The sequence below is a fragment of the Tiliqua scincoides genome, chromosome 5 (assembly GCF_035046505.1).
Source record: "Tiliqua scincoides isolate rTilSci1 chromosome 5, rTilSci1.hap2, whole genome shotgun sequence".
Taxonomy (NCBI): Eukaryota; Metazoa; Chordata; class Lepidosauria; order Squamata; family Scincidae; genus Tiliqua; species Tiliqua scincoides.
Genome location: NC_089825.1, coordinates 84,293,748 through 84,364,884, shown reverse-complemented (window position 1 = coordinate 84,364,884; position 71,137 = coordinate 84,293,748). Strand labels below are relative to the sequence as shown.

Below are 71,137 nucleotides of genomic sequence, written 5' to 3'. Positions count from 1 at the left end.
CGAGCTTCAATCCCAGCTCAGCATGGTAGGCAAGAGCATGTGCAGTGGGAACCCATCTGATTTCCCATTTGGCAACGGTCAATTCTTTTTCTCTTCCTCTTTCTCCTAATTCCTGCCTTCTGTATTGCAACAAGGTGTATTTGCTTTGATCTTCTTGAAGGTCAAGTCCCATGTGTTTTCTTCTCAATATTAGCTTCAGTCCCTTCAAAGCAACCTGGAAGATACAGAACGCCGCTACAACATGCAGCTGCAACAGATCCAGACTATGATTGAGCCAGTAGAACAAGAGTTGGCCAGCATCCGTTGTGAGATTGAGGGTCAGAATAACGAGTACCAACAGCTCCTGGGTATCAAGACCCGTCTGGAACAGGAGATCAGTCAATATCGCCGCCTGCTTGAGGAAGGACAGCAAGAAATGTACGTTGATCACAATGTCAGCTAAGTTAGGGCCCAATCCTACCCATTTCAGGCACAATCCTAACCAGGTCTACTCAGAAGTAAGTCCTATTGTGTTCCATGGGACTTACTCCCAGGAAAGTGAGGTTAGGATTGCAGCCTTCCAGCACTAATGCAGCCCCAAGGTAAGGGAACAAACATTCTCTTACCTTCAGGAGGCCTCTGCGACTGCCTCCATATTGCAGGATGTAGTGCACGCCCCATTGGCACAGCTATGCCAGCGCTGGAAGGTTGGATAGGATTGGGCCCTTAATCCACTGCTGTGAAATCTTGACTGCAACCATAACACTGTAAAGAGTAATCTCCAGAAATCTGGTCGCCCAAATGTAACTCAAGAAGCAATCCCCCCAGAGCTGCTAGAGTCACATTGATTTTTATGCTCCTGTGTAGTTCCTGTACAATGAAGGATTAAGGAGAAAAGTGAGTGATGAACAGGTGTGATGAATGAACATACAAAACCCCTTTATAGTGACTGAGTCCAGTCAATAGTCCGGTAGTACATATTCCAGTTGGTAGCAACTTCCTAAGGCTTTAATCAGGGTTTTCTCAGACTAAATTAGGGGACGGGGCAGTGGTTCCCAAAGCGTGAGCCATGGGTTTCGGGGAACTGCGGAAACCAGGGAAGCCACGGAATCCTCACGAAAAACCCACCGCCCTATACAATGTATAGGATAGTAGCCCTAATGGGGGAGCCATGGCCACTGGCCCAGTAGGTCAAGGGAGCCACCAGTTGCAAAAGTTTGGGAACCACTGGTATAGCGCACTGAAGAAACTAGGCAGTCGATGCCCAGTCAAGAAATTCTTGTCTCCCAGGTTGCTCTCTGAAGGGGTTTACGGTATTATTTATCATTGTGTTTCTGTTTTGCAGAAGTTCAGGAGGTTATGGAGGAGGAGGATTTGGCGGTGGGTCCGGAGGAGGATACGGAGGTGGCTCTGGAGGTTATGGAGGTGGAAGTGGAGGATATGGAGGCAGTTCCGGAGGAGGATACGGCGGTGGATCTGGAGGAGGATACGGAGGCGGATCTTGTGGCAGAAGGGGTAGCTTTGGTGGAGGCAGTGGTCAAACTGGCGGTGGAAGTATTGGAGGAGGCGGTGGCCAAATTGGCGGTGGCCAAATCGGTGGTGGCCAAATCGGTGGCGGCCAAATCGGTGGCGGCCAAATTGGCGGAGGAGGTGGCAGTGGCACCATTGGTGGAGGAGGAGGAAGTGGTGGCATCTGCTCACGTCCTCAGTCCTACCCACAGAGCCAGCCTTGCAGATCAGGTAAGATAAGAGTAAGAATGGCCACAAGGTCATATTTTTCTTTCCTTAGCATTTTGCTTCCTTTATTATTATAATCAGATAATTATAATTGTTCTCAGATAGTGGCAGCAGAAATCAAACAGGGCTGCCTCAAATGTGATGAAGTTCCTTTGTAGGTAGAACTTCCTTAAAAGAAAAAAAATACAAACTTTCAGTAGATTGTCATGGATGGAACATGTGTGCTTGTGTGTGATTCGCTATGTGTTCAAGCACTGAGAAGCTGCCGCTGGCAATGACCATATGGATAAGCATCACACATGAAAATCTGTACGCAGTTTCCCTGCTTGTTTCTACACACAAATTCAATACATGCGTTAAGGCCTGGGTGGAGCTGTGGCCAATCATAACGTAATCTCGATTTGGAGAGCATGTCCCCTGGCTCTGAATCTCTAAAGTGGCAGGAGTTGAAATTGAGAATCTGAACTGAAGAGGCGGCAGCAGAGAAGAATTGGACTCAATGGGAGCAGTAGGCCAGATTCATAGTATTTATAACAGGCCTGGCTGAACCAGAGGCTTCGCAAGGCCTGCCAATTGCAAGGGCTGGTGCCACATTCCCTTCTCTGTCAGAAACAACCTCTGATGGTTGAGTACATGCAATTCCAATACTCCCAGCTCCCTTGGCTGAGTCCCAGTCTCCAACCACAAGTTCTTTGGTTTGAGGATCCAACATTCTGTAGGAATTTCATCACATTTGAATCTCCCCTGAGTTTAACAAGTTCCCCTTCAGGGTTCCCAAGTCTACGTGGAGAACTAGCACACTCCATATCTTTATGTGATCTACATTCAATCACCATTGGGAATAATCTCTCCCAATGACAGGGGTGTGTCTTTTTGGGTGGAGAGCAGCAGAAATAATATCATCGTCTTACAGAAATGTTGGGCTCCATTAGACCGAAAGAGCCTACATTTGCACAACTGCTATGCAAACCAACATTATTATATTTAGAATTTTTGAAAGCAATCAATAACAAATTTATTTTGCATCTCAGCTTTGGAACCCCTCCAGTTTCATTGATTCTCCCCTCTGCTTCTTCCCTGGCTCTTAACAGGACCTGGCAGGAAGTCTTGTGACTAAAGAGTTTTCCTACAAGGACGCACCGACACCAGACCCATCAAGTAGTTCTGCTGGCAAAGGAAGAGCACAACTGCTGAAATTCACTGTATGGATCCAGAAGAAGGAGGGAATCACTTCCTCCAGCTATCTGACTTTGCTCTTGCTGCCTCTTCCTAAGAGACCATTGCAGGAGTTGTCATCTGTCCTCTCCTGCTGGTTTTCTCCATTCTTTAAAACTCTTTCCAGCAGAACACACTCTTGCTTTAGTTTAGTAGTGGCTGCCATTCAATCTTCTGATGTTGATGTGGGTTTTCCAATAAAGCTCTTTTGCTTATGCACTCAGAAAATGTTTGTTCTCTAAGAGTTATTTCTCCTAAATAATCATGTGATGGGTGTCCAGCAGAGCTATTCAAACTGAGGTGTTGCGACGCCCCAGCCTGACAGCCCTGGCCTCTGCCACCTTTAAGGGGCAGAGGGGGCAGGGGGAAGGCAGCAATGCAATCCCCAGGATCGCGTCGCTAAGGGGGCTGCAGGGACTGGGATGCACTCACCAATCCCTGCAGCAGCCTGTCGGGGGTGCAGGGAGCCCTGCACGAGCATCTGCAGGGCTCCCCAACACTCCAAAAATGAAAGTCGAGTGATTACGTTCCAGCTCCGCAAAACCGGAGCGCGATTTTCCTGGTAACATCAGCCATGCTCCCATGATATATTGCAAGAAACCATGGTTTGGTTCAGGGGATCTAGCACTCTATCTGAAATTTTTGTTCCTTCACTGAGAACCAGATTCTAACAGCATGTTATGCCACCTGCACAAGCATTATGGTGGCACAACACATTTCTCATCTGTTGCAAAAGGTTGCTGGAAGTGGCAAGTGGCCAGCTCCACAAGGCAGTAGACACCGGACACCCAGTAGGTAGGACTGTGCAGAGGGAAAGAGGAAGGTGGGGAGCAGTGGGTCAGGCTGAACAAGAGCCTCGATAAGGGCAGATTGGACTTGTAAAAGGGGGAAGATTCAGTAGCAACAATGCCTATGGAATCCTCACCCCCTTCCTGGGCTTGATCTCCCTTCACAGGTTCATGCAAACCAGCTTCAGTAATATAGCTGGCTCAGGTCTAAGTAGACCCACAGTCAGCCACAAATGTTCCCTTGCCCCAAGGAGACCTCCAGCGGCCAAAACTCCCGTGCAGGATGCAGAAGATACTACGTTGGCACTGCTGCGTCACTGCACATGGAGATAGGTAGCACTGGACTGTGAGACACATACGTTGATAGGCCACATTGTCCCTCACACTTCTGTATCTCTTCTGGTTCCTGAGATTGGTCCTTCCAGAACCTGTAGATAACACCTGATCCAAAGTACTGGACAGCACATGCCAATCCAAACGTCACCTGGAACATTGAAACTGTGGCCACAGAGGAGAGTATGACTGGCAGCACCAAGTGAACCCTTCTCATCAACTATGCTCAGCAGTGGCTTTGGCATCTGCAGTAATGTGGGCTATTTCCCTATAGAGTTTATGGACTACAGGAGTTGCATTGGCATCCATTTCCTTAAGCTTATTAAATTCTGTCGGAGGGAATGGTTAGATTGAGAGAGGCATTTCTTTAGGGATGACACACCAAAGCCAACAGCCTTGGTGGCGGGAGGAGTACTGGTCTATACAAGTGCCCCAAATTAGAAATCACATTCTAAAATAAAACATTATTGTTTGTTAAAAAAGTTTGCGTTGATACTGAAACCATTAATCATTACAAAACCACAATAAGTCCTAACTTACATGTATCCTCTGCCCAATATAAATGAGTGGAGAGCTTTCTTCTTGCACCATGTCAGAAGATCAGTGAGAACCATGTATAGTGGTTGGGGGGGGGGGAGACAATTTGAGTGTGTTTGTAAGGTATACTCACTTACTGAACTCAACTTTCCCACATGCAGAGTGCACATGAATTGCAGACACAAATCCTTAGAACTCTGGGATCTGGCCCCTTGCCTCCCTAGCAGAAGAGGGAGCAAGTTAAGAAGGTAAGGGGTCAAATTGCTGCACTCTGAAGATTCAAATGCAGTGATCTTGCCCCTTCCTCTGCCTTGGATCATTAAATGAAAAAGGAATCACTGGGATCAATCCTGAGCAGAAAGATTTTGAAAAAAACCATATTATACTGAATGAGCTTTTCTTCTTTTGAGTGACCTATTAACATAGATCCACCTATGCAAAGGTAGGAACCATATAATAAGGCAACAAGCAATGAAAACAAAATCACTAGTTTTTAAAGATTTAATAAAAGAATTTCCATTTTTATTGAGAGTACATGCATCGGTTTTATCCAGCCACACTGTTGCTAACTTTGAGAGAAGGCCAACTTGAGAATAAACAAGATTGTGGGACATCACCACTGTTGTCTTTGCAGGCAGAAAGGCTCTGGAGGAATACTGTATGATGTTGAAAGTGCCTGTTCAATTATGTGTTGAACTGATTCCCGGTCAAATGGGAATGACTGGACTTCTATAATCCCTCCAGTCTTTCTTGAATTGAACCAGATGAGTCAATGTAACCATATGGCTTTTGGTTGCATAGACGTGCTCCACATTTTCTCACTCGTCTCTTGCGCACAGACCTTTCCAAGAAAGAGGCTAGGATGGAAGCAGTCAGAGACTGCTTAGACTGCCATCCTTGAAGTTGTCCACTTGGAACAACAGTGTTGTTGTATTGCAGGGAAGGGGGAGTGGGGCACCTAAGGCAAGAATTAGGAGGGCTGGCAGGCATGGCTGTGTGTGCCTCTATCAAAGAAAAGTCACAGAGTCTAAATAGACACAAACTGCTCCCCATAACTGCTGCAAGGATTCCAGGAAAATAGTAGCACCTCTCTGTCTCCACAATTTTACTATAGGAAGACAGAGGAAATTTTGAAAATGAGACACAAGATAGTGGTTTTCACAGTGCTCTATTCTTGTCCTGTATTCGTTTATGACTTCTCTTTTCCACCTTCCTTTTTTGGTTTGGAAACAGTTGAAAATGTAGATTTGAAGACGTGTTAAAGTTTCTCTGCATTTGAAAGTGTTTTCACTTTCTCTTCCTCCCCATTTCACTCTCCTGTCTCTGCCTCAGATTACCAGCAGATCTGAGTTTTTATCAGATTCCCTCCAAACCCTCTTCCTTCCTTCCTTCCTTCCTTCCTTCCTTCCTTCCTTCCTTCCAGTTCAACCTCTCATCCTCCCTTGCATAGTTTCTAACCATCTACCTCAGTTTTATTCCTTCCTTTCCATTTCCCACCATTTCACTCTCAGGGCACAATTTAGAGGCGCCCATGGGTCGGTGCAAGACATTCCTGGGCAGTGGGAGGGTGGGCGGCCCCAGCAGCTGCTGGGCAGGGATTGGGAGGCAGGGCTGGGAACTAGCACTTATACTGGATCCTAACCCTCATTTCTGGGGAGTTTGGAGTGGCATGATGCCGCTCTGCTCTCCTCAGGCCTGTGCCACCTCATAGGAGGTGGCACAAGTTCAAGGAGACCCATAGGGGCAAGGGTGCCTTACCCAGAGGTAAGGGGAAAGTTTCACTCACCTCACTCAGGAGGTGGCACAAGTTCGAGGAGACCCATAGGGGCAAGGGCGCCTTACCCAGAGGTAAGGGGAAAGTTTCCCCTTGCCTCTGGCTGAGCTGCCTCGAGCCCTTATTCTGCACTGGAAACAGCGCAAGCCTCTTGGCTTGCCTGTTCCAGTGCAGGGTAAGATTGTGTCCTTATTCTTTTTCTCTTCCATGATCACACTTCTCTACCACTTGGCTCTTTTATTCCCTTTCTCCCTCCTTTCCAACACCCTCCCTTTCCAACACCATCATTCCTTTTATTCCTCCTTCTCTCTTCACATTTGGCCTTAATTTGAACTTAATTTAGCCACACTGAACTCTCTTCTTTCTCCATTCTCTTTCTTACATTAGCAGGCTCAATACGCCACCACATATCTGTGTTTTATTCCTTTCTCTTTATACCTCTCAGCTCTCCCCTCCCCGCTACATTACTGGATTCAAGCAGTCCACATAGCACTCTTTCATTATTTTTTTTCTTTTCTTTTTTTTTACAATATCGGACTCAATCTGGTGCCACCTGACTCTATTTTCTGCCTTTCATTATCAGGATTAATTTGGCCACTACTTACCAGTGTCTTATTCCTTTTTTCCCTATGTTATCAGGATCAAACTGGCCACACTTCTCTTTTCTTCCTTTTCTTTCTACATTATCAGTCTCTATTTGGGCACTAATCTCTCCTTTATTTCTTTGTTTCCCACCAGCCAGTTCCCCTTTAATCCTTGCTTCTTTCATTATCAGGCTCTATTGGGCCACAGCTTACCTGTGTCTCATTCCGCTTTTCCCCTTCCCTCTAAACTGTCCTTATTCCAAAGATAGTTTCCTACATTATCAGGCTCAAATGTGCCACATTTAGTTCTCTTTTATCCTCCTTTTCTTTCTTCCCTTATCAGGCTCAATTGGGCCAACACTTACCTGTGTCTTATTCCTTTTCTTGCTGCAGAGCTCTCCTTCATTCCAAATTTTTCTTCCTATGTTATGAGACTCCATTTCTCCACAATTGTGTCTTTTTTATTCCTTCTCTTTTTACATTGTAATGCTTTATTTAGCCACCACTTAGCTCTCCCTTCCCCCCCCTTTTCTCTTTCCCACTGAGTGCTCCAATATCCCTTCTCTTTCTTCATGCTTGACCTGGTTCCGATTAGTCATCTCTTACCTCTCTTGGATTTCTTCTTTTCTTTCTTACATCACCAGACTCAACTGGGCCAAGCTTTGTTTCCCTTAATGCTTTCTTCTGACATTATCAAGGTCAGTTGGGCCAACACTCACCTGTGTCTTATTCCTTTCTTTTCCTTCATTATCACTGAGCTCTCCCTTATTCCAACACTTCTTCCCAATGTTATCAGGTTCAATTTGACCACTATTTACCTGTGATTCCTTTTTTCCCATTTTTCCATTCTCAGGCTCAATTTGGCCCCTGCTTAGTTGTCTTGAATGCCTTCCTTTCTTTCATACATTAGTAGGTTCACTTTGGAAACTACTTACCTGTCTCTTATTCCCTTTTTTCTTTCCCACTATGCTGTCCAATTTCTTTTCCTCCTACATTATCAGGCTCAATTTGGACACACTGAGTTCTCCAGTATTCCTTATTTTACTTCTTACATTATTGGGCTCTGTATGGCCACAATTCTTCTGTATACCTTCTTTTCTCTTCACTGTGTGTGGCCACTTCTTACCTGCGTCTCTTTGCCACTGAGTTCTCCCTCATTCATTTCCCAGTGTTATCAGGCTCAGGGCCCAGTTCTATGGGCTGTGAGCGCCAGTGCTATAGGTGCTGCACAGGCTCAGGGTGTATAAATGTGCAGGAAAGCACTTTTCAGCACCCAGTGAGTAATCAGTACCAGAGGAAAGGCCTGTGCTGTCCAATGGACACTGTATCCTGCCTTACAGTTCCAACAGTAGTGTGCCAGGTTGCCAAGGGTGAGGGTAGTGGGAGCATTGTCCACAGCCAAGGAGGGGGGATAGGGACAGTGGATCAGGCCTGGGGGGGGGGTAGTGTCCACCAGATCATAACCCCTGTCCCAGGCCTGCCAGTCTTAAATGGGGCTACTTGGTTCTTTGTCAGCTAAATAGCTGGCATAGATCCAAGTAGCCCCATTGAGCAAGCTGGGGTGCTACATGAGGTAAGGGAACAAATGAGGTAAGTGCTAACCTGATGTTTCCTTACCCTTAGGAGACCTCCTGACTGCTCAATTGCAGAGCTGGATATAGCATGGGCCTAGCAGCCCCACTAAACCAGCACTGCATAGAATTCAGCTGCCAGTTTGGACATACTTAAGCCATTTCTGCCCAACGTTGCATATACGTAACAAGGACCAAATGTGTACACCTGTGATTGGTCTGTCATATGCACACTTGGTTCTTTTTTATTCTTCCTTTTCTGTCTTAACTTGATCAGGATCTGTTTCCAACCATTTACCTGTGCCTTATTTACTTTTTCCTTTCTCACTGAACTCTCCCGTATTCCTCCCCCAAATTATCAGGTTCAATTTATCTCTCTTAGGGCACAATCCTAAACCCCTTATATCAGTGCTTTCCAGCACTGACATAAGGGCAATGCAACTCCCAGGTAAGGGAACCAACATTCCCTGACTTTGAGGAGGCCTCCGTGAGTGACACTCAACTGCAGGATGCAGCAGATGTCCCATTGGCACCACTATGCCAGTGCTAGAAAGTACTAACATAAGAGGTTAGGATTGTGCCCGTAGCTCTCTTTTTTACATTCTTTTCTTTCTTAAAGTATCAGCCTCCTTTTGACTGCACATGGCTCGGTTTTATTCCCTCTTTTCTGTCTTACAGTCTCAAGCTCAATTTGACCACTACTCTCCTGTATCTTATTCTGTTTTTTCTTTCATACTGAGCTCTCCCTCATTCCTTCTATTTTTGTCCCCTATTTTCAGTATGAACTTGGTGACACTTAGTTTTCCTTTATTCCTTTTTTTTTTTTTAACATTATCAGGCTAAGGGCACAATCCTAACTATGAGTTAGGCATGTGCTGTAAAGCACATTTGCACCTTCTCGGGAGCAAGCTGCGCCAGCGCGCTTGAGGTGCACTGGCACATGGAGGCAGCATCCAGCCTCTGTGGCAGCTTGCGGGGCAAGTCTTGTGTCAGCCGAGCTTGGCTGACACAAGGCTCGGGGTGGGTGGGGAAGAGGCGGGAGGGAGGCGTTCTGGGGTGGGGGGAGGGTGGGCAGAGGGCAGTTCCAGGGGCAGGTAGACAAGGAGCGGGAGGCAGGGCTGGGATCCGGCTGTTATACGGGATCCTACCCCCCCATACCCAAGCAGTGTGGAGTGGCTTCAAGTCCCTCTGCTCTCCTCAAACGTATGCCACTGCCTGAGGTGGCACAAGACCAAGGAGACCCATAGGGGCTGTAGTGGCTTACCCAGGGGTCAGGGGAGAACATTCCCCTTACCTTTGGCAGAGCCACTTTGCAGCCCTATCTTGCACTGGAAACAGCACTAGCCTGTTTTTGCTAGATTTGCCTGTTGCAGTGCAAGATAGGATTGCACTGCATATCTTGCAACAAGGAGCTGTATTTATTCCTTATTCTTTATCTTATTTATCAGGCTGCACCTTCTCACTACTTACCTGTGTCTGGTTGCTTTTTTTCCTTTCCCACTGAGCTCTCAGTTATTCTCCCTTTCCCCCCTATATCACTGGTTCTCAAAGTTTTGAGAAACCTTTACTCCCTCATTAAGTCTTTGCAGGGGAGGGGCAAGGGCAGTGACATGATCCCCAGGATTGCATTGCTTGAGGGGGGTACTTGCACCTACCTTGAAGTAGTTAGGCCTGCTAGAGGTTGCAGGAGGTGCAGGGAGCCCTGCACAGCCCTCTGCAGGGCTCCTCGAGACTTGGAAAGTTCAAATGAATCGATCGCAAAGCACTTCCAGTTTCCAGGAGGTGCTCTGCAATGTTTGAACATTCCAAGCTTCAAGGAAACCTGCTGAGCTCCCTGCACCTCCTGTAGCCTCCAGCAGCCCTAACTATGTAAATGTAAGTGCAAGCACCACCCCCCTTTGCCCCCCGTAGGGACACGATCCTGGGGATCATTTCCCTGCCTCTCCTTTTCCCCTGCCCCTTAAGGGATTCCCATCCTGGTGTTTCAAAAAAGGCTGCAGCAGAAGGAAGGAGAACAAAAGGTTAAAAAATTGCTTCTAAGGAGCTGTGCCTGCCTGCTGCTTGAGAAACTCGGTGCCTGTCTGCCGCTTCAGAAAAGAAACTTTTCAGAAGTGAAAGTTGAAAGGCAAAGTGATAATTGGAGCTTAATTTCTTGGCAAAAATTTCACATACTATAGGTGAGTATCTACGGTACCTGTCTCTTATTCCTTTTTCCTTCTTTCCCACTATGCCGTCCAATTCCTTTCCCCCCTACATTATCAAGCTCAGTTTGGACACACTGAGCTCTCTAGTATTCCTTATTTTATTTCTTACCTTATCAGGCTCTGTATGGTCACACTTGGCTCTTTTGTATTCCTTTTCTTTTCTTGTCACTGTTTGTGGCCATTTCTTACCTGCGTCTCTTTGCCACTGAGCTATCCCTTGTTCCTCCTCCATTTTCCAGTGTCATCAGGCTCAGAGCCCAATCCTATGGGCTGTGAGAGCCAGCGCTGGGGCTGCAGTGCCAGTTCTGGGTATATAAAAGTGCAGTAAAGTGCTTTTGGGCACCCAGTGAGTAAGCAGTGCCAGTCAAAAGGCCTGCACTGTCCTGTGGTCACCGTATCCCACCTTAAAGCCTCTGGCAAAGGTAATGTTTGCTCCAGGCAGTTGAGGGGAGGGTGGAAGTGGTGGGAGGTTGGTCCACAGGCAGGGAGGGGGGAACGGCGGATCAGGCCCGGGAGGGGGCTGGGGATGGTGGAACAGGCATCTGTCTCATTCTAGCCCCCATCCCGGGCCTGCCACTGTAAATGGGGTTACTTGGTTCTGTGCTTGGCCTCCTTTTGACCACATGTGGCTCTGTTTTATTCTCTGTATCAAGTGTTGGATTAGAGGAGGCAGGAAGTCTCCTCTGAGTAAGGGAGAACTTGCACCCTTACCCTGTGTAGCTGCCCAGCCTGCTCCATGGAGCTACTTGGATCTGTGCCAGCTATTTAGCTGGCTCAGAACCAAGTAGCCCTATATAATTCTGGCAGGCCCAGGATAGGAAGGATGCAGTAGAGGCCTGCTCCCCCATCCCCACCCTGTCTGGGCTCTGAACCATTGCTCCTCACCCTGCCTACCCCCAAAAACCCCATCCCCACCTCTGGAACACCGTTTTGCCACCCTCTCCCACCTCCGCCCCTGTGCAACACTTACCTGCCTTGGTGGACATTGTGGGGGATGTGGTGCCTTTCTGCTGGCACAGCTTACTTTCTGGGTGTCGGAAAGTGCTCTATGGAGATCAGAGGACTGAGCTCTGAATCTTTTTCCTTCCTACATTATCAGTCTCTTTTTGGCCACCCTGAGCTACATTTTATTCTTTCCTTTTTTCCCTTACATTTTTTCTTCCACCTTTTCCTCCCTACTTTGTCCAGCTCCATTTTGACACATTTAGCTCTCTTTTGTTCCTTCTTTTCTTTATAAGGCTCAATTTGTGGCTCTTTTTTATTCCTCATTTTCAGTTTTGCTTTATGAGATGCTGTTTGGCCACAGTGTACCACTTACAGTACATCTATCTCATTCCTTTCTCTTCTTCCCCACCAGTCAGCTTATTCTTTTTTTTTTTTTCTACATTAGCAGATTCATTTTGGGCACACTTAGCTCTCTTTTATTCCCTCTTTTTTCTTAAACAATGAGGTTCATTTTGGCCCCTTCTTACCCACATCTTATTCCTTTATTTCCTGTTGAGCTCTCCAATATTGCTCCTTTTTTACCTACCTTATCAGGCTCTATTTTATCCACACTTAGCTCACTGCTATTCCTTTCTTATGTTATTAGGCTTAACTTGGCCACCACTTCCCTGGGTCTTATTCATTTTTTTCTTTACCATCACTGAGCTCTTCCTGCCTCCTCCTTGTTTTTCCTAGGTTGTCCATCTCCATTTGGCACAATTAGTTCTCTTTTATGTTCTTTCTTACAATATCAAGCTCTGTTCACCACCTATTTCCTGTATTTTATTGCTTTTTTTCTTTCCCACTGGGCTCTCCCTTATTCCTCCTTCTCTTCCCTACTTTATAAGGCTTAGGAAGTCCATCTTACCTTATGTGTCCATCATACGTTATGAGGCTGGGTTTGCCCATTTGTGGCTCTTTATTTTTCCACCTTTTCTCTCTTACTTTAACTGTCTCAATTTGGCCACTACTCACCTGTGTGAGATTCATTTTTTTCCTTTTCCACTGAGCCTTTGGTGGAGTCTTTCCACCTTTTCCTTTTCTTTCTCATTCCTTTTTTCCTCTTGTATATAATTAGGCTCAATTTGGCCACACTTACCTCTCTTTTGTTCCTTCTTTCTTTTTCACATTATGAGGCTCTATTTGATTACTCCCGGCTCGGTCTCAGTGGTTCTCAAATTTCTCAAATGCACAGGACTCTGGGTGGTGCAGGAAGCCCCATGGAGTCCTCTGCAGGACTCTCCGCACCTCAAAACAATAAAAAAAATGCAATTGCAACCCATTTCCAGTTTTACAATCATGACCCAGGAGTGGGGATGGCATTGCTGCCTTCCCCTCTTCCCTGTCCCTTAAAGGGCCAGGGACAGTGCTTCTCAGGCACTGGAAGGGTGACCAGATACAATGGAGGACAGAGCGCCTATACCTTTAACCACAGCATAGAAGGCAGGATTTTGGCAGGCGCAGATCAACAAGGAAGAATTTAAAAAGTTGCACCTACCAAAATTCCCTCTTCTGTAGAATGGTTAAAGGTATAGGCACTTTGTCCTCCATTGTATCTGGTCACCCTGGGTGGGCCATGCGACCCACCAGTCTGAGGACCACTGCTCTATCTTATTCCTTCTTTTCTGTCTTGCATTTTTGGTCTCATTTTGGCTACTTACCTGCATCTTATTCCTTTCCCATTGAGCTCTCCCTCATTCCTTGTTTTTCTCCTACTTTATCAGGCTCCGTTTGGGCACACGAAGCTCTCTGTTATTCCTTCCATTCATTCTTACATTACCAGGCTAAAACTGACCACCACTTACCTGTGTCTTATCCATTTTTTTTCTTTCCCATCAATAAGCTCTCCCTGATTCCTCCTTTTTTGCCTGACATGATCAGGCTGTGTGGACACTCTCAGCTCTGTTTTATTCCTTTGTTTCTTTTTTAAATTATGAGGCTCTCTTTGGCCATTCCTAGCCTGCGTATGATTTTTTCCCTTCCCACTGACTTCTTCCTTATTCTACCTTTCCTTTCCTATATTATCAACAGTTTGGCCACACTAAGCTCCCTTTTCTTCCTCCTCCTTTTTTTACATTATCAGTCCCAATTTGCCACCACTTATGCATTCCTTATTCCTTTCTTGTGCTTCCAACTACACTCCTCTTATTCCCCCTTTTTAAATATACTTTGGCAGATCCAGGGCCCAATCCTATCCAACTTTCCAGCACCAGTGTAGCTGCAATGCAGCCCTGAGGTAAGACAACAAATGTTCCCATACCTTGAGGAGGCCTCTGTGACTGTCTCCCCCCCACAGGATACAGTGCACGCCCCATTAGCACGGCTGCACTGGCACTGGAAAATTGGATAGGATTGAGCCCTCACTCAGTGTGGCTGCACTTACGTCTTTTTTTCTCATATTATCAGGCTCTGTTTGACCACAACATACCTATATGTTACTTTTTCTTCTTATCATTGAGCCCCCCTTCCCCCCCCATGTTTTCAAGCTCAGTTGGCTACACTAAGCTGTACTTTATTCTTTCTTGCATTATATGCTTAGTAAGTCCATGCTTAGCTGTCTTTTATTCCTTCTTTTCTTTCTTATATTGTTAGGCTTTAGTTCATTATCTGGCTGTAATGCTTACCTGTGTCTTATTCTTTTTCCTTTCCCACCTGTTAAGCTCACCATCGTCCCTTCTTTTCCTTTTTCATTATCAGGCTCAATCTGGCCACTGCTTATGTCCCTCTTCTTTCTTTTTCCTTCCCTTTCCTTCCTCAATTTTGTTTCTGCTTCCCACTGCTCTGCACTTTATTATTCCTTCTCCCCCTTTCCTTCTTCAGTCCTGTTACAACTTCCCATCACCTCTCTTTCATTAAATGTTCAGGTTCAAGTTGGCCATAGACTGTTTCTGTATCAATCCTGCTTCAATCTCCTACCATCTGTCTCCCTTTTTTTCCTTCTTGTTATGTATTTAATTTGTTGAAATATTTCTACCACAGCCTTGCAGCCCTATAGAGCACTTTTCAGCAGGTATTGAACAAAACAGAAGTATTTTTGTCCTTTTTTCATATGATCAAGGCCTTAGACTGCAATCCTATGCATATATTTCTGCGAATAAGCCCCACTGAAGACAATAGGGCTTACTTCTGAGTAGACAAGCATAGGAGTGTGCTCTTACAGCCCAATCCTATGCTCTAGCAGTGGCGCAAGGGACAGCGGTGCCAAAATGGCCACCGCTATATCCTGCAGGGCTGGGGCAGCTGCCAGAGTCTCTTCGGGTGAAAGGAACAAATGTTCCATTACACCATATCAAGCCCTGATGGCCACAATGAGTCTCCTCGGAGCTGTACCAGCTCTGTCTAGGGTTCCGCAGCTTGGGAGGAAGCATTCTGCCCCCTCCTGGGCCAAATCCTCCCTCCAGCCCACTCCTCATCCAGTTCCACCCCCCTCCCTGCCTTCCCCTGACCTCCTCTCACTCTGGTATACCTTCCTGCCATTCAGCAGGGATATTTACACGGCTGTGCTCCCATGAAGTGACCTCCAGCACTGAATGCTCACCACCAGCGCCAGAGTGCTTATGGCATGTTTACAACACCCAGTACCAGCGGTAGGGCTGGAGCGTAGGCAGTAAGCCTGATAGGATTGGGCCCTTACTATTCACCTACCTATCATCTATTCCTACCACCTATTCTCATATCCTTTCCTTTTCATTGCATAGCCTCCATTTCCCACCACCTGCCTCTCTAATTTTTGTCTTCCCTTCTTTCTTCCATCCTGAAATCCCCACCTTCTACCTCATTTGAATTAATGCTTTCTTTCTTTCTTTCTTTCTTTCTTTCTTTCTTTCTTTCTTTCTTTCTTTCTTTCTTTCTTTCTTTCTTTCTTTCTTTCTTTCTTTCTTTCTTTCACTTTTATTTTCAGAGCCCTGTGTGTTTTTCTGTCCATCTGTCTTTTTCTGTCAGAGTATTCTTTTCCCACCTCTTTTTGAATTATCTCCCATTTTTTCAGTTGTCCTCCAGTTCAGTCAATGTTCTTTTTAGTTATTTTTCCTGGCTTTTGGGGAGAAGTTGGTTCTTCATGGACCTGGAGATTGTGCCTGCTACCACTCAACAGTACAAGGCAAGAAATGTGGCATGTTGGTGTTCCTGCATCCTTCATATACCTGCCAAGACAGAGAGCCTCAGGGGAGCAAAGTGGCTGATTCTGCTGATGATGTGCAGCTGAATGGCAGTATTCCCTGGGTGGCTTTCTCCATCCCTGCTTGAAATGGAAGGTGCATTTGCCACACCTTCTCCTTGGTGTGCTTAGCTTGTCAGTTCCCACAAGGTGTTCTGTCACTGGGTCCTGCTTCAACCAGTCCTGCAGCAGGATGCTGAATGTTCCAAAGAGGAAGCCATCGTATGGCCGCTTTCCTTCTTTGTCTGGGGCATGCAATGCCACCTGGCCAGCAGGAGTATTTGTCGCAGTGCTGATGAGAGTTGTCCTGGCTATGGTCAACCTCAGGTCTTGAGAGGACAGGAAGGAGCATCCTTAGAGCTGGGTCAGAGAAGTGCATGCTCTGTTTCCATTCGAGGGGAAGGCTCTTTTTTGGCTGGCTGGACGGAAGCTAAAAGCATACATTGTGTGAAGAGGGACAGTGATCTAGGTGCTTGTGCATCCAGCAGCAGTCAGGGGATCATGAAACCGCATCTGCAAGAAGGCTGCTCTTGGTTGAGATCTTTGGGCTCCAAGCACCAAGAAGTGGTTAGATGAGCTTCCATAGCTGAGGATTCCCTGGTGCAGATGAAAAGGGAGCAAAGTTGGATTCTTAGATTATCAGGGTGGGGAAATTAAATGATAATTCTCCTGGCCCTCTCAAAACCAACATTTCCCAACTCTATTCACTATTGCTACTACTTGTTGAACTGCCTGTGTAGAGGCCAAGGCAATGAAACATCCCTTCCTTTTCTATGGGGTACTAGCTTCCTCTGTGTCTTTTCCCATGACTTGAACTGTTCTGTTTCCTTGCCTGCACAACGAAGCATTCCTACCCTGGTTCATTCTTTCCTCCACACTGACAATGCCTAATTGCTATGCAGATATTCAGAAGGGCCCCTGAGAGGCTGCACTCAGACCCCTCCCCCCCAAAGAATGCATGTCATTGGTTTGAGGACTAAAAGTTCCTGGCTTGCTTTGTTCTATTATAAGCTGCCACGAAGGTAATTTTGATTGAGAGGCCAGGTATAAAGCTAAAAATAATGAATGGCTCCCCAGCCTCTTTAAGAGATATTTCCCCTCTGTTTGTATGTGATGATCCTTCCGTCCAGGATGGTGGGTACGGACTCGGATCTAAGCAAGGCATTTTTCATCACTCTCCTACAAGAGAGCTGGTGCCCAGTGGAGTCCAGTAGGGTTGCTACAGTCCCTCTCCCACATTTTTCTTTCCTCCAAATGTCACAGTTCACAGGCTCATTGTCACTGGTACCTCCTCAGAACAGGATTTACCTTTCCACAGTGGCTGTTCAATGTTCTTGAAATTGGATTTGGCAAGTTTTGTTAGAAATGGCTGCATGTTCCCTTCCTACAGCCACAACATCAAGCTTGGCTTCACTGAACTTTCTTTAATCTGATCCTGGGTCATCTCTCCTACAGGGTGCTGCTGTGGATTATAACATACAATCAATAGTCATCCTCCTCTCCTTCTTTCCCAGCAATTTCCCCTTCTCTTCCTCCACCACCACTACTTGATAGGAGACTCCTACTCACCTCTACAGGTGGCCCCAGAGCCAAAGGGTTTCAGCATTTCCTTGCACAGAAGGTTTCAACCAGCACCTTGCAAAACATCTTCTTTGGACTGCCTTCTGGGCCTTTTTTCATCTTGTGTTGAGTCTGCAAGGGCTTTATCTTCTTCATTTCAAAACTCCCAAGAGAGACAGCACACTTCAAGGGAATGCCTGATAACACCTCAGGATGACACATAGTCCAGGGAACATGGAGAATGAGAGGGTCAAACATATCCTAACACCCATGCAAAGCAGCAGCAGTACAGAAATGAAACTCAGGCAACAGCAATGAAGTCTTGAGATCTTATGGCAGAAGGTTGCTGCTTCTTCATGTCTGTGGATGACCTCCTATTCTCCAGGACTGGTCTCAATTAAAAATAAAATCTCTGGTCACATTGGAAAGAAGAAAGTTCTTCTTTCAGGGGGTCTTCTACTTTGTATCTTGAGCTTTTTGACTCCACACATGCTGTCCTTGCGTACTCTATTGACCCAAAAGGAAGACAACCTTGAATGGATGCTGATCCCCCTAGAAAGAGAAAGGTTAAAACACAAAAAGTATTTTATTATAAGCCTATATTCAATATGCAATAATATAAATTTTTCACTAAATTTTCAATATTTTGCTGCCTTCTTATGCATTGTTTTCTGTATTGCAGGCTCTCCTAATTGTTAGAACCAACATCACTACTAATACGCTAATAACCGATAAGATCACTAATACTCTCTTCATCCCTCCCGCTTCCTCTCATTAATTCAATCTCTTTATAATAGTAAAGATGAAAAATGCAAAATTAGGGTAAACCAAGAAAGACTTTCTTGTCTGCTCTGGTCTGGTGATGGCAATGTTCTGATCAACTGACAGTTGAACTAAGGTTCTATGATGTCAGAGTGTGATGTCACAAGAAGGCTGGCACACCACCAGGAAACCCCTGCATAATCAGAGTGCCATTTCAGTGACCAAAAAGACATTACAGATGTGCCTCCTTATCCATGAAGGTACTGGAACCCCCCACAGATAACCAAAACCATGGACATGGGTAAACACCCATCCCAGCAATCTGGACCCTCTGGAGGAGAGGGAAGCCTGGCTCCCCTTCCCTCCAGAGGTGCTTCTGAGCTTAGCTGAAGCAGCAGACAGACGTCCATCCATGGCCTCTGTTGGGCTTAGACTGAGCTCTAGAGCTCAAAACACGTGACTTCTGGTTTCACATAGAAACCGAAAGTAACTTTTTAATGCCTTATAAGGCATTAGGAGGCCTGGGAAGCTTGATTTTGTTAGGGCTGAATTGAAATTCAAAGCTTCCCTCTAAACAGCATAAAAGCTCCAGAATGAGGAGAGGAAATGAGAGTCCACTACTGGGGGGAGGGGGGAGAGGAATCAGGAAAAGAGAACAACCCTTTCCAATAAAGCAGTGGTTCCCAAACCTTTCAGCACTGGAACTCACTTTTTAAAAATTACACACTACCAGGACCCACCTAGCCTCACAGGAAAAAGTCTTACCAGCTCAAGCTTTTTTTTTTTTTTTACAGTACTATGGGGGGGAGGCTGCCTTCTGGAGCACTTGTTGAGCTCCACGTTTATAGGATCTGGACCATTCTAGTAACCTTGCATTCCCCATGCCTGACCTTCAATAGGAGCTAAGGCACGGTTGCTTATTCATGAGTAAATGTGAATGTGTAACTTAGTTTGACTTTCTATAGGGCTCAACATTTGTCAGCTTGAAGGGAGGGACTTCCTTCTCAGTTGTTTTTTTGGGCTGCATTCATCAGCTCGGGATCATTCTGGTGACATTGGATTCCTCTCGGTCTGCCCTTTGCAATGGACCAAGGCATGGTCATCTATCCGCAAGTGAACACGCAGTGTGGCTCAATTTCACTTTCCATAGGACTCCATGCACTTCCCTTCTCAGCTAGCTGCTTGTCAGTTACAGCTCTGGGACCCACCAACAATCAGGTTGTAACCCACCAAGTGGGTCAAGATCCACAGTTTGAGAAACTCTGCTCTAACCCCTTTCTCCATAGCACATGTGATGAAGGCCTGCGTTTCCCTGGGGTCTCCACTTCTTTTTGGTTTTTCCACTGGTTTACAAAACATTCCTGAATTAGGCAAGCTGATTAGTAGCTGGAGCTCCTCCTGCTGGCCATTTGCAGCCTTCCATTAACCATCTGTAACACACATTTTTATCTAGTTGCCTTGTTCTTTATCTATTTTGTTTACTCCTCTTGTTTAAACTTTTAATAAAATGGTTAAATTTCAACACTTGGTCTGCCTGGACCCTGGCTATGGGAAGTACAGTGGACTGTCAGGTTTCCTCACTCTGCAGGCACTGCTGTGAGAGTGATTGTGATATGATTGGCCATATGGCCCCCCTCTGCCTGGTCTGATAGTCTGGGTGGGGGCAGCAGATATATTCTACAGAGGTTTTTCCCCATTCAGCTGCTTGTCCAGAAAGGGAAAGAAAAGGACAGGAAGAGAGTGAGCATGCTAACCACTAGGACGTGCTTCCCTGGATCAGCCTGCAGACCCTTGGAGAGCCCCCTCGTCGTCCTTCACAGTAAGTATAATTTTAAAGACCTCAGTCATGTTCCTCCTACATGCAAGTTCTCCTTTTTTGTAAATTAAGAGATCCCTAACACCTTAGTTTCCCCAGAGGCAGGGTGCTCTGATTATTATTATTTTTTGCCCCCTTCTGCATCGTTACCAAGTCTACTATGATCTTTTGTCAGATGTGGTGACCAGAACAGTACACAGTATTCAAAATATGGCTGCCCTATAATTTGTTTGTGCATTGCAATACTGGCAGTTTTGTTTTCAATTCTTCTCCTAATCAATCCCTAGCATGGAATGTGCCTTCTTCACAGCATCTCTCATACATGATCAGAATTGTCATTGAAATATCTATTCCCCCAAATTCTTCTGTAGCCATCACCAGTTTAGACCCCATCAGTGCGCATGTAGAGCTTAGATTTCTTGCCCAAAACTGAGTCACAGTATTTACTTACAATGAACCTCTTGGGCCTTTTTGTTGACCATTCCCCCAGTTTGGAGAGGTTTGCCAGAGCTCATTGCAGACAGCTTGAGATTTCTGTGAAAGAAGTGACAGCATGTGAGTAGAGATACACCAGGGTCTAGTTGGAAAAGGTACGATTTATTGCCTGTAACCTCTTTTGTTAGTTGGTTGGTTGCTCCTCTTCCTATGTTTAATTAACCTCTGTGTTAGCTTTTGGTTGCTTGTTCTGTAGTACAATCTGTGTAACAATGCCTGCAGTTGAAAGTCATCACAAGTTCAACTTCGCTTTGTATGGAACTCATCAATTGAAGGCCCAATCTTGTCCAACTTTCCCGTTCCTGGACAACCATGCAGTGGGGTGTGCACTGCATCCTATGGTGGAAATGCAGTCACAGAGGCCTCCTCAAAGTATGAGAACATTTGTTCCCTTATCTCAGGGCTGCATTGGAGCTGCACTGGTGCTGGAAAATTGGATAGGATTGGGCCCTCAGTCAACTCTAACAATGTCATCATCCTGTATAATCTGAAGTGTCACTTACAATAACCTATCTGATTTCCCTCTTAACAATTTTCACTCACATTCTTAACCGTAAATCATAAGATAATATAAACAAATGAAAAGTCCCTTTCGAGAGACTGCTTTGGTCTCTCACCTGATTCCAAATGATCCCACTTCTCCAACTGACACTCCAAACTGCCTCAGAATGCTCTTGTCCTACAGATGCAGCTCCTCACCAACAGCTGAAGATGTGACAAGTTCCAATTTCAGTTCTAGTTCCATGACATCTTCCCAGCAGCTCTAAGAAATTCATTTTGGTAGAGAAAAAAATATACTCACAACTATCCAGAGGGATAAATGCCAAGTTCTGATCCCAGTCCCTGCCCAACCACTGGGGAATGCCTCTTTTAGGATCTCAGCTGTGAGTTGTACAGCTCCCTTTTGACCACTTGATTCCTCATGTTCCATTCAGGAAGCCCTGGTAGCACATTTCCATTGCCCAATAGGAACAGGGGCAATGAAATCACAGAAACCCAACTGCCAAGTCCCTCCTAAAAATGGAAGGCTGGTTACCCTCCGCTGGTCCAGATCCAGAATGGAAGGCCAGCATGCGTCTTCGCAGCAGCCTATCCATCTTGCAAGGAGGCACAAACGTAGTTTACTGCATGTTTGCGGTTTGCGACACACCTGGGCTAGCGCAAGGGACTTGTGCTGGCTAAAAAACAGGTTTGGATTGTGTCCTCAATCTTTTTATAATAGTAAAGATGAAATAATAGTAATAAATTAAATAATAGTAAAGATGAAAAAGTGAAATTAGGGTAAACCATGAAAGCCTGTCTGGTCTGGTCTGGTCTGGTCTAGTCCTTCTGGTCCAGTGAGGGCAACTGACCAAATGACAGCTGAACCAAGGTACTATGATGTCAGAGTGTGAAGTCACAAGAGGGCCATCACACTACCAGGAAACCCCTCCATAATCTGGGTACATTAGTCTCAAACCTTGTTTTGCACAGTGGCCAATCAAAGGCCTCTGGGGAGTCCAGAAGCAAGGTGTCAAGGCAACAGCAAGTGATATTCAGTGGCCTCAGAACTGAGAATTTCCACCTGGCTAGCATGATTAGTAGCCATTGATAGGCCTTCCTAAAATTGTCTCCTCCCCTTTAAAAGTCATCAAACTGACCTTCAGTATAAAACATGAGGCCACACACTAAAAAAACAAGATCCTGTACATTAAACACTTTTCCCAACAATAAGACTGGGAGCATAATGAAGTGTTTGGCTGGTGCCTAAAAGACATGATATGTGGTGTGAATAACTCCTCTCTTCTAAATCAGTGTCCATCAAATTCATTGTCTCACCCAGAATTCTGGGAGATGGAGGAAAATTCGAACCATTTTCTCCATAGCATGTGAAATGAATCCCTGTGCTTCTCCGGGGTCCCCACTGCTTTTCTCTGCCTTTTTGTCTGTTTTCCCATATTGGGGGCAAATTTAAGTCAGCAGCAGCATCAGCGCATTCAGCTGCTGGGAGCATCGCAGGTAGCTTTTGTCCCTTTGTTTTGAAAGCACCATAAGCCCCTTCTCTTCTCTTTGAGTCAGAGTTCCCACAGGGATGTGCCTGCTCACATTCCCATCTGTCCTACTCCAAGATTGGGGGGGACGGGACGACAGACAGGTATCTAGGTCATCCCTTTCCACTAGTTAGGGAAACTGGTGACATCGTGATAGCCAAATCTTAAAACTTGCAAGCCTACTGGGAACTGAATGGTCTTACACATGTATCATTCTGGGAGGGCTTTGCTGGCCCATCCACGAGGCCACCGGAAGCTGTCACCTCAGTGAGCAGGTTGGCTGGGCATGTCCACCTCCACCCACCCACTGCTGCTCCTCCTCCTCCCTTGGATTGGAAAAGAGAAGAGCATGAACAGAGCAGAAGAGGAAGCATGGAGGAGAGGTTGGTACATCACCAGGTAAAGGTGGGCACCAGGAAGCCTGGTCCTGGGGCAGTTCTCCCCCTCCCTGTGTTCTGATCAAACATGATTCCTCAGGACCATTTTGTTTCTACACACTGATCAACTATTGTGATAATAGTCGTTCAGCATACTTTTGGTTACAAGATGCTGGGGCTGTGTGGGATGTACCTCAGAGGTGTCACAACAGGGATGAGGCCAGTTCAGGCTGCACCAGGCGACACCCTCAGCCTCCATTTGGCGATCTTTGACCCACTTCAGGGGCTCATGCTCTTGTCTACAATTGTGTTTCTGCCATTCACCCGCAAGAACATGAAGCAACTGGGCCTGGAACAAGCCAAAGATAGCTGAATGCAGGCGGACTGGAGGCAGGCTTTTCATATTTAATGCAATGCCATATACCATTATGTCAGCTCTTGAACTTCCAGAATAATGAGCTGCTTAAGGTAAGCGCCGCAACGGGTGAAACCTGCCCTCGGGATGCCTCTGATCTACCTCCATCTTGCTAAGTGCTTTACCGGCTGACCGCCAGTAAAGGCACCATACCAGACTACACGGGCCTTGTGGCCTGATCCAGCAAGGCAACACTTACGTTTTATAGAGAGAGCTATTGTGTTGTGGTCATTGGACTGGTTAGTTGGGAAGCCCTGAGTTCAAATCTCTGCTCAGCCATGACATTTACTAGGTGAGTTTCAGCCAGTCATTCTCTCTCAGCCCTAACTCCTTCACAAGAATGGTGTGAAGATAAAATGGAAGGTTGGGAAAATAGTGTACAGGCATGCCCCCTTATCCCTGGGGTTCTGGTGGGTATCTGAAACTGTGGAAACTGGGCCAACGCCAGTCCCCGCGGTCCCAGGAGACCGCCTCCCAGAAGGCAAGGGGAACTTTCCTCACCTCCAGAGGGGCCTCTGAGCTCAGCAGAGGCCAACAATGTCCATCCCCGGTCTCTGCTGAGCTCAGACTGGTAGATTTGGCCTCCCACCCAGTCAGTCTGGCCAGGAAATTTCAGGCTCCTCCCCTTTGGTGTCACCCCCTGTATGTCACCCAGTGTGTATGCACCCCCACACCTCTGTAGTGATGCCACTGGTCACCATACAGATCCTTGAGGATCCTCACCACTTCCTTCTCTCCATTGCAAGAACTGTCCCTTTTTTTCCTGCCTCCTGATGAAAACCCCTCTTCTTATCCCATGATGGCCAAGTTCACTCAGAAGCCTTGGTCCTGTTCAGTCGTTTGAAGGTACGAACGTTTGACCCATCTGAGGAAGAAGTGGCACTGTGAAACCCACTCCAATGGCTTGGCTGAAACCACTGGCAGTTTGGCTCCTTCCCTCCAGAACTATCTTCATTAGCAGCCCTTCTTACCTGGCTGCATCTGAGAGAGAGGGAGGCAACCAGGCTCATGCCATATCCACAGTCATTTGGCTCCTTCCTCTCTCAACTGTCATCCTCAGTGGACATTCCATCTGGGCATTAGAACAATTGTGTCATAATGGGAGCAATCCTAACCAACTTTCTAGCACTGACATAGCTGTACCAATGTGGCATGGACTGCATCCTGTAGTGGGGAGACAGTCAAGGGGGCCTTCTCAAAGTAAGGGCATGTTTGTTACCTTACCTTGGGACTGCATTGTGGCTAAGTTAGTGCTCAAAAGTTGGTTGGAATTGCGCCCAATATGTAAGAACGGATATCTGAATTTGCTTGCTTCCACATCTCTCCCCAATCCTCTTTCCTTTTGTGCTGTACTCAATGAATTGGCTGAAACAAACAAACAAATAAATAAATTTTCAGTTGCAACCTGCCTTGCAACTGGCGATGGTGGTGTGTGAGTGTCTATGTGTATTATACATATATTTAATGTACGGAATAAACCGTCATTTTTCTTCTCTTTTACTGTGACTCGAGAACTTCGGGTGTGTAAGAAAACACTTGCCAATTATTAAAAGATAAACATCTGTAATGAGCCCAGGGATCCCCAGGGAAATATATAGAAAAAGATAGCTCTTGGGAGATATGCAAAGAAGAGAAATCACCGCACTGCTTGCCTGATTGGAAGGTTTTTTTCTCTCTCTCTTTTAGGATATACTCTGGAAGGTATGAGGACTAGCAACTTGCTTCTTTTAAAAAGGGACACAGAAATGTGCTTGACTTAGTGATAGGCAAGGCAGCAGTTGTATCCGCAGTCATGACCACTTCACCTAACTATGATTTAGACCTCAGTATCCTCAGCTGTCCTCAACTAGAGTAGCTGAACATTATTCTTATAGTTCAAATACATCCTGAGGCAGCCTCAAAGGTTGGGGTCTGACTACAGTTCTCTTTTGCTGTGGAGTGTGTGATTAGAAAACTCATGTTCCATTAAGAACAACTTTCATAAAGGCCGTTCCTGGAACTTATTTTCCATATGATGACTCACCCCAGGCACCTGCAAATAAATATGGAAGAACAACATGGGCAACATATCTATTCTGCACCTCTAAGTAACCATAACCATCCTCCTCCATAATGTAGAGTGTGAATTTCCTGGCAGTCGCGAGGCCCTGAACTCATCACTTTAGAAATTATGCCCCAGTTACAGAGGATGATGATGATAAACCCTTATATTCTCCATCTCTTCTATTAGAGAGAGATTGGCAACCTTCAGTCTCAAAAGACTATGGTATAAGCCTACAGCACCTGGTATTCCCAGGCGGTCTCCCATCCAAGTACTAACCAGGCCTGAACCTGCTTAGCTTCCAAGATCAGACAAGATCCAGCATGTGCAGGTAACATGCACTACATCAAGATACCCCCTCAAGACCTTTTCCCAGGATCTTCTGCTATCAGGAAAGCTGTACAGTTGCCTGCACCAAGCAGATTGCTGGGAAAGATGACTTTCACCCCTTCCAATGCTAACATTCTGTGATTGTATGATTCAGTGGGAATGCCCCAAAGGAGGACCGTATAGCAGTTCTAAGGCAGGAGCCTGAACTACAGGGGGCTGTGTGTGTGTGTGTGTGTGTGTGTGTGTGTGTGTGTGTGTGTGTGTGTGTTTGTTGTCCTCCTCTGTTGGCACTAACTGTTGTAAAGCAGTCGGCACCTGTCATAAAAGGCACTCTGGATCATGCAAAGCACTGCTGGAGCACCAGCAGGAGGGTGAAGCCTTCCCACAAGCTTTGTAAAGACAATAATGATGGAAGTAAATTACCCTGCACATGCCCAATCTTGTCTGATCTTGGAAGCTAAGCAGGGTCGGGCCTGGTTAGTACTTGGATGGGAGACCGCCTGGGAATACCGGGGTGCTGTAGGCTTATACCAGAGTCTTTCAAGACTGAAGGTTGCCAACCAACCAAAGTTGGTGATGGAGGCATGAGGATAACGCTGTCAAGTAGGTTAGGAGGAGAGAACTCTGTCTTATGATCCAGTCATCCGCTATTTGTGACAGCGGGAGCAGCATACCCCTGTTGCAAAAGGCCCTATGACAGCTTGCAGAGTGCACTGCCAGTGGACCAGGCTGAGCCACCACTGCAAAGTGGCTTTGGCTCTGGACCCAGGTTGCTGCGGTCCCTGGGGCTGCATCAGCCTTGGTAAGTCAGGGGCAGGGCTGAGTCACAAGTGGGGGGGGGGGTGAAAGGAAGTTTCTGGGCAGTTTGGGGGAGGACTGGGGCACATCAGAGGGGGGTTCATTTTAAATACCTGAAACATGGAAATGTGTCTGTTGAAGAGCCGAATGAAAAGAAAAAAGAATGCAAGGAAATCAGTAATTAAAGCCCTTTCTTGTAGGGAATAGAACCTGGTAACTAATGGGGGCAATTCATCTCTAGTCCTCCCTGATAAATAGCAGTATAATGGATTGAACCTCTCAATGTAACCCTTTGGATTGAACCCTTGCTCAATGTGAGTGGCTTGTGAGTAATCATTATAGAAAACATTATAGAAATGTTATAGAAAAAACTGGCCACAGTGGGAGGACGCTGCTAAATAATTTGAACTTCAATTTTAATTCCATTTCCAGTTAATTGTGGAAAAGCCTCAGCAATGCCTGATAAGATCAAGCATGGAAACAACATAAAGCATCAATTTAATCATAAAACATCATAAAGCATCAATTTAATCTCCCTTACCTCTGGGTAAGCCTACCAATCACTAATGGGTCTCCTTGAACGTGCGCCAGCCCTTGAGCAGGCATAGAGGAAAGGGTGTGTCAGGGGGATAGGATACAGGCACAAGTCAAGTGCATCAGTACCCACCTGCTTCTGCCTTCATTGTGCCCCCATCATGCCCCCGGTCTCCCCATTCAACCCTCCCCTGCTCCGTTCCACCCTCCTCCTTACTCCACCACTACCTTACCAGGTCTGGTGGGCACAGTGGGGTCCATTGGTGCAGTTGCAGTTGCCACCTCTAGCAGCAGAGCTTGCAAAAAGGCCACCAACGGATTGCTGCATAGTCCGTTAACAGCCATTTTACAACAGCAGAACTGTTCCACTATTGTAAACCATTCCACTGTTAGTAATTTTTTTTTTTTGGGGGGGGGAGGGGGAATGTTGGAGGGTGCTGTTGGCCACATTGGGGACTGTTAAAGGGGCTGATAAAGGATCCCTAAAGAGTTAAAGTTAAGTTAAACATTTCTGCTTTAAATATTGATAGAAAAACTGGCAATATTCAGTTTTTTCTTAGTTTTGAATATAGCTGTAAGTTGGTTTTTGCTCTCTCTCTCTCTCTCTCTCTCTCTCTCTCTCTCTCTCTCTCTCTCTCTCTGTGTGTGTGTGTGTGTGTGTGTGTGTGTGTGTGTGTGTGTGTGTGTGTGTGTGTATCTGAGTGTGTATGGCTTTTACAAAAAAATCACAAGAGTGACACCTACCGGAAGAGTTGGAAAAGCCTGTTTTCCAAATCATGTAACATATGAAGCTTTTTCTTCTTGTTGGCTGTCCACCAGAAATGTATAAACTCCCCACGCCCTCCTCCCACCTCATCATAATACCATGTTACAGAACAGAGGGCTAATTTCTGACTGTACATCAAATAGTTCACCGGCAGGTGGCAGAGAGTATACCATCATCATCATCATCACAACTGTCCAAGGCAGGATACCTCTTGAAGCCAATTTCAAAGAAAGCCTGAAAGACCAGAGGCTCAGATTGTTCAGCTGGAGGCTGGACTTGCGATGTGCATTTTGTGCTTTGTGGGGGGCAGAAATGCGTTGCGTTGCAGAGACTCAGTGGAGCAGAAGGCACCTGCATGGAGTTGATGAATGCTGGCTCTGGACTGGAGGGGCTTGAGGAAACAGTTCAAATGCACACATGCAGGCATACATACACATTGCTGGAAATCCAGACAACTACTGCCAGGAAGTGAGTAGCTGCATATGTAGAGGGGCAATTTAACTTTCATTGCAGCATTTCAATAATGATTTAACAACCTTGTGGCACCTTCATGATTGATTTTCCAGTGGGAAAAAGCATGCCGGGGTAGCCTGAACAGTTGATTGCAAAAGCAACACTGAGGGCAGGGGGCCAACCCTTTTCTGCAGCTATTTTTTGTGAATCTTCCAAGTTGCTTTTCCCATACAAGGAAAATAGGAGGATTCCTGCTGGTGGGGAGAGTGATTTTGATTGCAAAAATGTCCCACTGGAAAGGTGAATCGCTCTTCTCACCAGAGTTGCTGTTGTAATCAACTTTGGAGCCCTCCACTATATTCCTTAAACAAAAAAAATTGCTAGGAGATTGATCACATATCGCCTGTCATCCTGTGTGATTTGATCCTGATTGTTCTACAAAAGGGTCGCTATGGTGTATTAAATATTGCTTAGTACATAATGACACCAGATAACACCGGACTGCACTGCAAGGTTGTTACAAATAACCATCTCAGTTTCAGCCCAGCATTATGGAAAAAAATAACTTTTTGCAATAAACCACATTACAGGGTTCTTATAAACACGTATGGGCCCAATCCTACTCACTTTTCCAGTGCTGGTGCTGCTGTGCCAATGGGGTATGCACTGCTTCCTGTGATGAGAAGGCCGTCACAGAGGCTTCCTCAAGGTATGGGAACATTTGTTCCCTTACCTCAGGGCTGCATTGAGGCTGCACTGGTGCTGGAAAGTTGGATAGGATTGGACCCTAGCTTGATTATTGTTCACTCTCTCCCAGCTCAACTGCCTACCAGCTGTCATAAGCAACTCTCAGTCACAGCCACTTCAACCAATCATACAATCACAATAAACTGTGTCAAATTTGGAATTGGGAGGGCAGTTTTTAAGTGCTGAAAAACTTTAAAAAATAATAATAATTAAAATAAAATCACATTTTCCACATGAAATAAGACCAGGAGCATAAATTACTGTCTCTGCTTCTACTTTTTTTGGGAGGAGGGAACATGCCATTACCCAATCAGAAGTGCACTAAAGCTGATGATTAATATTCAGAGTTATGCAAGCAACCAGATGCTACCTCTGGTTTTTCCATTGTTTCATTTGAGCAGTTGCCAATTTTGTCTCGTAACAGAAAAATCTATATTAAAGGTAACCATGAAGTTTCACCTTAAACAATGGAATAGTCAATCTAACATTTTAAAAAATCTATTACTTCAAGCACCCACGATGCCTGAAAGCTCTCTGTATGTCTGAGCTTTGAACCCTCTGCCCACTTGTTTGACCAGACATTCTGGTCTTTGCACTCAGAATGTTTATGAAGATTCCATAGTGTCATACATCTGGCTAAGGGCGTCTGGTTGAACATCATCAGCAAGTAACAGTCAGTTTATATGCAGTATAAGGCTGCATCCAACTCAAAGGGTATTTTCACAACCCTGGAGACATGGTTGTTTGAACATGTCACTTGTGAATAGTAGTTGTGTGAAACAGAAAACAAGATGTCCATTTTATGGCATATGCTATTACAAAAATAAGTTACAGTAACGAACATAAAGCTCACTGAACAGACACTGATATTTAGCCGACATGACCAAACGCACTGGGAAAGATAAACAGTATTTTGCTGATACACTCTGTAATCTAAGGAACAAGCCTTTCCATTTAACTGGCAGTCAGTTAAAAGCAAATGCTCTATCAGGTATCGTTCCTAATTCCCAACACAAGTTTTAATGCAACCAAACAACATAGCTTCAGGATTTGCTGGAATGATGACTCACCCAGTTATATCACTGATATGCTTGATTTTATCTATGCAATAAATCTTCGTTTTGGGGGGACTCCCATCAAAGAATTGATGCCTCCCAGTTGCCTGTCTGGAAATTTGTTCCCTGCATGGAAAAAGTAGCTTGGAGGATTTGGATCACAAAAAGAGAAACAGACTTGCTATTACTGCATCTACAACATTTTCTGCTTCTCAGTTTATATATTACTTTTACATAATCGGGTGTACAATACTGGTAGTATAATGAAATTAACATTCAAGGGATAGATTTTTGTTCCTACTGTTCTTCAGACAGTTGGATCCCTAGGATAGTTTGTCTTTTTTGTCTCTCTAGAGCAGTGTTTCTCAAACTGTAGGTCAGGACCCACTAGGTTGCTCACAAGCCAATTTCAGGTGGGTTCCCATTCATTTCAAGATGTATTTTATGTTTAATATTTTAGACTTGATACTACCATAGTCTGTGACTGGATTTGGGGTAATGTTACAGATCTGTATTTTTAACAAGGTTACTATGAATATGCTTTTAACAATGCTGTTCTCCTGGGTAGATGTGGAGACTTTGCAGACTTTGGGTTGTTTGGGAAACTTTTTAAAAAACAGATCAGCAACTGCTTGGAAGGGTTAGAAGGGTTCTTTATTTTATATAAATTTTTTAATCTATACTTTTAATTTGCACTTTTAGATTACCTACTTAATTAATTTGATTTTGTCATGAGGCGTTTTAAAAATTTTCCTGCTAGATGGTGTCATTTCCAGCTATGACATCACCTATTGATTGATTGATTGATTGATTGATTGATTGATTGATTGATTGATTGATTGATTGATTGATTGATTGACATCACCTCTGGTGGGTCCCCACAGATTGACATTCTAAAATGTGGGCCCTGGTGCTAAAAAGTTTGAGAACCACTGTTCTTGAGGATGATTACCTGGCCATTTACTTGGCATCCAATTCACTGCAATGTTAGAAAAAGAAGAACCCACTTTCTGATATTCCATCTCTACAGTCTTAATTGACACTGTGGGTAGGTCATTCTTCCATACAAATGTTAATTTTTTCCTCACAGTCAAGGCTATACATTGGCAGTGAACCGATTGGGCTATAACACCTCAGTTACCAATCGTGTTCCATACTCTCCCTGATGCCCTCGTTATCATTCTCTTTCTCCCAGGTTGAGCAATGTGAATGAACCAGGTCTTTCCAGTTTGAGCTCACTGGGCTCTGAGTCAGAAAGCAGTGGCAAATGAATGAGGGTATGAGGAACTTGTGAAGGAGAAATTGGATTTAACCTTTGTGGCATTGTGGTTGGCTCTGAGTTCTTGGTGATAATACAACACACTCTGCACATGGTTAGAGTCATCACCCCTTTATTGTATTTCCTGTATGTTCCAGGGGTGAGCCTGTTTCATCGAAAGGGTTAAGAAGTTAAACTGTATGATCTGGGGAGTGGTTTTAATCTGAGTTAATGACATGAGCATGAAACAAAGTTAACTTTAGTGACTCTGCAGTAACTAAAGTGCAGCAAAGGGCATGTTCTTGTGTGTGGTAAAAAGGTGTGCCTGGATCACAGATTCCCTGCAGGTCAATGTCACTTTGGAATGTGCCCAAACGCACCGCGAACTTGAAGTATTCCTAAAGTATCATGCACAGCTTGGCAACTGTCTGAACTTTGTTAAAATGACTTCAGGTTCCGGTGCAGCAGGGGCACAGCTTTCAAGTGATGGGTCAGCACCAGGGAACCATGTTCCCCACTGCTTTTCTCTGAAAAGGAACCATTGGTTGCTCTCCTGCAGTTTTAGCTTAAGACGAAGTCGTAGGAGTTGAGATCAGTGGTGGCTCAAATTCTTCTAGGAGGGTGGGGACGGCCTCATGCTCTGGTGTTTTGTGATTGATTCTGTCTCCAAGAGCAACTATCTTAAAATTTTTTAGGTGTGTTTGTTTCTCTGAAATCTTGGAATTCAAAACCTCGACTTGTGCCAGGGAAGTATTCAGAGAAGCAGATGAAGCCACCTGCTTGGAATGTGAACATTCATCACCATCCCAGTGAGCACCAAGCAGGCAGAGAACAAAACAGCCAGCCCTGCCAGGGTCCGTAAGAGCCCCCCCTGTGAGGTCATGCAGAGTTCAAGCCATGGTTCTAAGTGCTGCACCTTCTCAGCAGACATTTGAGTCAGCTATGCAGGCACAGTGCCCAAATGGGTTTGGAAATGTGTTAAACAGTCACCAGGTGAAGTTTTGAGGAAGCCCACTTGCTAAGACCCCTCTCTCCTCTGTTGCTTTCTTCCAGGCTATGCAGAGCTCTCAGTCACATGGGCAGCAACTTGCTATGAGAAAAAAGCTTTCATCACAATGAAAGGGATTGACCAACCTGGATGGTCTTCCTAAAGCAGAGCAGCTTACACTGGAATAGCTTACATCAGGGGTGGGCAAACATTTTGGCAGGAGGGCCACTTCATCTCTCTGACGCTATGTTGGGGGCCGGGGAAAAACAAATTAATTTACATTCCAAATTTGAATAAATTTACATAAATTTACATACATGCATTCATTAGAAACGGAACTTATATGAATGAATGTATTTAGTGGGTTTATTTATTATACGTATGAGAACTGTAATACAAGCATGTAGAACCAAATGGGAACTATGAACTGGTTGCCACAGGCCTCTTGCACAGCGAAAACATACAGACCAAGCCAGAAACTCATGGAGACATAAGTTGTTCAGAGGCAATGGGGGTGGGGGGTGGGTTTAAAATAGTGCCCAGGGCAAAGCAAGAAACTCATGAAACTGTAGGCCTTTGGCCCATAGGTCACGTCTGGCAGTCGCGACCAGCAATCGGTGGCCAGCATAGGCTTCAACAGTCTCCGATGGGCCAGAGGTTCATTAGAGACTGGGGGCTCCCTGCGGGCCAGATTGGGGGACCCTAAGAGCCACATATGGCCCCTGGGCTGGAGTTTGCCTACCCCTGGCTTACATAATAGTATGAACAACGTCTTGCTTAAAGGTCACTCTTTTCTGCTCTGTCGCACAAGAACGGAATAGATGGTTGTTGTTTTTTTTAAAAAACCCACCTAATATTATTATTGGGCACATCACACGTTACATTTTTTAAGTGCATACCTAAGATAGTTTAATGTACAGCTAGAAAAAGATGAATATGAGAAACAAGCATTTTAAACATACTTATCAGAAAGATACACTAGCCAGGGAACAGTTACTGGCTACAACTCTCATTGAGCACCAAGTCAGTGGCAAACTTGATTTTTCCGTGAGTATTTTCTCATCAATGCATATTGCAGCTGGAGCTCTTTTTTTCACTCGGTTGGTCTAACTTGTGCAGGTTTTCTTCATTTCAGTGGGATTTGCTACTTTGTGTGTGTGTGTGTGTGTGTGTGTGTGTGTGTGTGTGTGTGTGTGTGTGTGAGCGAGGGAGGGAGGGAGGGAGGGAGGGAGGGAGGAAGGAATCTAGCCCCAGATTCCTACTGGGGCAGTTTAGGTAGCACCAGGGAATTCCAGGAGTACTGATAGTATTTTGCAGCTGATGCTGCCTGAAGGAGGGAAAATTTGGAAAATTTAATAACCAGGTGGTTTGGCACGGGTACTATGAGAAAGGAGAGGCATCCAACTTGCCAGCTTCAGACTGCCCTTCGGCAAGTCGGCACAGGGAAGGTTGTAGTAACACATAACCTTCCAGACACAAATAACAACATGGGTGTGGATTTGGATATTGGCATAAATTGCCAAGTGATAAATAGGCCCCCAAAGAGACCAGGATTCCTCTTACGTAAGTGTAATTTCAATGCTAAACTCCAAAGGTCACTTTCAAAGGCTGCTTTTTCCCCTATGTCTCTCTCTCTGTCTGTGTGTGTGAGCACACAAGTTTTAAAGACAATAATGAAAATAGAGTGTCATGTTCAGACTGCACTTTCTTCAGCACCAACGTCCCTTTCAGGAGATACACTTTTATCAAAACATGGAACATTCCCTGGTTATTAAACACAGTGTCCAGACATCTTTTCTGTCTGCAGTGGTTTCATTACCAGTTTACTGAATATCATCGATCATCATAGTGCTGTATCTTGCATTTCTTAAATGCTAGTGACTTTTGCCTTTCTGCTCCAAAGAGTTTTAGCCTCACCACAACCCCGTGACATCAACTGCTGAGACATGCTGAACTAGATGGGCCTTTGGCCTGATCCAGCGGGGCTCTTCTTATGTTCTTATGTTCTTATAGTGACTTGCATGAGGCCAATCAACGTGTGTCATCGCTGAGTACGGATCTAAACCTCAATTTCCCACACCCAAACCCAACCAGGGCTGGCCCAAGACTTCTTGACACCTGCGGCAGCATGGAGCCAAATGTCTCCGTTCCTCACGTGGTGGCACTCTAGCTGCTTCTTCTCCTCCTCCTCTTCCTCTACCAGCTCCCTGGATTTGAAAGGTAAACCTCCAATGCTCCTGCCCACCAAGCTCCTGTCCTGGATACTTCCCCTCTTTGTCTAAGGAGCAAGTGATTATGGGTAGGCTAAATGAGTGGGTGCCCCTTCCTATCTGCTCCCTGAGGAAACAGTCTCAATTGGTCTCATGAACGAGCGGGCCCTAGGTCTAGCCACTGTGGTTTCAACCACTGTGTGATGGCATGCAGGTGGTCTGTAGATGTACTGCAGGAGTTGGTGGAGGGCCATTGGGAGATGTGAGCCCCGTCAGCAGCATGGCATGCCTTCTCAATTGTCAAAAAACTGATGGTGTGCCTTGACAACTTTACCACAACAAGGTGCATGACAAGTATGTCATATGATTAAAAAAATTGAAAATCGTTGCACTAGAGCAACCATTTCCCTACCCCCATTCACCACATTTGTAGCACTGCAAAATTTGAAAGTGGTGCAATGCTTCTTTGAACCATAGTAGTTGATGGAATGAGTTGGTCCTGAAAGCACACAAAAATATCACATGAAAAGTCTTGCAGGGAAGACCTATGTAGAGCGGAACTTTAGTGTGACTCTAGAGTTTCTGGGGGTGTTTGTTATACTTGCAACAATATTTGTTTATTCACCATAGCTCCCATGGGCACCCATTTCTTGACAAAGCAGAACAAGAGAATGAGAGACATTGGGGTCTCTCTCCATAACCCAATACAGTTATACAGCTTGGTCTCAGTGTGTTTAATTTTTCTGGCCAACAATAGCTCAGAACTATGCCCAGTAATTACTTCTGATGACTCATAAATCAGGAAGCAGTGCTCTGGGGCATGTAATGGTGGGTGGCTGTAGAGAACACTTTTTACCTGGAGAGTAATACTGTGAGCAACTCAAAATAGCACTAACTGTCATTGGAGAACAGTACTTTCCCAGGCTCCCTCAAGTCACGTCAATTGCCACGATCTGGCAATTTCCATCAAAATCGGTTTTTCATGTCAGTTAAAGGAAATGAAGTGCTGATGTGAAATTATGCAGCAATCTGAGACAGCAGCATCTTGCAAATTTGATAGGGAACTTTCAAAATAGTATTCCTTTATATCCTGAGTTGAGACTACTGAGGTACCCAGGGCATGAGCCCCAAATCATGGATGCTGTGACATACTCTCCACTTCCATGCAAAGTAAAATTCCAAAGGTAACACAACAAGGTTAAGATGATGAGGGCATACTAAAAGTAATTTTGTAATCTTTGTAATGTTTATTTCCAGATCCATAAAGAGCAGAAGTGGGATCAATTTACCCTTGACAATTTACACAATTCATGCTCCTATAAGTTGACAGCACAGCCACCTAACTGTACATTAGACCCTCCCAACAACATCTCAAGGGTTCTTCAGGCCCAATCCTGAATTCTTTACTCAGTGTGTGGTTGGTCTGTGGAACTCATTGCCACAGGATGTGGTGACAGCATCTGGCCTGGATGCCTTTAAAAGGGGATTGGACAAATTTCTGGAGGCAAAATCCATTACGGGTTACAAGCCATGATGTGTATGCGCAACTTCCTGATTTTAGAAATGGGCTATGTCAGAAGGCCAGATGCAAGGGAGGGCACCAGGATGAGGTCTCTTGTTATCTGGTGTGCTCCCTGGGGCATTTGGTGGGCCACTGTGAGATACAGGAAGCTGGACTAGATGGGCCTATGGACTGATCCAGTGGGGCTGTTCTGATGTTCTTAATCCTATCCAACTTTCCAGTGCTGATGCAGCTGTGCCAATAGAGCATATATTACATCCTGTGATGCATAGTCATGGAGGCCTCCTTAAGGTAAAGGAACATTTATTCCATTATCTCAGGGCTGCAACTGTAGCTGCATCAGCGCTAAAAGTTGGAAAGGATTGGGCCCTTACTCTCCAGCCAACTCATAGCAATGCTATTCTGCCTATCCTTGCAAATCTGCTCCAAATGGCTTCTCGGCCCACCCTTTCACCCTGTGAGCTGTCACCTTTTGAAAGCTGAGTTTCAGGTATCAGGAAAAATATGCATCCCTCAGTGAGAAAGACAACCGCACTCACAACAGTATAACCCTGTTCCTCCTCATCAGACGAACTCAGGATATTATGCAATTACCTGACTCCTGGGGAACATGCAATATTTCACAGCAGCGAAGCTTTCGTTATATTCCAGCCTCATATACAACCTCAGGTCTTGTCACCAAAATTGTGAGTTTGGCTGCACGCCACATTGAGATCTGCCACTCAAAACAGAAATTTCAATACAGAACGGAAAAATTAAACATCATACTTAAAACTAAGATTCTTAAATCTTCAGATATTCACATGCAATTCTGAAATCTGAGAATTGGAGCAAAAAAGAAGTGGCGGTTGTCTGGATGTGGACACACGTGGGGCCCTGGAGGGCTTCTGCTGCCACATCACACCCAGAAGGCACAAGCCCAGATGACAAAGTAAGCACTGGCAGCCTGCATGACAGCACATGGTGCTGTGAGTCTCAGTTTGGGGTCTTGTGAGACCTCTGGCAAGCTGAGGCACAAGCAGGGCAGCAGGACAGCAACAAAACTCCCTAAGATCAGGAAGCCCACGAGAATCATTTCTTTTGGGAGATAAGCTACCAGTAGTGCAAAGGGTGGACTTCCTCCCAGGGCAAATCCTCCCTGTGTCCATAGGATGAGCTGTGTTTCTGTGATCAAGATCAGAGCTGCAGCAGAGTAAAAGATCAAAGCCTCCTTCCACTTCAGCCATGCTCCAATCCTGATCTTATCTCTCCCATGCAGGGCCTAGGAGTGGGGGGTGAAGGGGGTAATTTGTACCCGGACCCAGGGTCAGAAAGGGGACCCAGGAGCCAAAGGAGGGGACCCAGGAATTTCCTGGGGTCTTACATTATCCAATCTTACTCAGACTCACTGCCCACATGGGATGCTAGGAGTATTACCATGGGTACATGGTGGTGATTACTGCTATCACTGCTATATACCTGCAGCTGAGCTGTTCCATCTGCTTGGAGCGTGGGAGGATGGAGGCCAGAATGTTAAACCAGATCGGAGTGTAACACCTTGAATGTGGTGGTTCTTGAAAGAGAGAACCTTCTTTCAATTTGTAAAAATCCCTGCGTGGATTTAATAAGCCTGTCTGTGTAAACCGCCTTGAATAAAGTCTTGAATAAAGACCAAGAAAGGCGGTATATAAATACTGTATATTATATTATTATTATATTATTATAAGCCAGGCCCAGGAATGCATATATTCCTTAAAAAGTCACATCTGGGAGAAAACTGATCTGCTACAGTAGCTCTTTGACTTGTGGATCTGCTAACCATGGAGGAATGTATAGGAACTCAGTGACACAGCTGTAGGACTGCAGCTACTTCGGAAGTCAGTTTTTATATATTTAGGACATTCTAGTGTGAGCCTAAGTACAATGACTCTAACCTCCTGTATTGATTTTCTATACAGTATTTGTAAGATATCAGACAAACTTAGGAGTGTATTTGGTTTTCCGTATTACTGTATCTAGCTACCAACACTGGGTAGGCAGGTAGACCTGAGCTCTGCGTTAGGAAGACTGGTAGAACTGGGCTCCAAAGACTATTCTGGCTGTTGCCACTTTCCCCCTGCCGGTTTTGCCCCCATTCTGCCCACCCCCATCACCACCCCCCACTCTGTTTCACCCCCTCCCTCTTTGGGAAGGGGCCCTAAAGAAACTTTGTACCCCCTGATAAAATACATCTCAGAGGCCCTTCTCCCATTGATTTATTTATACTGGTCAGGCCCAAGTATAATTTCTTCTGCTGCCCCCTGAAAAAAAAAAATGTGCAGAATGTGGCAATCCAGCCCCCCTACCCCTCACCTCACTCCTTCTTCACACAGCCCCTTTAAACAAAGCAGGAACTTCATTTCTGTGGGTTCTGCACTTCCTGCTTTAAAGAGACCACATGAGGAAGGTAAAAAGCAACCGGAGTCTGTTTGCCACTCTTCACAATTCATAGCTCCGCAAGTGTTCCATCATCCACTTCATGCACAGATATGGCTGTGTGGGAATTGTGTGTGTGTGTGTGTGTGTGTGTGTGTGTGTGTGTGACTGTCACTAAAGGTCTAAAACTCTTGGGCCTCTGTGCCACTGGAATGTGCGTTCCAGAGGCGCAGTGTACTTTATGGTGATCACAGAGCACTGTTACCCTGCACATGCCTGATCTCGTCTGATCTCGGAAGCTAAGCAGGGTTAGGCCTGGTTAGTACTTGGATGGGAGACTGCCTGGGAATACCGGGTGCTGTAGGCTTATACCATAGTCTTTCAAGACTGAAGGTTGCCAACCAACCATAAGAGCACAACCCACCATTCCGTGCAACTGGGTTGCAGTTGCAAGTGGCCATTTCCATCAGAGAAACCCAGGTACTGGTGAATCAGCGCAGGGGATGGGTGGTGAGCATGGGGTGGTCAGAGCAGGGAGTGGGAGGAATAGGGGGGAGGAATAGGGGGAGGAATAGGTGTTGAGCCTGGGAAGAGGGTGGTAACAGCAGCAGCAGCTCCTCTGATACCCTATTCCCCTTTCCCAGTCTAAATCCACCTACCTAGGTCCTACATACCTACCGAGGTCCTTCCTAGCTGGTGCAGATCTGACCCATTGGGCAGTGGAGACTTGCCCCAGGACAAGGGAACAAACATTCCCTTATCTCAAGAGGCCTCCGATACCTGAGACACCCCCCCCATGGGATGCACCACTGGTGCAGCTGCATCCACTGGGGGACAGTTAGGTTGAACTGGGCTGTAAACTTGGCTCCATGAATGAGATTTCCCTCCATCCCTTGAATGGGCCTGCCAACTTTCACCTAGAAATTCATAAATCTTCAAGGGATGGCTTTTGTCAGACCTCCAAAACACATCAGCTCCTAACCCTGAAGAACAGGAAGCAATGATACAGCCTCTGCACCAGCTCTGGGTGAAGATGCCCAGCCAAGACAGCATGCAGCCTCTTGAATCCTAGTAGGCTGGAGCATGTTATATGATGAAGCCAGTGCCTCTATAAGAGCTTCTGGGTCTGGCTTGTTTGGGGCATGAGCAACAAAAGGACATTTCCTTTGCTTCTGCCTCCTGACACATACCCCCATTCACTCAGCAGGATGTAGATTCGAGACAGTGGCATCGCTAGGGGATATGGGAGTGCAGAACATACCAGATGACACCAAAATGACGGTGGTGGACGTATACACCCCGAGTTCCCCAAGGCTCATTGTGGAGGAACAGCCCTTCCTCATCTCAAATGGTGCCTGCACACAATGAAGGTGTGGCCAGGGCCAGAGCTACACTGCGTGACATCAACCCTAGTGACACCACTGATTCAAGAGTATTGCAGAATTGCTTGCCATGGGTTGCTTGCTGTGCAAGAACACCAGCCTGGTTTCATGCTGATTAAGGGTGGAGCCTCTAGGTCTCAGGGCTTCCAAAGGAATTTAGATGCATCCTTGATTCTTTGCATCTGTCTACAGGCTTTTCAACTCAGAGGAGCAGAAGTGGTAGAAGTACAGCTGCACCAGACTTGACCTGGAAGCTTTCAAACCTTATCACGTGGATTCCTCTTTGGGCCTGTTTAGGGAGCAAGAGGTTTCTTTGTCACAGGCTGTAGTTTCCACTTTTTGCCAAAGGTTGGTGGTGGCAGAGTGGCGACTTCCCTTCCTGCTATGCCTCAATCAGCCCATGGGTCCAGGGGCCCCTGCAGGCTTGGTGTGGTTGCAACAAGAGAAAATGGCGCAACTGTCAAGTGCAACATTGAAAGACAACTGACATGAGCGGGGAAAAAGTCCGTTCCCACAGTCAGTTTCCCGAATTGATTCAGAACTGATCTATATCTGACAATTGCAATATGCAAAGTGGTAACCGAATTCCCTGCAGCAGGAGGCAGGTTTAAAATCTCTTTGGCAACAGTGTCCCTTTGCAAAGAGCTTGTTTGAACCTGAGTGTGTGGGACATAATAGTTCCCTTGTTTTCAAAATTTGTCATTTAATATGATCTCTGGTCTCTCAGCATATCCTTTTGAGGATTTGACCTGGCAAATATTTGAAACTTCAGACGCTGGAGGGATTTGTCTCTTCCTCTTTTTTCCCCACTAGTTCTCCAGAGCAAATCTACTGTTTGTAGATTCTATTTCCCTTCCATTTCTAGCTATGCCTGCAGCTCAATTTACAATTTCATTTTCCCTAGGAATTTGTTATCCAAAGATGAGGGCTCTGAAGCCAAACTCCACACCCATACCAGCGTATCGCCTATTTTGAGCTCTTGCAAGGAATGCAGGATTCCAGAGCCACTTGAATAGAAGGAGAGTCAGCTTGTCAGACATTCGGTTTGTGGGCAAGGGATGAAATAAATATCAGAGGATGATGATGGAAAGCAGTGCTTTCCAAACTTTTTAGCACTGTGACAATCTATCGGGATCCATCTAGCTTTACTAGACCTCTCCCCACCCTTGGAGCCTTCCCCAAATCTCAGAATGCTTTAAAAAGCATAAAAACGTCACTTCCAGTTTGCTGAGAGAAACTGAAAGTAGTGGTTTGTTTGCTCTACGGGCCATTCTGAAGCCTGCAGAGGCCATGGGCCTATGCATGCGGCCTCTTCAGGCTTCAGAAAGCCTTCTGGAGGTGACCGGAGTGTAGCTCCACCTGTACAGGATCCTGCAAGCCTGTATAGGATTGCAGCCTAAGATACATGTAAAAATATATATGTAACATTTTAGAAAGCATTCAGGAAGTTTCCCCTCTGCGTTTTTTCTGATTGCACACTCTTCCACTTTGACTCACTAGGCAAAGACTTGGTGGATGAGATACATTCCCTTATGTGTCTGCCTGCTGCAGCCCACACGGTTAATCCCACCCCTTCTGGTAAGATCTTTATCTTTTCCCATCTGATGAAGGCATATTGCAGATTGCCTAAGTGCATTCCACACTGATAACATGCCCAGGCATTGCCAGTGTAGAACCGAACTGTGCTTGCTTACACATCCTACATCTTGGCCAGAGTTGAGCTGGTAATAAGGAGGAAAATAAGCAGCGACAACAAAAAAAAAGACAGACAAAATTTACTAGCTGTGTCATTAAAATGCTGCCCTAGTATGCATGGTTAGAATGGAGAGCAATAAAAAAAATGAAGAGGTGGGAGAAAATGCACTTGGGAGTCTCATTGTCTCGCAGACTCCCAGGTCTGGGATCACAGCGTCCCAGCAGAACCAAGGTAGCCTCATGTGAAACAACAGGGCAGAGCATGAGAAAGCCTGAGTGCCAGGTAGCCTTGGCGCCTAGAAATTCCAGTACAGTGCTTGATAGTTCCACCAATAAGAGTTCCCTCAAGCGATCCTCTTGGCTTCCACACCTGTTGGCCTGCTCCATCCAATCTCCAGCAGCTTCTCGCAGCCATCATCTTTGGTTCTGCTGACCCATAGGACCTTTTCAGTTGAGTGAGAACAAGCCTGGGAAATGGCATTTCAGTTCTCGCCCACTTTGCCACCTGGGATTTGTTGACATTGCCATGGTGCTTGCTGTCCTGAAAGTGGCAGGGAGAGGGAGAGAAAGGAGGTGGAGCGGGGCTTCTAAGAGACCGCAGTGTTGTGGGAGGCACAACCAGCGGTGGTTGCAACAGCAGGCTCGAGATGGAGGGGGGCATGCTCACTCATTCACTCTGAAGTTTTGTTACCTTCTTCCAGGATCCAAAGAAAGGGAGGCACTGGGGCAGGTGCTTGGGTGGGGAGGGGGGGAACCACAGCCAAGAAGGGAAGAAATCTTTCCCTTGGCTCATGAATTGGCTCATGATTGTGGGTTGCCTGTGCATCATAAAAGACAATAGGCAGAGGAGGAAGGGTTTGTTTTTGGGAAATAATTAGTATTAATACCAACAGTAATCAATATGTATCATTTCACAATGAAAAAAGTTCGATGTAAAAGAACTTTCTACCACCTTCTGGTGTAAGATTTTCCTCCAGCCATCGTTAAAGCATAAAACCCCCAAATCTGAAAAGTTTGTCTGGTTCCTTCGTTTTGGGGCCAGCTCTTAGATCCAAACCAAATTTGCCAAGCCCTGCAATCGGAGCCCTGCACCAGCTAGGAGCAAGGTAGCCCACAGAGTACGGGTGGCAGGTCTAAGCCCTTGCTCTTCAGCTTCATGGCTTGACCAAAGGTGGGTTGACAGCGTCATGTTCTTTGGTGTTTTAAAACTTGAAGAGGGCACGTACTCTTGTTGAAAAAGGAGGCAGTTCTGTAGTTGCAGGCTGTGGTTTAAGGTGGGTCCCGGGTCTGAAAAGACCCAGGATGACTGACCTAAGCCAGCTAAGGATGAACTCTCTCCAATCACCACTCCACCCCCATTGCCCAAGAACAACTCACAATCTTGCTGGAGACTTTTTTTTCTTTTTTATCCCAGGTGATGAGTTGTGTGTGCCTTTTGTGTTGGGGCCTGCCCTTTAAGCTGCTGGTGCATTCTTGTCTGTCAATCTGTTAATGAGTATCTGGTGCCCGCTGACACGGCAGGGTTTTTGCAGGTGCATGATTAATTGTGGGATATGCTGCGATATGCATCAGAGACCCGACAAGGACTGCTGTCTTCCAGAAATGTTTGCCAAGCATTGAATTGCCTTGACAAGCACTTCAGAGAGGCTCTTTTTCTTACATGCTTTTTTCATCCTCCTGGGGGAGGGGCGGGGGAGCACTGGTTTGCACAAGAGAACAAAGACTTTTTCCACACTGCAGCCATCTTGAGACTGTCTCTGTAAAGCTCTTATCTGGAGGAGCTGTACACATAGAGAGAAAAAAAATCCCCCATAGGCATTTTTGGTCATGGTTTAGCAACACTTTACCCAGTTTCTCTTTTCAGCTGCTTCCAGCCAAGACAGCTGGATTTCCTGAACCCTACAGCGCTCACCCCAAGGCAGGCAGAGCAACAGGAGGAGAAGCTGGGAGTGGGAGGGTGTTTCTCTTTCCAGTTTAACCAGCTCCTTGAGTACAGCGTGGTGGACTTCCAACATCACGTACCTGCTGTGTTCGGTACAGCTCTGCATTTTATGTACAGATCCCAGTGGCAGCATCAGTCTTGCAACTCCAGCTATTTGGTTGCACCGAGCAATAAGACCTGGACATCTGGGCCCGTTTCCTCCCAGATGTTCTGTCTGCTGCATAAGTTGCAACTGTTCCTAGGAAGGGTCAGGCAGATCCAGACAGCTCCTAGGGCATAGAATGAATGGCAGGGCTGACCAAATCGGCTTCAGGTTTGCAAGAGTACTCAGTGCCCCCCTTAGCTCAGAGTGGCCACCCTCTCCTATCTTTGACAGAGTGGTTGGTTTTGTTTTGACTTTTTAAAAAATGTCTTTGCTTCTTCAGCAGCTGAAATAGAAATGATAATATTCTGTTTTGGTGATGTGCACCTCACCCCTACAATGCCTGACTGTGTGTCACTGTATTATGTTGAGGGAGAGTCTCGTGTGGCGGAAAAGAATACCTGTTTCATTGCTTTTACACCATCCCCAATGTTTCTACATGTACTATAGAGAGGTGGTTCTCAAACTATGGGTCTGGGACCCACCAGTGGCTCATGACCCAATTTTTTGTGGCTTGCGATACTGGCAATGCGGATTAGGTTGTGCACATTAAGGGTTAGACAAGCTACTATTTGGGGAGGGGGCACTGCTGCTCAGTCACCATTATAGTCACACCCCTTGGCATTCATAAATCAGGCACCAGCCTCTTGGGCCTCTAAAAAGTTTGGGAACCACTGCAATAGAGGCAAAAGGTATTAAAAAAATACACCATGCCATGCCACAGGAAAAGTGGCCCCCAATAGAATGATAGGGGGGGGGCCCACCAGACTTTGTGGTGTGCTGCTGGGAAATGTTATGGCTGGCAACCTTCAGTCTCGAAAGTCTATGGTATAAGCCTACAACACCCGGTATACCCAGGCAGTCTCCCATCCAAGTACTAACCAGGCCTGACCCTGCTTAGCTTCCGAGATCAGATGAGATCAGGCATATGCAGGGTGGGAAATGTTATGGTAGTGTAAGAAACAAGAGGGGTCCAGCAACAAATTGCTGCAACGCACACATCTTTCTCTAAGTTTCAGTAGGCTCAGTGAAGTTTACTTCACAGAAGGCATGCCCTGAATCACAGTGTTTTCAGGATTGAGCAGGCACAAGACCGGCCAACTGAGGCCAACTGAAGTGACCACCTCAGCCAGCACACTGGTGAAGGGCGCCCGTCTCTGCCCACCTGCAAGTGGAGATTGAATATTGAAGAAGGGGAGGAGCAGAGGCTGGCACACCATTGGGTAAGGGAGCTGCATTTGGCATGCTGCCTCAGGTGTCAGGAGCAGTGCTTTCTCTAAGTTGCATGGGCTTGGAACCAGGCTCTGCATAGCTTGGTGATCAGCTTTCCTAGAGGTCCAGCAATAACCCTGCACATGCTGGATCTTGTCTGATCTCGGAAGCTAAGCAGGGTCAGGCCTGGTTAGTACTTGGATGGGAGACGTCCTGGGAATACCGGGTGCTGTAGGCTTATACCATAGTCTTTCGAGACTGAAGGTTGCCAACCAACCAACCAGCAATAACATCATCACTGAGTGCCCAGATATGTTGCCACGCCACCAACCAGGCCTGGAAGGGATCTGCGTAGTGGCATGGATTTCTTAGAAGGAGCCAAGATAAGGCTTGGATCTTATGCCAAGATATCTTATCTTGGATCTAATGCCAAGATAAGGAGGTCTTGGGCTGGTCCTGAGCAGGCAGTCTTATCTTACAATCTTTCTCTTTTTTCCTCTGCTTCCCAGCTTTAGTGCTCTGGGTTTTTTCCTTTTTTCCTCTCTGTTCCCAGTCTGTCACCCTGACGCCACCCCTCTTTTATGTCAACATTCCTTCTCATTGACAGGAATAGTGTGCCCTGTTCTAGAAAACTCAGTTCTCTCCCTTTAACCCTTTTATTACTCATGAAGCAAAGCACTTTGGGTTCCCTCCCACCTCGATGGCATTTGTTTTTGAAAGTTTCTGACTTCTGCAACCTCTGTTCAGTAAGTACCCAGAAGCCTCCATCTTCTTTCTGAGCAATTCCAATCTGGCTACAAATCTTTCAATATGGGGGGGGGGGGGATTTTAGAAAAAAACGGGAGTAATGAAGTTAGCTGCTATCAAAGACACTCCTTACCCAAACAAGATACTGCGTAACATCTGCAGTTTTCAGAAAAATGTATTTGTAGCTTTGAGAATACCAGAAGAATAAAGAGCTCTGCCCCAAGCTATCTGCAAAGCAGTTATTGCCACTGACTAAAAAAAATGTAAGCAGCAGATAAATCTCTGGCATGCTGTGCTCCCAGCAAAGTCACAGACTAGCATTTCTCAGCATTTATCCCCTGCTGTACCACTTCGCATGATCCACCTATTGCAGTGGTTCCCAACCTGTGGTCCAGGGAAGACCTTGAGACCCTGAGAAGTGGTCCCTAAGGTCTCAGGAAAAAAGGGAGATCACCTTTGATCATTTCCAGTGTCTCGCCAAGAGAGTGCTCCCTCATGGACCACTGAAGTGTCAGCTGTGGCTGTAGGTAGTCTGTTCTCTGCCCTCTCTAGTGGTCCAACGCTTGCTGAAGTGCCAACTGCAGGATGGTCTATTCTCCACTCTTTCTGTGTGGAGGAGCACTCACTCAGCAAGATGCTCACCCATGGACCACCAGAGAGGGTGGAGAATGAACCCTCCTGCAGCTGGCACTCCAGTGTCTCACTGAGCGCTCCCCCATGGGCTACCAAACTGAATTGTATTTTTTTTGAGTGGTGGGGATGGAAGGGGTTGCATGTGGTCCATGACCATTTCAATGTTTGCCTCAGTGGTCCGCAGGCTCCTAAAGGTTGGGAACCACTGACCTATTGGAAGTACCACCAGAAGTAACTGGTGATTGCTACTTACTTTTGGGTTGAGAGCCCAGATGTGATGTGACATACACCAACCAGTAAGAGTCTCAGGATGGACAGCAGGGTTTTTTAGAGTGGCCGAAAAGCATGCTTTGGACTCTGCCCATTGGGTCAAGCCTCCTAGTGATGTTTGTCAAGTCACTTCACTGGTCTCACGGCCAGGCAGCAGATGTCTGAGGGTCCCACAAGTACCACCAGACACCAGCTCAAGTATCACTGGTGGTATCCGTACCACTGGTTGAGAAACACTGCCACAGACCAATTTTAACTAACTTTCCAGTGCTGATGCAGCTGATGCATGCCAACAGGGAACACTGCATCCTGTGGTGGAGGGGCAGTCGCAGAGGCCACCTCAAGGTTTGTTCCCTTACTTCAGGGCTGAGCTGTGACTGGAAAGTTTTTCAGGATTGCTCTGCCAGGGGTATTTTACCTATCCCTAGACACCTAATACCTCTTGCATAAAACAAGCAGGAAAAACCTACTGACAGGCTGGTCAACACTTGTTCCCCACAGTTATTTGATTGTCCCTCATACAGTTATTTGATTGTCTTTGCAAATCCACCTTGCCCATCTGCCTTTAGACTTGAGCTTGGTTTCTGTTTGCTGAGCCCGCTGCCTAACCTGAGACCCTGTTTTCTGGATCCTGTGCCTTAATGAAGACTGCAACCAAACGTATGTGAAAATTAGGGCGCAATCCAAGCTTGCGCTGCATCCAACGCAGGTTCGTTGGCTGCAGTGGCTCAGCCAGGGGCAAGGGGAAGCTCTTCCCTGTACCCCTGGGTAAGGGCTGCTTGCCCCAATGGGTCTCCTTGAATCTGTGCCACCTCTGGAGGTGGCGCAAGTCCGAGGAGAGCGGAGCAGCTGGAAGCCACTCCGTTCTCTCCGGGGACAGGGGTTGGGATCCGGCATAACCGCCGGGTCCCAGCCCTGCCCCCGGCTCCCCGCGCACCTGCCCCCAGGGCCGTCCATCGCCTGCCCTCCTCCCAACCCGAAATGCCTGTCCCCACCCCCTCCCCACCCCCATGCCTACTTTTGCTACTTGTGTCTGCACAAGTGCACCAACACAAGCAGCGGCACAGGAGCCACCGCAGAGGCTTCTGCCTCCTCGGCGTGGCGGCGAATCTAAATGCGCCAGCGCGGCTCCCACCCACAGAGGCGCAAACGTGCTTTATGGCAAATGTGCCTTTAGGATTGCGCCAAGTCAGAGAGATCCCCTGACTTGGGCAGGCTTGATTTCTAGCACCTCTCGTTGCAGAAAGAAATCCATTTCTTTATTTAATATTTTAATGACAGATTCATGCCCAACCCATATGGGCTCTTAGGGCAGGTAATTGGTGAGAGTTACCCCCTGTCATTTGAGAGATAACTTTCCTGTCTAGAAAACACATTACTAACTATCTCCTGTTGCCGCTGCTGGCCGTATAATTAATGTTTGCTGTTCTGGAAATTGCTGCAGACGACAATTCCTGGCCCCAATCTTCCAAATGACAGGCGTTAGCTATGAGGTTCAGAAACAACATTCAGAACTGTAGATGAGTACAGTACATGCCAAACTAGATGCAACATTCATAGCATAAATATTTATGGTGCTGGTTGTGGCTTTCTTGCTGTGCTGACTCCTCTTGCTACTGCTGCAATATCTTGAATTTAACTTTTTATCTGCTTGAGACACACAGAAAGAGTGACTTGCTGGACAGGTTTTTCTTGCCTCCTGGCTGGACAGGCTGTAGCGATATTACTAGGGAGCCACATCAATATCTGGCAGGCAGTGCTATTGTGTGTCACTCATCCAAAGCTGTTTAGATTACAGTCCGGGAACAGTTGGGTACACACTGTCATTGAATGAGAGAAGTAATATTAACTTCTGTTCCTTGGTGGGTCACACCCTTGACAACCTGCACAATGAACAATTGACTGCACTCCTTTTTTCAACAGTTGATCGCTGCAGATTGAAATAATGCAACTTTTCGAAATGTTCAGGAAGAATTCAGTTGTCTCCCATAATTTGCACTGCAATGTGCAACCAAGCTGATCCTAAGTGAGTTCTCTTCATTCACAGTTCCGAAACTGTGGAAAGAAGAAGAGAGAATCCTGCATTTGGTCGTAAGGTCCCATTCCCCATGGTCTGACAACTCCTAGCTCAATCCTACAAAGGAAACCAAAAAGGTTTTTTTCTTGTTGGCCGCAACACTGAAGGAAGAAGAACCTCTCCTGAGATTCTGCTGGCTGAATCATTTCTCAGGGCTTGCAATGTGGAGGTCACCTATCAACAAGTTTATATAGGTTTGAGCAAATTTTCCCCATTCTGTTTCTTTATCGTTGCATGGATTTGCTCTCCCCTGAAGTTCGATTCTGAATTCCAGTTTAACTTGGACAATTTTGAAAAAAAAAAATTCCAGAACATGAATTATGTACAGCCTGCACCAACGTTCAGTTTCTCCTCTATGTTACCAGTGTATATGTGCACACTGACAAAATAAATCACAATAAAAAAGCAATCTCGGCATGATTTCAGGTATTATTATTATTAGCTTATTTTTGTGCCATGTTTTAATGATACACACATGTACTCTTGCACATTAGTAGAAAAGGTAAAACCAACCTCGAAACAATTAGGGTGCAATCCTAACCCCTTATGTCAGTACTTTCCAGCACTGACATAAGGGCAATGCAGTGTTGGGAGAGTTAGAACAGACCAAAGAAAATATTTCTTTACTCACCGTGTGGTTGGTCTGTGGAACTCCTTGCCACAGGATGTGGTGATGGCGTCTAGCCTGGACGCCTTTAAAAGGGGATTGGACAAGTTTCTGGAGGAAAAATCCATTACGGGGTACAAGCCATGATGTGTATGCGCAACCTCCTGATTTTAGAAATGGGTTATGTCAGAATGCCAGATGCAAGGAAGGGCACCAGGATGAGGTCTCTTGTTATCTGGTGTGCTCCCTGGGGCATTTGGTGGGCTGCTGTGAGATACAGGAAGCTGGACTAGATGGGCCTATGGCCTGATCCAGTGGGGCTGTTCTTATGTTCTTATGAGGTACGGGAACAAACATTCCCTTACTTTGAGGAGGCCTTCGTGAGTGACACCCAACTGCAGGATGCAGCACATGTCCCATTGGCACCGCTATGCCTGTGCTGGAAAGCACTGACATAAGGGGTTAGGATTGCACCCTTAATTATCTATATTAGGGTTGCTTGTGTTGTTTTAGCAATACGCACAACTATGTACTTATGTGCATTAGTAAAACAGTGCACAAAACGAATCTTGTGAAATCTCTTTATGGTCACCTTCTTGCAGTATTGTTCCATTATAATGCGTGAAAGAGAAAATGCAAATGAACAGAAGAAGCTGAAAGCTGAGGTAAATGGTGCACTCTGGCTTCTGAAAAAAATGGAAATTAAAAGACTGAACAATCAATTCTTATTGTACCCATTCCATTTCAGAAACAGGACCTAGACATTTGGAGCTTCTAAATACGGGGAGCAATTTGGATTGGGAACATTTTGGGAGCAACCCATGCTGCACTTGGGTCTAGTCAAGATGAATGTTTAGTCTCCGGTTGTCATCCTTGTTCACTGTTTATAGAGGATGAATGACATCAGCATCCATCCTTTGTTCCCTTGCTTAAATAATGCTTAAATAATCGCATTAATTAATGGAGGCAATCTGTTAATAATGAGGATGGAGGTTTAGCAGTACAATAATCGCATGCACAAACTTTTTTGTTAGATGCTGTTACATCTTTGTTGAGCTGACACCAGCCCAGATATATTAAAGAAGACAACAAAACTTGGAAGGGGTATGTGTGAAAAGAGTAGGACCAGTTTACTGTGCCCCCAAGACACACTTTATATTATACCTTGTGGAAAGAAAATGACTGGCTGGGGTTACAAGGAGCCCATTTGAAAGTGCTTTGGCTTTAAAAAGGCAGGAGAGTAAGCAGAGCAAGACAGTAAGTTCACAAGGCCCAAGGAGAGAAGGAGGTGTCTGCAGAAGGGAGTAGTGAAGGAAGTGAAGTTGGTACCAAAGTCGGGGCAAAAAATCAAAACTTTAGATACAGGCTGATGGGTTCTGAGCTGTCTGTGACAGATCAGGAGAGAGATCTTGGGGTGGTGGTGGACAGGTCGATGAAAGTGTCGACCCAATGTGCGGCGGTAGTGAAGAAGGCCAATTCTATGCTTGGGATCATTAGGAAGGGTATTGAGAATAAAACGGCTGGTATTATAATGCTGTTGTACAAATCTATGGTAAGGCCACACCTGGAGTATTGTGTCAGTTCTAGTCGCCGCATCTCAAAAAAGACATAGTGGAAATGGAAAAGGTGCAAAAGAGAGCGACTAAGATGATTACGGGGCTGGGGCACTTTCCTTACAAGGAAAGGCTACGGCATTTGGGCCTCTTCAGCCTAGAAAAGAGACGCCTGAGGGGGGACATGATTGAGACATACAAAATTATGCAGGGGATGGACCGAGTGGATAGGGAGCTGCTCTTTACACTCTCACATAATACCAGAACCAGGGGACATCCACTAAAATTGAGTGTTGGGAGAGTTAGAAAAGACATGAGAAAATATTTCTTTACTCGGCGTGTGGTTGGTCTGTGGAACTCCTTGCCACAGGATGTGGTGACGGCATCTGGCCTGGACGCCTTTAAAAGGGGATTGGACAAGTTTCTGGAGGAAAAATCCATTATGGGGTACAAGCCATGATGTGTATGCGCAACCTCCTGATTTTAGAAATGGGCTATGTCAGAATGCCAGATGCAAGGGAGGGCACCAGGATGAGGTCTCTTGTTATCTGGTGTGCTCCCTGGGGCATTTGGTGGGCCGCTGTGAGATACAGGAAGCTGGACTAGATGGGCCTATGGCCTGATCCAGTGGGGCTGTTCTTATGTTCTTATGTACCAGGGACAAGCAGGTGAGGCAAAAATGCCCCATTGTAGTTCATGGAAAAGCACTGCAGCTACCCCCACCTGCTTGCACCTGAGGAGGCTCTCCTTACACCAGAGGAGGCTCACCTTATACCCACTTTCTCAGGTGTCAGGAGAACCTCCTCAGGTGTAAGCAGGCAGGGCACCTGAGCTGCTTTTCCATGGACTACAATGGGGCAGTTCTGCCACCCCTGCACCACACATCCCTGGTTTGTGCATAGGAGGACAGAGAGCCCAAAGGTTATTGTGGACTAACTGTACCTCTGCTAACTGAGCAAAGAGGGATTTTTTCAAGGGGTGCTTCTCTTATATTTAGCAGGTGGAGAGTGACTGTCCCTGTTAACCCCACATGGAGTGTGTTTTCTAGTGGCTGTTTGCTGGTGTTTCGTCTGCGTCTTTTTAGGAGTCCTTTTGGGACAGAGGACCATTTATGTATTTGTGATTTTGTTGTTGTTGTTGAAAAGCAGTATATACATTATTATCAGTGCTGTCACAGCCCACCACATGTTTGGACTTGGATTTTTGGGTGCTCTCTAGTTTGAATTCTATGCCGTATAACGTTCAATAGTCCTAGTAGTATGGCTTGTTGCAGTTGTTCAGCTGTTATCTTGTCAATGCCTATCTTGGTCAGGTATTAAGGGACTTGGGGATTTTGCCTAGTGCACCAATGACAGTAGGGGTGGTGGTGGTTTTCATTCCCCAAAGGTCCCATATTTCAATCTCCAGGCCTTTGTATTTTGTAATCTTTCTAAGGGCGCAATCCTAAACCTTTATGTCAATGCTTTCCAGCACTGGCATAGCGGTGCCAATGGGACGTGTGCTGCATCCTGCAGTTGGAGGCCTCCTCAAAGTAAGGGAATGTTTGTTCCCTTGCCTCAGAGCTGCATTGCCCTTATGTCAGTGCTGGAAAGCATTGACATAAGGGGTTAGGATTGTGCCCTAATTGTTTCTCTTTGATTCAATTATCTCCTGGAAAGGCCACATGTATTATTAATAATAATAATAATAACTGAATATGTTTTATAGCTGCCCAGCCTAGTGGTGTATATTTAGATATCTAACTAAAGTTTTCAGAACAACCAGAACCATCCCATATTACACCCAGTAAATTATTGCCCTTCGCTGAAAGGGCAGGAAGAAGAAGGGAAGAAGGGAAGGGAAGAAGGAAGGAGGAGATGACAACTAGTGTTGTGAGCTTTGGTAAACTCAAGGAGAGGCAGCCAACTTCTGTATGCATGAAAGCTAAGGTTTAAGTCTTCAAAGGAATCCAGGGTGGCCAATTATAAGGTCCATGCATAATTTTGTTTTGTTATTTTATCAAAAATTAGTTCATTATTTACTGTCGCTTTTAAGAAAACAAGATTAAAAAATCTGAAATCAATGCATATATAAGTGTCAGTATCGATGTCTTTTCAATGAGAGGAGGGGCAGCCCAAGCCTAACTAGTGCTGGTACAGAGGGGCAACATGGCCATTAGGAGCAGGCTGGAGGTTTCCTTAGGATAAGAGGATATTTCCCCCTTTTCCGAGTAAGCCCCAGCCTGCCCTATGGGGGGACTACACAGATCTGTGCCAGCTTTTTAGCTGGTGCAAGTCCGAGCAGCCCCACATAGGGTGTTCAGGCTCAGGAGAAAGGATAGGATATGGCGGAGGATTGCTCCACCAACTGTGCCCCCTCCTGGGCCTGATCTGCCCCCTGCTCCACCCTTCCCTTGGCTTGAATCCCTCTGCCTCCAATCCACCCTCCCGCTGCCTAGCGCGACTCTTACCACCGTTGGATGCAGCATTGGTAGGGTGGCACAGGCCTCCCTGCCAGTGCTACTTACTCTCCAGGTGCATCAAATGTACTTTACTGCATGTTTGGAACACCCTCGGCTGGTGTGGGGAGCAAAGATTAAATATATTTATATTTCCCTAGAAGTGTTTATCTCTTCCTTTGAAAAAAGAATAAACTAGTGAACCTTGGCTCCTGGCATCATAATGTGCTCCTGCCAAGAAGGAGTCTTATCTTTGCTACTCCCTTTTGTGTAACTTCTGTGAAACTCCCCTGGGGGCTGCAGATAAGAACAGGCCCTCAGTTTGGCTGTACTTGTCGTAAGAGGCGACTAAACAGCCACCGGGTAGATGGGACTCGTTAGCCTGGGAAGGCAGCTCATCTGAGAGAAGGAAAACTCTGGTCCCAAACCTCCACTGCCTTGTGGCTACATCCAGTTATGGAAAAGGCTTCAGGAGTCAACCTCGAGGCAAAATCCGGAGCCGGAGTCCCTGAGGCAGTTCATGGCTGAACACAGTCACGTTCTGGCAACTCCTGCGACGCCGCTGGAACCAACCGTATTGGCCTCTGCCTTTCCATTGGACCATTTCAGCGACGTGGAGAGGGGAGATTTGCTGCATGGGAAACAGTCTATCCTCCATATCTTCTTTACCCAGGCTTCGCGCACTGGAGAGGACACTCTGTTCCAGAACACTATTCAGAGTGCGATACCATAGTCTTCTGAGACTGAAGGATGCCAACAACTGTGAAACTAGCAAACTTCTAAAAATAATTTTTCTTCAAGCAACTTGTCCTGTTCTGAAAATGGCTTTCACTCTTCTATGTGTTTCTGTGCTTTGTCAGACCTTCAATAAAATCAGGCAGTTAAAACTTCTATTTTGTGTACCTTTATGCTGTAGCAGGGTAGCCTTTAAGCTGTTTAAGCATTTGTTTCTAAAATCAAGCAGCTCTCTCTTCCATTGTGCATATGCTATAACATTAAACTAATTCTTAGTACTCTGCTTATACTCTATTGGGCTATCCAGGTCTAGGGTCAAAGGTCACCGTGCCTCACTCTGAAAGAGAAAGCCATGGACACTCATTGGCATTGACTGAACATATGGAGTGGCGCAACCAGATTCCATGCACACACAGCAGACTGCTTTAGACTGATACTGTTGCATCTGTTACAAGCAAATGTGCAGGAGGGGAGAATGAGGTGGGGGAGATTAGAGTGGCACTCGCTCCACAGACCTCCCTTCAGGTAGCTGCCAAATAGCATATAGTTTGCCTTGTTCATTTCATCAATCTACTACAAATATTGCTTAGCTCAAGAAATCTTTTGCAGGCTGCAAGACTGGATGGAAGGCATTGCATGCAGCTACCCATTGGCCATCACTGGGCTAGGCTCTAGTGATCTCATCACTTGTCCCACATCCCTTGCAACGCCTGCTCCCCAATCCAGTTCTTACAGGCTGAAAAGGGATTTGGGGAAGGTGGCACCTGCTGCTGGCATCTCCATTACTCTCCTCCTATCCCCTTTGAAACTGGCAGAGTGGCGGAAGAAAGGGCTGGAGCTCTGGTCTGGCACATTTTGTGCAATGGGAGACCCGCAGCATGGCCAGAAGTTAACTTAAGAAGAGCCCCGCTGGATCTAGACAAAGGCCCATCCAGTCCAGTTCCCAGTATCTTACAGTAGCCCACCAAATGCTTCAAGGAGCACATAAGTTGAGCTGGACCTGGTCCAGGAGCACTGTGGAAAGTGGTTCATCCACAGTGAGCCAGCTGGTCCAGAGCTGCTGCAGTGCATGGCTGACCTGAGAGTACTGGGGTGAGCGGCTTGTCTAGAAAAGCAGTCCTGTTCTCATGAGAGAATGGGGCCAGAGCAAGACCATAAGGGGCAGGGCCGTGGAGGTGACACAACTGGTGCACTGAGTGACCCCAAGCCCAGTGATATCACTGCCACATCCTCATCTTCTATCAGTTCCACTAGGAAGGAAGTTCCTCCAGAAGGAAGGTGTGGGGTAAAGGCCCTTGCTCCTTCCTCCAAGGGGGCAGGGGAGGAAGTAAGCATCTGTTTGCAGCTTCCCCCAATCTACCGTTCAATGCAAACATCATTGTTTGCATTATGGATGGGCATAACCACTTTTGTATGGGTGAGCACAAGTCATAGGACACCACAGCCTTCTAACAAGAGCTGGTCATAAGGCACGCTATATCTCTAAAGGTGGGGATGAGGTGGCTCGTGAAAAGCCTGCAGCTGCCGCCGAACTCCATACAGGCACAGAGCCAAGCTGCAGTACACGCGCTGTGGCCCAGTTATGCATCTCCAGCACTCTGCAAGTCCCAGGAGTGGGCTGCACATCAGTGTGCAGGTGATGTCACAAACAGGCTTGTGACCTTGTGCCCATGCTGGAACATCCATAAAAGGATTCCCATCATTGAAGACAGACCTTTACAGCGCAATCCTAACCCCTTATGTCAGTGCTTTCCAGCACTGGCATAGCGTTGCCAATGGAACATGTGCTGCATCCTGCAGTTGGGTGCCACTCACGGAGGAAATGTTTGTTCCCTTACCTCAGACCTGCATTGCCCTTAAGTCAGTGCTGGAAAGAGCTGACATAAGGGGTTAGGATGGCACCCTTAGTGTGATAAGTTTTCTTGTTGTCTGACAATAACCAAATAATTTTGGTTATTGGTGATTTTTTGGTGATAATGAAATAAAAATACATAACAAGTCGACTCAACGTGCAGCGGCAGTAAAGAAGGCCAATTCTATGCTTGGGATCATTAGAAAAGGTATTGAGGTATTGACCTTCCTTATGAGGAAAGGCTACGGCGTTTGGGCCTCTTCAGCCTAGAAAATAGGCACCTGAGGGGGGGCATGATTGAGACATACAAAATTATGCAAGGATGGACAGAGTGGATAGAGAGATGCTCTTTACACTCTCATATAACACCAAAACCAGGGGGCATCCGCTCAAATTGAGTGTTGGGAGAGTTAGGGCAGACAAAAGAAAATATTTCTTTACTCAGCGTATGGTTGGTCTGTGGAACTCCTTGCCACAGGATGTGGTGATGGCATCTGGCCTGGACGCCTTTAAAAGGGGATTGGACAAGTTTCTGGAGGAAAAATCCATTACGGGTTACAAGCCATGATGTGCATGTGCAACCTCCTGATTTTAGAAATGGGCTATGTCAGAATGCCAGATGCAAGGGAGGGCACCAGAATGAGGTCTCTTGTTATCTGGTGTGCTCCCTGGGGCATTTGGTGGGCCACTGTGAGATACAGGAAGCTGGACTAAATGGGCCTATGGCCTAATCCAGTGGGGCTGTTCTTATGTTCTAACAAAAATCTGCAAAAAACAAACACAATTTTCTAAAACCTAATTGATGGTGTAGTGACTGTGGCTGCATCTGTGACACTATAGCACCTATATAACCAACCTAGTGCACTTTTAAAGCGATTATAATTTATAATTATAACTTATGAAAATGTACCTTTGGAATAAAAGCACGTAACATGAAATCTGTAGAAAAAAATTGAAAACACATCTAACTAGAACACTAAAAGGGTAACACTATGGGAGGCAGGCTTAAATGGAGCCCTTGCATGTATCAGAAATAGAAGCTAATAGATTCTGGATATACCTGTATTCAGACCACTTTTAATAGAAAGTTGTTTGTTATTTGGGCTGTATTAATACAGGGGATTTTTTGCAGCCCTGTAGGTTACCAGCTTCATCTAATGAGTGCCTGCTGCATTTTTTCACCTGTCTCCACAAAGGATCTGTTGTGTTTCAGGGCAGGTGTGCATACTCAAATGTTTAGCTGTTGCTTTAGTAAACAATCATCCAGGGTTCACCAAAGCCTGTACTTTCAGCAGCAAACCACCTACCCTGAACCACACCTTTTGTTCTACATGGAGGAGGGGAGAGCAAGATAAGATGCAGGGAGGGGGTAGGGGTGGGAAGGAAGTACAGTTTCTTTGGCAGTCCTTGGGAAAGTAATACAGCCCACTTTGGGCTGACTGACCAATGAGGAGGAAATTTGTGTTCTAGCAAATGGTTTAGGGCTGGTCTGTGCCAGTGGGCTTGCTGGACAGACAACTCCCACAGCGGCTGAAATAAAAAGACAGGGAAGCGAGAGGCTCTCACATTGCTGCATCCAGGGCACAAACTGTGACACTTTGTTGCCAAAGAGCTGATTTCAGCCCTCCCCCCCAGAATGACATCTTACAGTTTCAGGCAATCTTCCTCTTCTGTCTCTGGTGGAGGGTTCGGTGGTGCATCCTTTAGGACCCCAAGCATGCATGGTGGAGCAGGGGGCCGGAACATCTCTGTTTCATCTGCTAAGTTTGTCTCCTCTGGAGCTGGAGGAGGTCTAGGGGGTGGATATGGTGTAGGCCTGGGCAGTGGCTTTGGTGGCGGCTTTAGTGGTGGGTATGGTGGCAGCTTTGGGGGTGGCTTTGGTGGCAGCCTGAGCGTCAATGAAGGCCTCCTTTCTGGAAATGAAAAGATCACGATGCAGAACCTGAATGACCGCCTGGCTAACTACCTAGACAAGGTGCGTGCCCTGGAGGATGCCAACACGGACCTGGAGATCAAAATTCGTGACTGGTACCAGAAGCAGGGGCCAAGCCAAACTCATGACTACAGCACATATTACAAGACCATCGAGGACCTCCGTGACAAGGTAGGGGTTGACAGCTGCAAGCTGCATCTTGAGGAGGGAGCATCAGTTTCTCAACATCATGATCAAATTATTCTAATTATAGAGGTGGGGGGGGGGAACCAATGAATCATCAGAAATAAGGAAGGTTGATGTCACACTGTGTGGATTAGGATAGCCGCAGGAGTAATCCCTTTCATTTTAACTCTGCATGGAAAGAGAAGCAGTGTAATTATGTCTGGCTGCATGGGGGGAGAGAGTTTGGTATGTGTGAGAGTTGGGGGGAAATCAGAACAAAAAGCCAGTGTGGTCCAGATTGGCACACTTTCCCCCTCAGTTAGGGCTCTTATACTTTATGTATTTTTTTTTTATTTTTCACATTTTTATTCCACCCTTCCTTAAAGGAGCTCAGGGTGGTGTACATGGGTCCCTCCTTTTGTCCTCATAACAACCCTGTGAGGTAGGTGAGGCTGAGGCTCAGGGTCACACAGGAAGCTTCATGGCAGAGCAGGGGTTTGAAGCATGATCTTCTAGGTCTAAGTCCAACTCCCAAACCTGGCAGTTGCATCATATTGTGAAATGCAGCTCCTAAACCTTTTCCTGACCTGCAAATACAGGAATGAACAATGTGTCCCCTGCTGAGATTTTACCTGTTGTGTGAGTTCTGAAGACACAATAGCCTTGCCAAAGAAAAGGCAGCAACCCTAATAGGCCCAGTGGCGTGTATGACAGTAACCTGAGAGAACTGACAGATCTTTCTATAGACATCAATCCACCAGGCAACCTTGGGGAGACCCAATCTTTCTGTTTTCCCATCTTAAAATGTGCATAATAACATCCTCCCTCACAAAGGGTGGGAACACTGCATTTGGCGGGGGTTTGTCCAAACACCAGTGAGAGTCAGTGAAAAGATTTGGGTTGAAACAGACCTGTGTTCAATTCCCTGCACTACAGTTTTGCCAAATCGAAGCATAATAATGGTTTGTTTCACAAGGTTGCTGAGTAAACAAACAAGGAGGTGCTTAGCAGGGTGCACACAACTGCTGCCCTACAAAGAGAACATGGTGGAATATAATATGATGTGCGAAAAGCAGACTTTTGTACCACAGAGAACTCCTGGCTGGAATGGAACTGTGTCAGCCAAACAGTAAATTACAGCCCAATCCTATGGGCTGGAGCTACTCAGCGTGTGGTCGGTCTGTGGAACTCCTTGCCGCAGGATGTGGTGACGGCATCTGGCATGGACGCTTTTAAAAGGGGATTGGACAAGTTTCTGGAAGAAAAATCCATTACGGTTTACAAGCCATGATGTGTATGTGCAACCTCCTGATTTTAGAAATGGGCTATGTCAGAATGCCAGATGCAAGGGAGAGCACCAGGATGCAGGTCTCTTGTTATCTGGTGTGCTCCGTGGGGCATTTGGTGGGCCGCTGTGAGATACAGGAAGCTGGACTACATGGGCCTATGGCCTGATCCAGTGGGGCTGTTCTTATGTTCTTATGCTGGCGGCAACTGCTGAAAAAAGGCCATAAAGCACTCCAGCAGCGCACTAAGTAGTGCTAAAACAAGAAGTGCTAAATTACTTAAATTTATATATTGCCCCACATCTACAGGTCGAGGTGTGTACCAGGGCCTCTGTCACTTATTCATAGTCTCCAATGTGCGAGGTTGGCCATTATTATTCCCATTTTACAGATGTAGGAGTTGAAACTGACTGAGTCTCAAGGCTGGTTCCATATATCCCCCCCCCCCCACAACACATGAGCATCCCAACATCCTGGATGTGCTTTCACATGGAATACTATCACATGTCAGCCAGGCGATCATGGATAGAGTCAATTGCTGTGTTAGAGCTATATTGTCCATCAGCTGTGATCATCCATGACCACCTGGGCCACACTTGTCTATGTGAGATTAATGCAGTGCGCACATTGATTACTGTTGCCCCATTCTTATTTCTGGCCAAACAGGTTTCGCAGGTTTTGAAGCGCTACCAAGTGTGTGAAGAGAAATAACAGGTTGATGAGTATGCGCAGCTGGGCAGTGGCAATGCTCTCATGATGTCAGCTTCAGGTCTCTTGATGTCTTTCTCTGGCCTCATCTCTTCCTATCTCACAGCCCAATCCTATCCACACTTTCCTGGAGTAAGCCCCATTGACACTAATGGGACTTCTGAGTAGACATGCATAGGATTGGGCTGACACTCTGCAACATAGTCAGCCTCTCAGCTATAACATCTACTGCCTAATGATCTTATACCCTAATGCCTGTCCCAAATGTTGAAAACTGCTTTTTCCAGAGATGAACTCTTCTGATACCCTAGGAATAGTTCACCTTTATTTAACCCTCTGCTATCCTCAGTGGAGAGGGTGAAAAAATGCTCCACTTTCTACACCCTTTCAAATATTGGCAGCATCTCATAAGAACATAAGAACAGCCCTGCTGGATCAGGCCATAGGCCCATCCAGTCCAGCTTCCTGTATCTCACAGTGGCCCACCAAATGCCCCAGGGGGCATGCCCGATAACAAGAGACCTGCATCCTGGTGCCCTCCCTTGCATCTCTCTTCCTGGTACCCCTCATCTTAACTCACCCAGAGCCAAGCAGGGTCTCCAAGTTCTGTGTGCCACCTTTCTTCCACAGCACCAACTTTGATGAAATATGTGAAAGCTTGTGGTGTAGCTGGAGGACAAAGAAGACAAGAAAACAGAGGATGTTGACTGAACTAAGTACACTCTAAGCTTTTTTCTTTATGTCCAGTCATGATTTATTTTGCCTCAACAGAGTCACTAAGACACAGTACCAGTTTGTTTGTAAAGGAGGCACACACCCTAAAGTTACACAGAGTGACAGGGAAGCAAACAGTGATTGTAAGGAAATGTGTACACAAGGCTTGGGGTTAATGACTGCCAGCACCTAAGCAGGGTTGTCAGTTTTTGATATGAAAAATATCTACTCCCTGAGCAGGGCCAGGGCAGAAACTAGGGGAATCTGGCTGAACAAGGGTAGAACTAGGGTAGAATTTAGGTCAACGCCTGGCAGTTTATTGCCTTGGAGATACTGGTTGGACATGCATGAATCTTGATGGAATCTGGATTTTGCAGGCTTTTTCAATCACCATATTAGTTACCCAAGCAAACACAGTCTCATTGGCTAGTTGGCAACCTCTTCACTCCTAGTCTCCCTACAGGGTTGGCGTCAAGCCAGTTGGAGCGATGGCTCCCAAATGGGCTAATTGCTCCCAGTTGGGCCCCATACCTAAGGGGGCCCCACACAAGGGTAATCTAGTCTCGTATGCAATTTTATATTAAAATGTGCTTAGATCCATTTGGTCCATTAACTCACACACACTTTTTACGCTCACATTTTGACTGCTTTCCATTGTACCATATAGATATTAAGTATATAAGAGTGTAATCTTAGGTCTCCCTAGGGCTGGCGCAAATCCCTTGTGCCGGCCCAGGAAGGTCGCAAACGTGCGCACGTTTGCACCTCCTCGAGAGTCGGCTAGGCTGGCCCACAGAGGCTAAATTCAGCCTCCATGCTGACAGAGGGACCAAGCCTTGTGTCGGCAGAGCTCAGCTAACACAAGGCTCTGGGGTGGGTGGGGAGGAGGTGGGAGCAAGGCATTCTGGAGTGGGGGAGGGCAGGCAGAGGGCAGTCCTGGGGGCGGGCAGGTGGGGACCAGGAGGCGGGGCTGGGACCCAGCAGTTATGCCAGATTCCAACCCCATTCCCTGAGCAGCGCTCCTCAGGAGGTGGCACAAGTTCGAGGAGACCCATAGAGGCTGCAGTGGCTTACCCGGGGGTAAGGGGAAGAGTTTCCCCTTACCTTAGGCTGAGCCACTTTGCAGCCCTATCTTGTGCTGGATACAGCACAAGCTTCCTGGCTTGCCTGTTCCAGCGCAAGATAGGATTGCGCTGCAATAAATTTTATTTTTATCTCTAAGATTCTATAGACCTTGGCTGTGAACCTGGAGCCCCGAAAAAACGTTTCCAATTGGGCCCCACAGCTCCAGTTGGCCCCCGGTGCTCCTAAGGCCAACCCTCTCCCTATTGCTTAAATGCAACCACATGCACTGCGTTTATTTCTTTAGATTCTATCTACATCAGACAGTCTCGGTCCTTCGGAGGATTGTCTTGAAATACTGTGGATGTTGAGTACTAGCCAGTAACTTTTTAACACTTTACCTTAACAGCTCAGAATGAATACTGTTGAATTGTTGTTGTAGTATTTTTTGTTTTTCATTTCTTGGTGGTGACCCTTAGTACTAAATCTGCCAGGCTAAAGCAAGCCCAGATAAGTTGCTAGGTGAATTCTAGCAGTGTGTGTGTGGCTAGGATGAGTGTGGCTAGTGAGGAACACCCTCATGTTTGGGGTATGCTGCTAAAAAGGGGTGGCTGGAACCCTTTTTTCAGGGCAGAAGAGCAGAACATGAGAAACGAGCTACTGCAGCATTTATGCTGCTGCTTCCTGGTAAGGATTAACCACCTTTTTAAAAACCTCTCACAACATCTTCACGACCCTAGACAAGATGCTGTGGACAGGGCTGAACAAGCAACCAACTTCATTGAAGGCTTTTTAGTGTGTGATGAGTAGCAAAGCTGATGCCCTTTGGGCATCTTCAGAAGACCTTACCAGCACATCAACATGCATAAACATGTTATTTGCTTATCTGAACAAGTTGTATCTTGCTCTTCAGTGTCAAAGCATTATCAAGGCAGCTTTCTGTGGATGCCACTACAAACAATGTTTGTTCGTGTGCACTGCCATCAAACTGGATGAAAAGAAAAGAGGCCCTATGATATGTATAAAACGCACATTACTCAATGTACTTGTGGTTTCCTCTCTTCCAGATCTTTGTTGCAACCATTGACAACTCCAAAATTGTCCTGCAGATTGACAATGCCAGGCTGGCTGCTGATGACTTTAAAACCAAGTAAGCAAACCTGTCGTGAGTGGAGAACTGAAAAGGGGGTGTATGTAACCATAAAACCATTCTCAAAACTGGAAAAGGATAGGACACAAGGAGGGTTCGTGGATGCTGACATATCAAGTAAATATCGAGGAGACTGTTTCGGGACCTTCTTTACCATACATTAGCATTTGTTAAAATTTAAGCAGCCATATTTAATAGCCTGATTAAATACCAGATTTCAGTATCCCGATATCTTTTTGAATGGAACACTTTGTTCCAGCCTGCAGAAAGCCATGGAAAGCCATTTCCACATCTGGAAATTTTTGTAGAATCCTGTTTCCTGGTCTTGGTATATAAGTAAATAACTATTATGCTCTGAGACACAGAGAATTTTAAAGTCCAACAGGTACATTCTTTGTTATTCTAGGAAAAGATTGAATAATTATGCCAGTACATGGGAGGAGAAGGGGGGTTGCAATTCTATACACACTTTCCTGGGAGTAAGCCAGTCTGAAGACAATGGGTCTTACTCCTGAGTAGTCAGAAATTGTTCTTTCATTTTATCTGTCTTGAAAAGTTTAATCCAGTCCTGTAAAGATAAGCAATCCCTGTTAATTTGTTGGGTTTCTGAAAGGTTTGAGACAGAACAAGCCCTGCGCTTGGGTGTGGAGGCTGACATCAATGGACTACGCAGAGTCTTGGATGAGCTGACTTTGACTAGAGCCGATTTGGAGATGCAGATTGAAAGCCTGAAGGAGGAGGTGGCCTATCTCAAGAAGAACCATGAGGAGGTAAAGAGAGCCATTGCTTGGTGTTTCACAGCATGGTTGCATCCAAAGGTGTTCCGAAACAGCCTCATTTGTCTCAGTAGATTCAGACTGCCAAATGTAGGCATACATGAGATACCACCCTTTGCGCAGGAGGACTTTTCCATAGAGTGACTTGAAGGCCATACACTGCAATAAATAGCTGGGATTACTTTAGAAACTGCTTGCACCTCTGTTCAGGTGGCCTATGAACCATGATCTAATCAACTTGAAAGGACCTTTGGCTAAGGAGGCGTGGCAAGATCCCATAAAGCAAGGTTTTTTGGCATTCAGAATATTTCAGAATGAGCTTGTGATAAAAATTGCCACCCAAGAGTCACTTCCCACTGTGGTTTCCCATTGCTTGAGTCACTCGATGAGTGCCAATTAGACACCAATGTCCTCAGTTCATTGTGCCTGGCAAAGTTCATTGTGCCTGGTTTCTAAACAACTGGATAGCTCTTTCACATACCAATGATCAAAAGCCCTGGATTGTTGCTAGGGGAACATGTTCTCATTTGGTATCTGCTTTTTTTTTTCAGGAGATGAGTGCATTTGCGGGCCACCTAAGTGGCCAAGTGAACGTTGAAGTGGACTCAGCCCCAGGCAATGACCTCATCAAGATCCTGGCTGATATGAGAGACCAGTATGAAATAATGGCAGAGAGGAACAGGAAGGATGCTGAAACCTGGTTTACCACCAAGGTGAGATTAAAAAAAAAATGAAAAACTGGGAGATAATGAAAGGGGAGGATTAAAAAAAAAATAGTAAAAGTTAGTAATAATCAAAATTACCGAAAGAGTAAAAGCTTGAGTAAATCATACCCTTGTTTACAAATGCTCTTCTCTGCTTTTTGAAAATACAGACTGAGGAACTGAATCGAGAGGTTGCCGTCAACACTCAACAACTTCAGGCGAGCAAGACGGAGATCACGGACTTGAGGCGGAACCTCCAGAGCTTGGAGATTGAGCTCCAGTCTCAGCTTAGCATGGTACACACATCAGTTGGTGATGGTTTACTCCAGAGGCATATCTAAGTATATGCAAGTAAGGCATGTGCCCTGGTTGGCAACCTTCAGTCTCGAAAGACTATGGTATAAGCCTACAGCACCCGGTATTCCCAGGTGGTCTCCCATCCAAGTACTAACCAGGCCTGACCCTGCTTAGCTTCCGAGATCAGATGAGATCAGGCATGTGCAGGGTAACAGTTGCTGCCATGTGCCCTGGGCGCCAATTAAATGGGGGGTGCCACTGAAAGTACTAGATGGAACAGGGTCAGTCAGATCACAGGGCTGCTGTTGCCTCCTCCGTGTTTGGCTGCCCCATGGTCCAGCCACTGCCCCCTTCCTTCTCCTTTGGGGGCTGTCATTGAGAGTCTTCCTCTTTGGAAGTGGAACCCGGAAGTGATGGCACAAAGCTGTGATGTCACAGCTCCAAGTGCCACGGCCTCCAGTGATGGCTCTGGGTTGCCCTGACATTTGAGTGATGCAGAAGACGTCGCTCCTGAATAAAAGGAGTTGACCCTGGAGGAGTGGAAGAACCAACCGGTCAGGGGCCTAGCAGGGTGGGGAGGCAGGTGAGGCAGAGCCCACTGGAGTCCTTTGAAAAGTGCCGCCACCATGTGAGGTGTGCAGGCACACACAACCCACACGCAGAGCAGGGAGGGCAGAGGAACAGACAGGCAGAGCACATAGGTTGTGAGAGCTTGCGCACATCACACAGCAGTAGCGCTTTCCAAAGGACTCCGATGAGGAAGCTCATCCTCACCTGCCTCCCCACCCACTGCATGTCCCTGGGGCCTAGTGATGTGGGAACTCCAGCCCCTCACAAGCACATAAAGGAGTTTCCTCATAATCAGATAAAGAAAAGATAAAACCATAACAATCTAATTTTGCCCCTTTCCTAATTGCTTCTCTGCAAATACAAGCTTCTTCTGAAACAGTGTGCTAACATTAGGGCACATCAACTATTCCAGTCTCTCTTTTTAAAGGAAATATATTTTTTTTTAAATTAGATTTTCAAAAATGACAATAACACATAAAAAGCAAAGCAAAGAACATGACCTGGGAATGCAGTTCAGAAAGAACTTCAGTTTAGCAAAACAAAATCAAGGGCAGCACACACAAAAAACGGGCAATCACAAAACAGAGAGATCTAGATTTAAGGCTAAAAGACAAATGTTACAGGATGCACAACTATTTCAAAATCCCTTTATTGACATTTGTGGCTCACCCTTTCCTGAAGGTTAGGAGATTAGGTGATTACCTTAAAAAAAAAAATTAAAACTCTACACCGGTTAGGTCCTGGCCACTAAACACCAGCCCAGCAATCAATGGCCTTAGAATATTTCTGAAAGCTGCTTTGATGCATTCTTTGGTGAATCCCCAAGCAGCAGAAGTTCCAGAGTCATACAACCAAATTCAGTACTGATGGTCAAGAAAATACTGTACAGGTATGCGCCACTTACCAACAGGGGTCTGTTCTGCAAACCTCAGTGTCAGGTGCATTGGTCGTTGCCCAGGCGAGTGTTCATGGTTGCAGGGTCATGCTCCAGATTGTCTTGCAGCAGCCCTTTAGTGCCCCAGAATGCTTTACTGGACCAGGGGAAGCAAGGCAGTTGTCTGCCAAAAACATGACGGAAAGAGTGAAGCTCTGGTTTAGAAGGGAGAGAAAAGCTCAGGAGGGGAAGAAGCTAGCCCAGTGAGACTACACATATACTGCAGTATGTCGCTCTGCGGCGCACACTTGTAAACATTTCAATTCTGTTATACATTTCTATTCTCTGATCACAGCCCTGTTTCCCTTCATGCTTTCAACACTCTTGTGAAATCCGACACTTTCTTCTTTGGCACCAGTCCTTGAACCCCCTTTTCATCAATGTCACTTCTCCTCCCAGAAAGCTGCCCTGGAAGGCACCGTGGCGGACACAGAGGCTCGCTACTCTGCTCAATTGGACCAAATCCAGCGCTTGATTGGCAACATTGAGGCACAGCTGGCAGAGCTTCGGGCCGACATGGAGCGCCAGAACAGCGACTATAAGATGCTGATGGACATCAAGACTCGACTGGAGCAGGAGATTCAGACCTACCGCCAACTTCTAGAAGCCCAAGATCTCCAGTAAGTAAAACGTCAGGTCTCTACAGACCTAATATAGTGGCCATTCTGTATCCACAGAGGATCCATTCCAGGACACCTCCTCCCCCAAAGTTACCGGATTCTGTGGATAATGGAGTTCACAGGAGCCAGAAAATCCGGACGTGCCTTTGAGAAGCCTCCTGAAGGCCTTCTGTGGCACTTCCAGTCACATCCAGGAGATTTCTGAGGCCCTCCAGCTGGGGGCTTGGCACTCACACTGAGACAAATCCATGAGTTCCGTGCCTGCTGATGAGGGGTCCAATCCTATCCAACTTTCCAACAGTGGTACAGCCACAATGCAGCCCTGAGGGAAAGGAATAAGGGCCGAATCCTTTCCAATTTTCTAGGGCCAGTGCAGTGGTGTCAGTGGGATGTGAGCTGCATCCTTTGGTGGGGAGGCAGTCACAGAGGCCTCCTCAAGGTAAGGGAACATTTGTTCCCTTACCTCTGGGCTGCATTGCAGCTGCATTGGTGCTGATAAGTTGGATAGGATTGGGCCCTTAATGTTCCCATACCTTGAGGAGGCCTCTGTGACTACCTCCCCACCACAGGATGCAGTGTACACCCCATTGGCGCAGCTTCACTGGCACTGGAAAATTGGATAAGATTTGGACCAAGGAGGGCTCACTGTACACAAAAACAGTGTCTTACCGATCGCTAGATTTTGGGAATGAAACAACAGGGGATCAATATTTCTTTGCAATTCCCCTGTGATGTCTGGATAGCTGTGGTTAAGGAGAAAGAATGCTGGAGCAATGTCAACTGTATTCATGTCAACCTTGCACCCCTGTCCCTCTGAATGTTAGTCTTCAGGCTAGCATCCTCACCAGCTATACTGTAGGACAGAATAACTGCTTTTGCGGAAAACAGGGATCTGGACATCTCTTTGATTGATGAAACAACACACAATGAAATTGAGTAGCTTTATCAGTATCCCCAACATCTTGGATTTTCACTTAAAAACACACATGCCTTTTCTTCTCACTATTTCGGGGGGGGGGGGAGAAATGAGATGTGCCAATGACATACAGGAAATGCATGATTTTGCCCACAGTATTTTGTTTTTATTTTTAAAATGGCATGCAGGGGAGTTTGCAAAATGGGAGAGGGGATCAGCAATAGGCCATGATGGGACTTAATAATTTCATCCTACCACTGTCTGACTGTTCCCTTGGATGCTATTTTCAGGAGAAAGAATTGCCTCTGTTGACAATAATCAGAGTTGGAACCACTATGGGGGCAGAGTTCTAAAGCTCTCCTACCCTTGCCATGATTCCCCCTTTAATTTGTCCACTGCATCCTATTTGAAAAAAATAAAACACCGTAGGCCAAATTTCTCATAGCTCGTAATCTGAAAGACTGAGGAGTCATCCCATAAAACTGTTATCGGAAACGATCCATTTCTGTAGGGCTTTGCCATTTGAAAGGTATTAGGTAAGAGTTTTAAGGGCCTTTGCAATGAGCAAAAGCCTAGGGCAGTGGCTCCCAGATGTTTTAGAGGCCCTAGATGCTGCTGCCTGATTTATAAGTGCCAAGAGGTGTGGCTATAATGGTGATTGGGCAGCAGTGCCCCCCTCCCCAGTTGCTGCTTGTTTAACCCCTGAAGCATTTCACCTAATCTGCCCTGTCAGTTTCACGACGCAACCAACACTGGGTCACAAATCACTGATGGGTCCCAGACCCCACAGTTTGGGAACCACTGATCTAGGGGATGTGTGCTTTAAAAAAAAAAAAAATTCTTCAATGCTTATTTATTTTCTCCTCTCTTTTCCCCCCACAGCTTCTCAGAAACTCTTTCAGGTACAAACAATAAGGCTTCCTTATTCATGGGGGGGGGGGTGATGGGAGGGAATTTTCTTTCAATGTACCTGCATCAGCATCTTCTAATCTGTGGAAACATGTGGTGTTGCACTTGAGTGTGGCTGCTTCAAAACCATCAGGAGGCAGGTGCCTTTAGCAAGGCCTTTCCTGAATTATTCCACTTCATTAGTTACCATACCCCCCTCCAGTAAAGGCACAAGACGTTTTGACGCCTGACTTGGAGATGCCACATGCCACTTTCAGTCTCCCGTACACACAGGCCTGTCCCCAGCCATTACTCGGCTGCTTGGTTGCTGGGTGAGGTGCAACAGTGGTAGGACAACAGCCGGCTGTGCTCTTTGCTTTCTGCTGTGCTTGGCGGCTGTGGGGCAGCTGTGGGGAGGGCTATGAAACACAAGTGGAGACAGAGAGAGGAGAGCGACAGGACAATCGCATCCTAGACAACTGAGTCCTGGTCCCCAGTATTGAGTGTTTGCATCCTTTCTTTTCGCATCACCACGGGATGTGGTGATGGCGTCTGACCTGGATGCCTTTAAAAGGGGATTGGACAAGTTTCTGGAGGAAAAATCCAGTACGGGTTACAAGCCATGATGTGTATGCGCAACCTCCTGATTTTAGAAATGGGCTATGTCAGAATGCCAGATGCAAGGGAGGGCACCAGGATGAGGTCTCTTGTTATCTGGTGTGCTCCCTGGGGCATTTGGTGGGCCGCTGTGAGATACAGGAAGCTGGACTAGATGGGCCTGTGGCCTGATCCAGTGGGGCTGTTCTTATGTTCTTATCCCAGACATTTGTGTCCCAATATATGTATATTTATATTAGATGTACTTTTTATTTTTAAAATGCAAAGATAGGGTTAGGCTTGGATAAGAGGCTTAGCATATGTAACATGGGCTTTGTTGCACAGTTATAGTGAAATGCAAATAACCAGGATGCAAAAAAAAAACAACAAAAACAAAACAAAAACAAAACCAGAGGCAAATGTCCAGGAATGCCAATGATCGGGACACATTTGACCAGGACACAATTGTCCAGGGTACATACACTAATACCAAAGCTCTTCTTTCTTTTCCTCTTCTGTTGCTGCACAAGGGTGGCCAATCCAAGTGTGCTACCACTATGTCTATTTGTTCTTCGTTCCTTCTAGGCCAGTTGGAAGGAGAGGTGGGGTAAAGAGTGGCTTACACTCCCTTGTGAACAGTGGAAGGAGGGAAGAGGCAGTGAGGCTAGGCAGAGCAGAGGGAGTGCCACAGGAAAGCAGAAGGGTAGATGGGAGACAGAGGGAGTCCACTGAAGATTGGGATGCATTTCCAAAACAGCCCCCCACAGGCCAAGTTTCAGGGACGCACCTCATCTGGGATCCCTAGCACAGGCTGCTGTCCAAATTATGCCCGTCTGAGCCTCAAGACTAAACGGTGACAACAGTACTGCTGTGACTCACCTGAGGCTGGTCCGTGACCTCTTCGTTGTAGATCTCCACTTTAGAGCTGTGACTTGAGTCCAATAACTTTTTTTTCCTTTTCTTCTTGTTCTGCTACAGACAAAGTGGGTGATGGGAAGAAGTGAAAAGCACCCTCCTTTCCAGGCATGAGCAGTGAGACAAAGGACAGGGAATGAGGAGCGCCTTTTACTAAAACATGGAAATTAGTCTTTCAAAATCACTCACAATCACTTCTTGAGCACACATTCTGGGTGGCTGAGGGGCACATGATGGTTTGATGCTACAACTTCCCCCCTGTCTTGTCCTGTATGCTGTTTCTTTATGCCTAATAAAGACCTACTCATCTAAAGCAAGACTTGTTAGTGGGATACAGTGCACTGCCTGTTAAATAGCATCTGCACGTTCTGACAAGCACTTCAAAAGTGTTTTGCATAAATTTACCAGAGCTGGTAATCACTGGGCAGCCTAAACCTCAGGGATGGGAAAATCCTGCATGGATTGACTCAAATTGAGTCCAGATTCACCGTCCTCCCACAACTTGACTTGAAAATGAGTCATAAGAGGGGCACTTTCTGAGTCGCCGAGTCACGCTTTCATGACTCTAAAGGACTTGAGTCACCCTGCCCCCTTTAAAAAGCCCACCATGGGAAAAATGGAACTCTGTGTGTGTGTGTGTGTGTGTGTGTGTGTGTGTGTGTGTTGGAGTTCTCTTTGAACACTTTCCTGCTGTCCCCACCTATCTGTAACAGGGTGGGAGGGACAGAGGGGGGGACAGAAGCTACAAGAGGGAGGAGGGTCATATGCCGCAGCTGTGAGGCTTGCCAGGATGACCTGATCCTTTGCAGCGCTTCTCAGAAGTAGTCCCACTGCAGCCGGTCATTCAATGAAGGTTCCTCCTCCCCACTCGCCATGTGGTGGAAAGCATGATTGCCATGAACTGCCCCCTCTTCCCTGCCTCCTCCCCCTCCCTGGGTTTCTGCAGCCAATCGTAAGGCAAGAACCCCCTTGGGCTCCTCCTTCTGCTCTACCTCAGCCAAAGAAAGTATCAGAACACCCATCCTTTGTCTAATGATCATTGGTTCCGTCCTTCCTTCCTATGGGCGATGGGCAAAAGAGCTTTCTCCTCCCTCACCCCTCCTACTCAGATGCATAATTAACCCTTCCCTGCCTCGTGGTTGGAACCTCCCTGCTGCTTGCCTGGTCTGAATGCCGGCACCTGTATGAGGAAAACATACAGACCA

General features: G+C 46.2%; 2 protein-coding genes and 3 pseudogenes across 3 annotated transcripts in view; 3 read left to right on the top strand and 2 right to left on the bottom strand.

Annotated features, from left to right (window-relative positions):
* LOC136652323 (keratin, type I cytoskeletal 10-like) overlaps window positions 1-5,938 on the top strand; it is an 11,902-nt gene extending 5,964 nt beyond the window's left edge. Inside the window, exons 5-8 of the mRNA XM_066629256.1 lie at window positions 1-25; window positions 194-417; window positions 1,325-1,719; window positions 5,922-5,938. The exon at window positions 1-25 is cut by the window's left edge and continues 101 nt beyond it. Coding sequence (XP_066485353.1) covers window positions 1-25; window positions 194-417; window positions 1,325-1,719; window positions 5,922-5,938 — 661 coding nt within the window. The remainder of the gene's footprint in view (window positions 26-193; window positions 418-1,324; window positions 1,720-5,921) is intronic.
* Window positions 5,939-38,661: 32,723 nt separating this feature from the next.
* Window positions 38,662-38,780, top strand: LOC136654762 (5S ribosomal RNA; annotated as a pseudogene).
* A 5,627-nt stretch (window positions 38,781-44,407) lies between these two features.
* Window positions 44,408-44,527, bottom strand: LOC136654514 (5S ribosomal RNA; annotated as a pseudogene).
* Window positions 44,528-57,333: 12,806 nt separating this feature from the next.
* On the top strand, window positions 57,334-70,194 carry LOC136651033 (keratin, type I cytoskeletal 19-like). 2 transcript variants are annotated; one of them, XM_066627085.1, is made up of 8 exons: window positions 57,602-57,801; window positions 62,633-62,715; window positions 63,329-63,485; window positions 64,043-64,204; window positions 64,366-64,491; window positions 66,396-66,616; window positions 68,415-68,434; window positions 69,996-70,194. In XM_066627085.1, exons 1-8 carry the CDS (start codon window positions 57,631-57,633, stop codon window positions 70,019-70,021), a joined length of 966 nt encoding a protein of 321 aa, XP_066483182.1. In that variant the 5' UTR covers window positions 57,602-57,630; the 3' UTR covers window positions 70,022-70,194. The 2 variants fall into 2 exon arrangements, with proteins under 2 accessions (XP_066483181.1, XP_066483182.1); XM_066627084.1 differs by lacking the exons at window positions 68,415-68,434; window positions 69,996-70,194 and having other exon boundaries at window positions 57,334-57,801; window positions 66,396-66,620.
* Window positions 64,599-64,715, bottom strand: LOC136654685 (5S ribosomal RNA; annotated as a pseudogene).
* Window positions 70,195-71,137: the final 943 nt, after the last annotated feature.

Bases quoted from the DNA above. Each gene is read 5' to 3' on its own strand.
- LOC136651033 (XM_066627084.1), top strand. From the start codon at position 57,334: ATGACATCTTACAGTTTCAGGCAATCTTCCTCTTCTGTCTCTGGTGGA. The intron at 62,716-63,328 runs GTAAGCAAACCT...GGTTTCTGAAAG, and splicing joins GCTGATGACTTTAAAACCAA to GTTTGAGACAGAACAAGCCC. The intron at 64,205-64,365 runs GTGAGATTAAAA...TTGAAAATACAG, and splicing joins AAACCTGGTTTACCACCAAG to ACTGAGGAACTGAATCGAGA.